Source organism: Dasypus novemcinctus, chromosome 5 (genome assembly GCF_030445035.2).
Source record: "Dasypus novemcinctus isolate mDasNov1 chromosome 5, mDasNov1.1.hap2, whole genome shotgun sequence".
NCBI classification, from domain to species: domain Eukaryota; kingdom Metazoa; phylum Chordata; class Mammalia; order Cingulata; family Dasypodidae; genus Dasypus; species Dasypus novemcinctus.
Window position 1 is genome coordinate 26,587,777 of NC_080677.1, and position 60,948 is coordinate 26,648,724.

General features: G+C 40.1%; 1 protein-coding gene across 3 annotated transcripts; it reads left to right on the plus strand.

The window, feature by feature from the left end:
• The first annotated feature begins 32,114 nt into the window (after positions 1–32,114).
• Positions 32,115–60,482, plus strand: KBTBD2 (kelch repeat and BTB domain containing 2). Of its 3 annotated transcripts, XM_058296797.2 has the most exons (5): positions 32,193–32,440; positions 38,716–38,751; positions 46,510–47,018; positions 55,976–56,141; positions 57,751–60,482. In XM_058296797.2, the coding sequence occupies exons 3-5, from the start codon at positions 46,849–46,851 to the stop codon at positions 59,284–59,286; spliced, it is 1,872 nt and encodes a 623-aa protein (XP_058152780.1). In that variant the 5' UTR covers positions 32,193–32,440; positions 38,716–38,751; positions 46,510–46,848; the 3' UTR covers positions 59,287–60,482. The 3 variants fall into 3 exon arrangements, with proteins under 3 accessions (XP_004463354.1, XP_058152780.1, XP_023445945.1); XM_004463297.5 differs by lacking the exon at positions 38,716–38,751 and having other exon boundaries at positions 32,115–32,440; XM_023590177.3 differs by lacking the exons at positions 32,193–32,440; positions 38,716–38,751 and adding an exon at positions 32,648–33,020.
• Positions 60,483–60,948: the final 466 nt, after the last annotated feature.

The window sequence follows — 60,948 nt, forward strand, 5'->3', positions numbered from 1 at the left end:
CTTTATCAGATAGGTGATTTCCAAATATTTTCTCCCATTGAATTGGCTGCCTTTTCACCCTTTCGACAAAGTCCTGTGATGTGCAAAAGTGTTTAATTTTGAGGAGGTCCTATTTATCTATTTTTTTGTTGTTTCACGTCCTTTGGGTGTAAGGTTCAAGAAACAATCACATACCACAAGATCGCAAAGATGTTTGCCTAAATTTTCTTCTAGTAGTTACATGGTCCTGGTTTTTATATATAAGTTCTTTTTTCATCCACTTTGAGTTGATTCTTGTATAGGAAGTAAGATAAGGGTCCTCTTTCATTCTTTTGGTTATAGATATACAGTTCTCCCAGGGCCATTTATTGAAGAGACTGTTTTGTCCCATTAATGTGGACTTGGTAGGTTTGTCAAAAACCAGTTGGTCATAGAGGTGAGGGTTTATTTCTGAACTCTCAATTCTATTCCACTGATTGATGTGTCTATATTTATGCCAGTACCATGCTGTTTTGACCACAGTAGCTATGTAATATGTTTCAAAGTCAGGCAGTGAAATTCATTTCATGTAGCTCTTCTTTCATAGAATGCTTTTGGCTATTTGGGTGCACTTTCCCCCCAAATGAGTTTGGTAATTGCCTTTTCTATTTCTTTAAAGTAGGCTGTTGGAATTTTTATTGGTATTGCATTGTATCTATTAATCAGTTTGGGTAGGATTGACATCTTCACGATATTTAGTTTTCTAGTCCATGAGCACAGACTGTCTTTTCATCTGTTTAGGTCTTCATTGATTTACTTTAGCACTGTTAGTTTTCTGCGTATAGGTCTTGTACTTCTTCAGTTAAATTGATTCCTAGGTATTTGAGTCTTTCTGTTGCTATTGTAAATGGAATTTCCCCCCTGATTTCCTCCTCAGATTGTACAGGAGTAGTGTACAAAACATTATTGATTTTTGCATATTGATCTTGTATTCTGCCACTTTGCTGCACCCATTTATTAGCTTAAGTATCTTTGCTGTAGGTATTTCAGAATTTTCTAAATATAGGATCATGTCATACACAGAGTTTTACTTCCTCTTTTCCTGTGGATGCCTTTAACTTTTTCTTGTCTAATTGCTCTAGCTAGAACTCCTACTACAATGTTGAATAACAGTGGTGACAGTGGGCATCCTTGTCTTGTTCCCAATCTTAGAGGGAATGCTTTCACTATTTCCCTTGTTTTTACTAAGAAAGGATTCTTGGGAGCAGATGTGTCTCAAGGTTGAGCTCCCGCTTCCCATATGGGAGGTCTTGGGTTCAGTTCCAGGTGCCTCTTGAAAAAAACAAAAATGAATAATAAGCAAAACAAACACAAAAACCAACTCAGGGAAGCTGATGTGGCTCAGAGGTTGAGCACCGGCTTCCCACATACAAGGTCCTGGGTTTAATCCCCAGCCCTGGGTACCTCAAAAATAAAAAAAAAAAGGTTCTGGATTTAGTCAAATGCCTTTTCTGCATCAATTGAGACGATCATGTGGTTTTTTTCTTCAATTTGTTAATATGTTGTATTATGTTGATTGATTTTCTTATGTTGAACCAGCCTGGCATACCAGGAATAAATCCCATTCAGCCATGATGTGTAAGTCTTTTGGTATGCTGTTGGATTCTATTTGCAAGTATTTTGCTAAGAATTTTTGCATGTATGTTCATTAGAGAGATTGGTCTGTAATTTTCTCTTGTAGTATCTTTATCTGGCTTTGGTATTCGGGTGATGCTGGTTTCATAAAATGTGTTTGGTAATTTTCCCTCCTCTTCAATTTTCTGGAAGAGTTTAAACAAGATTGGTGTAAATTCTTCTCAAAATGCTTCATAGAATTCACCCATGAAGGCATCCAGTCCTGGACTTTTCTTCATTAGGAGATTTTGGAAAAGTAATTCAATCTCTTTAAATGTGATTAGTGGGAAGTGGATTTGGCCCAACGGATAGGGTGTCTGCCTGCCACATGGGAGGTTGAAGATTCAAACCCAGGGTCTCCTGACCCATGTGATGAGCTGGCCCACGCGCAGTGCTGATGCGTGCAAGGAGTGCCGTGCCACGCAGGGGTGTCCCCCGCGTAGGGGAACCCCACGTGCAAGGAGCACGCCCCATAAGGAGAGCTGCCCAGCCGAAAAAAAGTGCAGCCTGCCCGGAAATGGCACCACACACACACACAGCTGATGCAGGAACATGACGCAACAAAACGAGACACAGATTCTGGGTGCCGCTGACATAAGCGGACACAGACGAACACACAGTGAATTGTCACAGAGAACAGACATCTGGGCAGGGCGGGGAAGGGGAGAGAAATAAATAAAAAATAAATCTTTTTAAAAATGTGATTGGGGGAAATGGACTTTGGCCCAGTGGTTAGGGCGTCCGTCTACCATATGGGAGGTCCGCGGTTCAAACCCCGGGCCTCCTCGACCCGTGTGGAGCTGGCCATGCGCAGTGCTGATGCGCGCAAGGAGTGCCCTGCCACGCAGGGGTGTCCCCCGCGTGGGGGAGCCCCACGCGCAAGGAGTGCGCCCATGAGGAGAGCCGCCCAGCGTGAAAAGAAAGAGCAGCCTGCCCAGGAATGGCGCCGCCCACACTTCCTGTGCCGCTGATGACAACAGAAGCGGACAAAGAAACAAGACGCAGCAAATAGACACCAAGAACAGACAACCAGGGGAGGGGGGGAATTAAATAAATAAATAAATCTTTAAAAAAAAAATGTGATTGGTTTCTTAAATTCTTGTATTTCTTGTACTGTCAGTATAGGTTGTCCACACATTTCTAGGAATTTATCCATTTCATCTAAGTTGTCTAGTTTGTAGGCATAGAGTTTCTCATAATAGCCTCTTATGATCATTTTTATTTCTGTGGGGTCAGTCATAACTTCACCTCTTTTTTTATTTTATTTATTATATTTGCATCTTGTCTCTTTATTCTTTGTTAGTCTATGTAAGTGTTTGTCAATTTTCTTGGTCTTCCCAAAGAATCAGCTTTTGGTTTTGTCTATTGTTTTTTGTTCTCAGTTTATTTCTGCTCTAATCTTTATAATTTCTTTCCTTCTTCTTGTTTGGGAGTAGGTTGCTATTCTTTTTCTAGTTTCTCCAGTTGTTTAGTTAAATCTTTGATTTTAGCTCTTTCTTTTTTCAATATAAGCATTTAAGGCAGTCTGAGTACTGCCTTTACTGTATACCATATGTTTTGGTAATTTGTGTTCTTGTGTTCATTCATCCCAATATATTTACTAATTTCATTTACAATTTCTTCTTTGACCCAATGATTATTTGGAGTGTGTTGTTCACCTTCTACACATTTGTGAATTTACCTCTTTCCTGTCCTGTCTAGTATTATTATTTTTTGAAAAGTCCATTCATAAAACTTTTATTCCACTTACATCAGCTTAATACATGTATTCTTAACAATTAGGCTTGGATTGTTCATGAAAATTTTATAAGACATTAAACAAAGCTAGCCATCATCAAGTTATTTCCCTTTTCACTACTTTTATAACACATGTATGTTATGCAAGTATCAAAAAAATCACAAAAGCAAAAACCTAAAAAAAAGTTTAAATATATAGTTTTTTTTTAAACTGCTGTGCTTGAGACACATGAAGTAATGGATATCAAGCAACTCATTTTTACTGCATCGTTACTTGTACATATTTTCTTAGGTTGCCTAAATCACTGAAATGCAAATGAAATGAGTGTAGCAGAAATAATGAAAGCAATAGCAGGTAACTTTACAAATAATGGAATGTGGACCATTTCTGCCCTTTTCTAGAGTAAACTGGGTCACAAGTTTGACTAAAAGGAACACTTCTGTGGCTATAGTCAAAGGTGTGCACATTGAGAATGTATATTCCATAGATACACATGGTTCAACATGGAATATCTATTTCCACCACAGCCTTGAAAGTACTACAAACCTTAAAGTACCCACAGAACTATATTGTGACTGGAATAAATTATTCCTTTTATCCTCCATCAGGACAAACCAAGATGTAGGCAGTGTTTTTTAGCTTAGACATGGAAGCAGTTTTAACACTGGCCTTTGTGAAGTCACAATATACCCAAAGTACTAAGCCAAACATTTAAAACTTGTATAAAAATTCCACATCCCCATATTGGCCACCTCAAGATGAAAACAGATAATTCCCTCAATGTTAACTGGCTCTTCTCCCTTAATATTAAACATAAAAACCACATGGGAAATACAGAAATTCCAACAGAAGTAGCATAAACTTGTCATAAATTGTAAACAAAAAGCTATTTGTGGGACAGCATGATGACAAATGGTCTTCTGTGTGTAAATTAAAAATGAGGCAAAGTTGGAATGTTGGTTAATTTTCAGCTCTTTCTTCAGCTTCATATTCTTGGATATCTGATGTCCATAACTCGGTTTTCTTCTTTCTCAGACTCAGTTGCAGCATGCTCTTCATTAACACCATGCTGTATTAATACCAAAATTTAACTGGAAGCATAATTAGATGAGGCCGTCTCAAACAATGATGACAATACCACACAATAACTAGGTCCGAGTTCCCCTGTCAAGTTGTCTCTCAGTGATTGCATTATTAGTGTGCTGTCTTTGTATGACTCTTCACTTAATGTACCAAGTTCAGCAATGGCTTCATCAAAAACTGTCTTTGCAAGACAGCAGGCTTTCTCTGGAGAGTTCAGATTCTCATAATAGAACATAGAAAAGTTAAGGGCCAGACCCAATTGGACAGTGTATTAGGTTTCTCTAGGGAACAGAATCAACAGGAGATATCTGTAAATATTATTATAGTATGAGATTTTATAAGATTGTCTCATGTGACCGTGGGATGCACAAGTCCAGGTTCTTCAGGCAGGCTGCAAACAGGGGCTCTGATGAAAGTCCAGTGAAGGTCCTTGATGAGTTTCTGGGAGACATTAACTGTCCAAAGATGAGCTGGGAAATTCTCTCTGAATGCTGAAATCACTTCCCATTTTAAGGCATTCAGCTGATTAGATAAAGTGTAGTTCATTGCTGATAGCAATCTCCCTGGTTGATCATAGATGTGCTCAACCACCTATGCATAAACTCACTGATGACTAAAACCCATAAATGTCCTTGTATTACAATTAGCCAAGTGCTTGCTTGACCAAACAACAGGGCACAATTACCTGCTGAGTTGACACACTAGCATAACCATCACAGATAGTATGCGTTGGTTGCATTTCCTTTTTGCTGATTTGAATGCTTGTTGTGATTGATCCACGATCCCTTTCTTGTGATCACCAGCAGCAACTTCAGCCAAGTCCAAGTAAAGATAGTAGTCTCCTTTCATTTTCAAACAGAAGACTTTGCTCTCTGCTTGTGAGGCTTTGGGGATCAAGAACTTTTCCAAAAGAGACAGTATACCATTGCTATTCTAGTTTAAATGTAGAATACTGACTGTTGTATTTTTAAAAAATTTATTGGAGTATATCACTCATACATAAACATACATAAACAATAAGTGTACAGTAATAGTTGTGAACTTACAAAACAAACATATATAACATCATACAGGACTCTCGCACCTCACCCTACCACTAATACCTTGCATTGTTGTTAAACCTTTTAACTAATGATTAAAAAGCATTGCCAAAATATTACTACTAACCAAAGTATTTTCCCCAACCCTTCCATTATTATTATTATCTTTATATAATTTATATATGAACATACATAAACAATAAGTGTATAGTAAAAGTTGTGAACTTATAAAGCAAATATGCATAACCTCCTACAGGGGTCCCATATATCAACCCTCCACCAACACCTTGCATTGTTGTGAGATGTTAGTTATAAATTATGAAAGAATATTGTCAAAATCTTAGTACTAATTGCAGTCCTTATCCTACATTTGGTGTATCTTTCTCCCAACCCACCCTACTACTACTTTTTAAATATATTTTCTATGACAGAAGTTGTAAACATAAAACAATCATGCACATGAGCAGAATTCCCAAACAACACCCCTCCATCAAAACACCACATGGTGGTGGAACATTTGTTACAAATAATATAACATCATCTGATTGTTACCACATCCATAGCATACATCTGGCACACACTTCCCATACTGCCCCACCATCAGCGCAGTACATCTTTGGCATAGATGCAAGAATATTATACCATTACTGCTAACCACAGTCCATAGGTCACTCCAGTTGTTTCTTTCCTATGCTTCTCCACATTCCACCACCCTGAAATAGTGATGTACATTTGCTCTAACTAACAAAGGACACTCTTGCATCTGTGCCATCAATCACAATTCTCATCCACCTCTTGTTTATTGTGCCATTCTGTTCCTAGAATATCCTCTAGCATTCCGTTAATTGGCATTTATATACCTAGACTACTATTTTCAGCCACATTCCCTTTTATAAACTAATTGTTACTATGTGCTACCGTCCACTCTACATTTCCACACTTTTACAGTAAAGCTAATTAAAACTGCCACATACATTAAACATCAGTAGTTCATCACAGTCCTCCTCTTATCTCCTTTAAGAATCCACCACCTACCACCAGGTCTTGAAGCTATTTTCCTACAATTTCTTCTAGAAGCTTTATGGTTATTGCTTTTATTTTTAGGTTTTTGATCCATTTTGTGTTAATTTTTGGATAAGGTATGAGGTAGGGGTGCTCTTTCCTTCTTTTGGCTATGGGTATCCAGTTCTTTCAGCACCATTTGTTGAATGGACTCTTCTGCCCACGCTGTGTGGGTTTGACAGGTTAGGCAAAAAGCACTTGACCATACATGTGATGGTCTGTTTCTGAACCATCAATTTGGTTCCATTGGTCTATGTGTCTGTCTTTATGCCATACCATGTGGTTTTTACCACTAACCTAGGTAATATAATTTATAGTACAGAGAAGAGAGTTTGCTTTTCCTTTTAAAGATGTTTCTGGCTATTCAGGACCACTTACTCTTCCAAATAAATTTGATAATCGTGTTTTCATTTTTTAAAAAATGCTGGTGGACTTTTTATTGGGATTGCATTGAATCTATATATCAGTTTGAGTAGAAATGACATCTTAATGATAGTCTTCCAATCTGTGAGCATGTAGTGTTCTTCCCGTTATTTAGGCCTTTTCAAATTTCTTTTAACAGTGGGTTGTAGTTTTCTGAATATGAGTGCTTTACATTATTGGTTAAGTTTATTCCTATTTGAGTTTTATCTGTCATATTTTATTTTCACCACTCTTTTGACAATTTTAGTTACTTTAATTGATATACTCTTCATTTCTAGACTCTCTTGCAGGCCTCTTTCTTCTGACTTTTCTTTTCAGGCTCCCGCACACTCTTTAGAATTTCCTGAAAATCTGGTCTCTTGGTTAGAGATTCTCTCAGTTTCTGTTCATCTGTGAATATTCTAAACTCGCCCTCATTTTTGAAAGACAATCTTGCTGAATATAAGATTCTTCACTGGAAGTTTTCCTCTTGTCATATTTAAATATACCATACCACTGTCTTCTTGCATGTATGATTTCTGGTGAGAAATCAGCACTTAATCTCATTGGGTATCCCTTATATGTCATGCATTGGTTTTCTCTTGCTGTTCTCTTTTTTTTTTTTTTTTTTTTAAAGATTTATTTATTTATTTATATTCCCCCTCTCCCCTGGTTGTCTGTTCTTGGTGTCTATTTGCTGCGTCTTGTTTCTTTGTCCGCTTCTGTTGTTGTCAGCGGCACGGGAAGTGTGGGCGGCGTCATTCCTGGGCACGCTGCACTTTATTTTCACACTGGGCGGCTTTCCTCACGGGCGCACTCCTTGCGTGTGGGGCTCCCGCACGCGGGGGACACCCTTGCGTGGCACGGCACTCCTTGCGCGCATCAGCACTGCGCATGGCCAGCTCCACCCGGGTCAAGGAGGCCCGGGGTTTGAACCGCGGACCTCCCATATGGTAGATGGACGCCCTAACCACTGGGCCAAAGTCCGTTTCCCATCTTGCTGTTCTCAAAATTCTCTCTTTGTCTTTGGAATCTGACATTCTGATGAGTATGTATCAAAGATTTGGTACATTCGGATTTTTTCAGATAGGAGTACGTTGTACTTCTTGGACATGGATATCTATGTCCTTCAATTGGGTTGGGAAATTTTCTACCATTATTTCTTCAAATATTCCTTTTGCCCCTTTTCCCTTCTCTTATTCTGGGACACCCATGACATGTATGTTTGCATGTCTTTTGCTGTCATTTAGCTCCCTGAAGCCTTGTTCAATTATTTCCATTCTTTTCTTCATTTGTTCTTTTGTACGTTTACTTTCAGAGGCCATTTCTTCAAGTTCACCAATCTTTTCCTCTGCCTCTTCAAATCTGCTATTATTTGATTCCAGTGTTTTTTAATTTTCATTTATTGTGTCTTTCATTCCCATAAGATCTGCTATTTTTCTATGTATGCGTTCAAATTCTTCTTTGTGCGCATCTACTTTCTTCTTAATATCCTTAATCTCATTAGCCATCTCATTGAATTTATTAAGAAGATTTGTTTGAACATCTATGATTAGTTGTCTCAATTCCTTTATGTCACCTGGAGGCTTGTTTTATTCCTTTAATTGGGCCATATATTCCTTTTTTTGGTGTGGATTGTAATTTTTTGTTGGTGTTTGGCATCTGGCTTACTATATGTGTTTATTCTGTTTCTCTCTTTAGTTTAGGGCTTTCTTATGCTTTTCCCCCTTGCTGGTTGTGTAGTAGGAGCCAAGGATGTAGTTGGTGCTGTAAGCTGTGGAGGCTCAAGTTGCCCTCGTTGTTCCAGGGACCAATGAAGCTTGTCCCAACTTTCTTCTTTGCCAGGGGTATGGACAGAGTCACAGCAGTGTGGAATAATCCAAATTGTGCAGCCCTAGACTCTAGTTGCCCAAAGACACTGATGAAGCTTCATGACCCTTTTCCCCTGCCTGGCGTGGGGATGGATCTGCAAGTATTGGCAGCAATCTATGCAGTGTGGGTCCAAGATGACTGCAGTTGCCTGGATAGACTTCCAATTATTCAATCTGTGCCAGACAAATGTACCTGCAGTTACCTGGATAGGCTGGTGCAGGGCCTGTCAGCCTCTTCCCTGCCAGAGGTGGGACGGATGCCTAGGCTGGGGCTGCAGGCTGATCTGGGTGAAAGAAACCAGTTCCTACCATCACTGTGGTTTTTGGTTAGCTGAGCTTCCCCTCATGCTGGGGTCAGAGTCAAAATGGCAGCCACCAGACTCTTTCTGTCCTGGACAAGTTCAAACTTTAGCTGTTCTCAGAGTTATACTCTAGCCAGCTAAATCCACCAATCAGTAGTGAAATTGGTGGCCAACTGGCTCCTCCTCCCATTTTTGGGAAATGGATCTTCAAATTCCAGCCACAGAATTGCTCCTGGGACAGCTTGTGTTGCCAAAGTCAAAGATGATCACCGGCCTCCATGACTTGGCTGGTAATTTCCCAGAGAGGCTGGTGCAGGTCCCCACAGCTTGCTTCCTGCTGGAGGTGGCTCTGGGGCCTAGGTTAGAGCTGCAATCTTATCTGTATGGGAAGAAGCTGGTTCCCACCAGCACTGTGATTTTCAGTCCACCCCTCTTCCCCTTGTGCCAGGCATGGAGTTAAAATGGTGGCTACTGGCCTCTTTCTGCCTTGGACAGGCTTAAACCTTAGCTGATCTCAAGATTATACTTTCGCCCACTGCATTTACTCATCAGGAGCTGAAGTTGGTGCCCAACTGTCTCTTCCTTCCTTGTTTTGGGAAAGTGGAGTTTTCAGTTCCAGCCATGGAACAGTTCCTGAGGTGGCTTGTGTCTCTAGGGGAGGATAGGCACTGACCTCCGTCATGTGGCACACTCTACTTACAAGTCTTCTCTGCCGATGGGCAGTCTCCTCCTTCTATTCCTTCAAGTATGTTGCAGGACGCTCTTCTGGCCTCCTAGAGTCCCCAAACAGGTGTTTCATCTAGCTCCAGATAGCTCTGGGTGTTCACTAACTGCCCTGTAGCAGGAGCTGACTCTAGGAGCTCCTTACTCTGCTGCCATCTTGCTGGTCATCATCATTAGCAGTCACATTTTAATAGAATGTTATACTCAAACTGCCCTTTACCATGATTTCCCATCTCTTTCTTTCATTTTAAAGCTCTCTAGGGGGAAGTAGACTTGGTTCAACAGATAGAGCATCCGCCTACCACATGGGAGGTCTTCAGTTCAAACCCAGGACCTCCTTGACCCGTGTGGAGCTAGTCCACACACAGTGCTGATGCACACAAGGAGCGCCCTGCCACACAGGGGTGTTCCCTGCATAGGGGAGCAAGGAGTGTGCCCTGTAAGGAGAGCCACCCAGTGTGAAAAAAAGTCCAGCCTGCCCAGGAGTGGCACCGCACACACAGAGGGCTGATGCAGCAAGATGACACAACAAAAAAAGAGACACAGATTCCCAGGCCGCTGACAAGAATGAAAGAGGACATGAAGGAACACACAATGAATGGAGAGAGGGCAGACAACTTGGTGTGGGGAAGGGGAGAGAAATAAATAAAATAAATAAGTAAATAAATAAATCTTCTTAATAAAATAAAATAAAGTTCCCTAGGACTTTCCAATATACCTCTCCTACACTTTTCTTTTAAGATATCCTTCTGAGGGAAGCGGATTTGGCTCAACAGATAGAGCATCTTCCTACCACATGGGAGGTCCAGGGTTCAAACCTAGGGCATCCTGACCTGAGTGATGAGCTGGCCCAAGTGCAGTGCTGATGCGTGGAAGGAGTGCCCCATGCCGCTGACAAGAATATAAGCAGACACAGAAGAACAAACAGTGAATGGACACAGAGAACAGACAACGGTGGGGGGCGGGGGGAGAAGGGGAGAGAAATAAATAAAAAAATCTTAAAAAAAACTATCCTTTTGAAAGATGCTGAGTAATACAGAAAGTAAACTGTACAGGATAAACAATGTTAAAGAAAAATATAAAATATATATATAGTCTGAAGTACACTATTAAATTAAAATGTAAACAGAACCATTGTCACTCAATATGGAAGGATTGACTCCTCAATATTACCTCCTTTATCTTCCCAAGGAAATCTATAATAATTTCCCCCTCCTAAATCAGAACAGGACCCTAGTAGTTAAACAATCAGCTGGCTGAGATACAACTGATTAAAATAGATATATCGTTTTAAGGAGTAAAGTTTAAAATTCAAGATTGCTTATTTTCCTCCAAATTTCAAAATTAATTTTAACATTTGGAACTTGGAAACACTGGTTAATGCTGCTTCTAACAAAAAGTTATTTAAAATCAGTACAAACGTTTTTCTCCATAATCTCTCCAGTACAAATGGAAGTGGATTAGGTTTCTTGCTGAAACTGAGTGCTTCTAGGCCTTTCCTCTATTTTTCAGAGAACTCATCGTAACTGACTAAAGACATTGAGATTAATATTATTAATAATAACTATTAATATTATTCCTATTATTGATTTCCAGTTTAATTCCATTATGATCTGAGAAGGTGCTTTTGTAATTTCAACCTTTTTATATTTTTGAGACTTACCTTGTGACTGAACTTGTAGTCTATCCTGGAGAAAGATCCATGGGCGCTTGAGAAGAATGTGTAACCCACTGAGTTTGGGTGCAAATTGGGTGCAGTATTCAGTATATGTCTTTTAGGTCTAGCTCATTTATCATATTGTTCAAGTACTCTGTTTCCTTGTTGATCTTCTGTCTAATTGTTCTATCTTACGATGTGAGTAGTGTGTTGAAGTCTCCAACTATTATTATAGAGATGTCTATTTCTCCCTTCAGTTTTGTCAGAGTTTGCCTCATGTATTTTGTTTTGTTTTGTTTTTTTTAATTTTTTATTGATTTTGTAAAAATATTACATTAAAAAAAATTATATGAGGTCCCATTTAACCCCACTGCCCCCCCCACCCCTCCCCCCCCAGCAACACTCACTCCCTTCATCATGACACATCCATTGCATTTGGTAAGTACATCTCTGGGCATCTCTGCACCTCATGGTCAATGGTCCACATCATGGCCCATACTCTCCCACATTCCATCCAGTGGCCCCTGGGAGGATTTACAATGTCCGGTGATTGCCCCTGAAGCACCATCCAGGGCAACTCCAAGTCCCAAAGGCGCCTCCACATCTCATCTCTTCTTGCCATTCCCCATATCCATCAGCCACCATGTCCACTTTTCCCATTCCAATGCCACCTTTTCTCTGTGGTCCTTGGATTGGTTGTGTCTGTTGCACCTCTATGTCAGGAGGAGGCTCAGATTCTACATGGATACTGGATGCAATCCTCCTGCTTTCAGTTGTAGGCACTCTAGGCTCCATGGTGTGGTGGTTGTCCTTCTTCAACTCCATCTTAGCTGAGTGAGGTGAGTCCAATAAATCAGATTGTAGGAGCTGGAGTCTGTTGAGGCTCAGGGCCTGGCTATCCTATTGTCAGTCCAGAGATTCAAATCCCCTAAATATATCTTAAACCCCAACACCAACTACAATTCCAGTAAAGTAGGATGAAAGTCTTATAAAAAGAGATCCCATCTGAGTCCAGTTCCATCACGCAGAAACACCAGCTCCAAAGAAGGGCCATCTGACATGGCAGTGAACCCCGTCTGCCATGACCATAGAACCCGTGGGTCTCTTTAGCCCTCAAAGGAACCAACACCTGGGGATTGCATCCACTCCATCTGTCTCCCAGACTCTGCTCAGCTGTGCACAGGGGCAATCCTTCTGACAGCCTCCAGACTCTTTCTTAGAGACTCGTAGCCATATAAACTCATTTCTGCTTTCCATTTCCCTCTTACATTAGGTCAAACAGCATTTTAAAGTCATGTTATTATATGTAGACAGGGATATTCTGCTGATCCGCATTGAACCTTTAATTCAAGGTCATTTTCTAGTTCCATCTTCAGCTGGTATTTGGTAGTGATCCCTCGGTGCCAGGGAGGCTCATCCCCGGGTGTCATGTCCCACTCTGGGGGGAATGCACTGCATCTACATGCTGAGTTTGGCTTCGAGACTGGCCACATTTGAGTAACATGAAGGCTGTCAGGAGGAAATTCCCAGGCACAGTGCTGCTCTAGGCCTTGTTCTTATTTCAGGCATATAGGCTCACAAGCATAGTCATTAGTATCATGCTCTCCCTGTTGGACCTTCATTCCTTCCTGGTCCTTACCGTTGCACCTGGGGGATTGCTGCTGTTCCCCTAGGGACCACGACAGAGCACCTCCGGCCAGGAACTCAGTACCCCCCCAGCTGTATTTTTTAATGTTGCCACTATGAGTATATCCAAACATTACCATGCACCCTGGACATATGCCCTGTACAGCTCCCTGTCAGCCATATATCACCTGTCGATAGTATCCTATACCAGTATTCCTCCGCTGCCATTGTTGAACCACTCTGTGATCCAAAACTTCCTGAAAATTGAAGCCCAATATAATGTCAGGTTCCCTTACTGGTAAAATGGCGTATAGTGATGGGTTTAAAGGTTAGATATTGAATACGTGTTGACTTGGAAAAATTCTACATCCTATCTTTTTCTTTTTTTTTTTTTTTCCCTAATTATTGATCTTCTCTTCACAAGAGCCCTAGTCCACAGTAATTCATATATACAATACACAGTACTCCCCCACATCTACCATTAAACCTTTTCCCTTCCACAGCGATATTCTTATAACTTATTCATATCATATTTACTTAAAGTGATGTACAGACTCTGAGACAATAGCTTTCTAACAAGGTGACATCCGTGCTTACATTGTGTTCCATACTTTAGGATATACAGTTTTCTAAATTTTTAGTTATCCTATGTTTTACATTGTGGTTTACTTTATTAGTCTGTCGTCCCCTATATATTTATGGTGTAATATTACATGTTTTATATCCATCCTTGTGTACTCTTGTGAAACTCCTCCCTTGCCCCACATTTACTTTGGTTCCACACATTTAACATCCATTTTCCCATCCCCTTGGTGCCCACAGCGACAGCCAACCTCCATTTCCCGAGGAGCCCCGTCCAGAGATACTTGCAACAGTGTTCAGGGCCTAACTTGCTCAACTACCCCAATGCCCTGGGAGCCACCCTTTCTCTCGAGAAATATAGTTCCCTCTATCTGATGGCATTAGTCCTCCCCAGGATGTGGGTCCACCCCCACTCTCATTACTTGGGTCTCTACCCAATGGTACCACCCACTCTGGCAAAATGAGCATTCAGACATTCCCCAGGAGCCCGTCTTGCATCCGACCATGCCCTCCGAGCATCCTAAACAGGCAACCCTCTTAATTATATTTTGATACAATTTTCTCAGCATTTTACTCTCGACCAACACCTGACACTCTCCTATGTTCATATGCTACCCCTCCCTCCCCCCACTTTTGGGCAATATTACCCATCCGCCCATCCCCAGCCCCCCTCAAACCCGCAAAGCCCCACCCAAAGGCAGCCCCTTACCCCCATTTTATCTCTTCTTTGTGTTCATATTTACTGCCAGCTCATCATAAATTCCACCCCTGCAGACATCGGCTCACATCCTTCCTCCACCCCCCGATTTCCTGTAAGCATATCGTTCAGTCTCTAGCTCTCTGAGGCAGTTTTCTTATTTCATATCATTGAGTTCATGTAGTATTTGTCCTTCAATGCCTGGGTTGCTTCACTCAACATAAGGTTCTCAAGATTCATCCATGTTATCATGTGTGTTTGTAGTGTATTTGTTCTTACAGCCGAGTAGTATTCCATTGTGTGTATATACCACATTTTATTGATCCACTCATCTGTTGATGGGCATTTGGGTTGATTCCAACTTTTGGCAATAGTGAACAATGCTGCTATGAACATTGGTGTACATATATCGGTTTGTGTCCTTGTTTTCAGTTCTGCTGGGTATATACCCAGCAGTGGTATGCTGGGTCATATGGCAAATCTATGGTTAGTTTTTTGAGAAACCACCAAACTGTCCTCTAGAATGGCTGGATCCTTCTGCATTCCCACCAGCAGTGGATGAGTGTTCCCCTTTCTTCACATCCTCTCCAGCATTTGTATTCTTCTGTTTTTGTCATAGCTGCCAATCTTATGGGAGTAAGATGGTATCTCATTGTAGTTTTGATTTGCATTTCCCTGATAGCTAGAGATTTGGAGCATTTTTTCATGTGCTTTTTAGCCATTTGTATTTCTTCTTTGGAGAAGTGTCTGTTTAAATCTTTTTCCCATTTTTTAAATGGGTTGTTTATCTTTTTATTTTCAAGATATAGGAGTTCTTTATATATATGTAAGTTATAAGTTTCTTATCAGATATATGGTTGCCAAATATTTTCTCCCATTGTGTTGGCCCCCTTTTTACTTTCTTGACAAACTCCTTTGAGGTGCAGAAGGATTTAATTTTGAGGAAGTCCCATTTATCTATTAGTTCTTTTGCTGCTCGTGCTTTTGGTGTGATATTCATGAATCCATTTCCTATTACAAGGTCCTGTAGATGTTTCCCTACACTGCTTTCCAAGGTTTTTATGGTCTTGGCTCTTATATTTAGGTCTTTGATCCATCTTGAGTTGATCTTTGTATAAGGTGTGAGATGGTAATCCTCTTTCATTCTTCTATATATGGCTATCCAGTTCTCCAGGCACGATTTGTTGAATAGGCCACTCTCTCCCAGTTGAGAGGGTTTGATGGCTTTATTTGATGACTATATATGTGAGGTTCTATATCTGAGCTTTCAATTCGATTCCATTGGTCTGTGTGTCTCTCCTTATGCCAATACCATGCTGTTTTCACTACTGTAGCTTTGTAGTATGTTTTAAAGTCAGGTAGTGTTAATTCTCCAATTTCGTTTTTCTTTTTCAGTATGTCTTTGGCTATTCGGGGTCTCTTTCCTTTCCAAATAAATTTCATAGTTAGTTTTTCTAGTTCCTTAAAGAAGGCTGTGTTGATTTTTATTGGGATTGCATTGAATGTGTAGATCAGTTTTGGTAGGATAGACATCTTAATAATATTCAGTCTTCCTATCCATCAACAAGGAATATTCTTCCATTTATTTAGGTCTTCTTTGATTTCCTTGAACAGTCTTGTATAGTTCTCGGTGTATAAGTTTTTTACTTCTTTAGTTAAATTTATTCCTAAGTATTTGATTTTTTTATTTACTATTGTGAATGGTATTTGTTTCTTGATTTCCTCCTGCTCTTGCTCATTATTGGTGTACAGAAATGCTACCGATTTTTGCGCATTGATCTTATAACCTGCAACTTTACTAAATTCATTTATGAGTTCTAGAAGCTTTGTTATAGATCTCTCAGGGTTTTCTATGTATAGGATCACGTCATCTGCAAATAGTGAAATTTTGACTTCTTCCTTTCCGATTTGAATGCTTTTATATCTGGTTCTTGCCTCAGTGCTCGAGCAAGTACTTCTAAGACAATGTTAAATAGGAGCGGAGACAATGGGCATCCTTGTCTTGTTCCTGAGTTCAGAGGGAAGGATTTTAGGATTTCTCCATTGTTGGCTTTAGGTTTTTCATATATACTCTTTATCATGTTCAAAATATTTCCTTGTATTCCAATCTTTTGGAGTGTTTTTATCAAGAAAGGGTGCTGTATTTTGTCAAATGCTTTTTCTGCATCTATAGATATAATCATGTGATTTTTTTCCTTCAATCTGTTTATATGGTGTATTACGTTGATTGATTTTCTTATGTTGAACCATCCTTGCATACCTGGAATAAATCCCACTTGGTCGTGGTGTATAATTCGTTTAATGTGTTGTTGGATACGATTAGCAAGTATTTTGTTAAGTATTTTTGTGTCTAGTTTCATTAGAGAAATTGGTCTGTAATTTTCCTTTCTTGTGGTGTCTTTGTTTGGCTTTGGTACTAGGGTAATGTTGGCATCATAGAAGGAGTTTGGCAATGTTCCTTCTGTTTCAATTTTTTGGAATAGTTTCAGCAGGATTGGTGTTAGTTCTTTCCGGAATGTTTTGTAGAATTCTCCTGTGAAGCCATCTAGCCCTGGGCTCTTCTTAGTTGGGAGACTTTTAATGACTGATTCTATCTCTCTGCTTGTGATTGGTTTGTTAAGTTCATCAATTTCTTCTTTCGTCAATATGGGTTGCTTATTTGTTTCTAGGAATTTGTCCATTTCCTCTAAATTGTCATTTTTGTTGGAATATAGTTTTTCAAAGTATCCTCTTATGATAGTCTTTATTTCTGTGGGGTCAGTGGTGATATCGCCTTTCTCATTTCTTATTTTGTGTATTTGCACCTTCTCTCTTTTTTTGTTAGTCTCGCTAAAGGTTTGTCAATTTTGTTGATCTTCTCAAAAAACCAGCTCTTGGTCTTGTTTATCTTTTCAAGTGCTTTCTTATTTTCTATTTCATTTAGTTCTGCTCTTATCTTTGTTATTTCCTTCCTTCTTCTTCATGTTGGGTTACTTTGTTGTTGTTTTTCTAATTCCTTCAAATGTGCAGTTAGTTCTTCAAATTTGCTCTTTCTTCTTTTTTGATATATGAATTTATGGCTATAAATTTCCCTCTCAGTACTGCTTTTGCTGCATCCCATAAATTTTGGTATGTTGTGTTATCATTATCATTTGTTTCAAGGTAGTCATTGATTTCTTTTGAGATTTCCTCTTTGACCCACTGTTTTTCTAAGATTGTGCTGTTTAATTTCCAAATCGTGGTGTGAAACCTGGGCCTCTGTCCCTTGCAAATTTCCAGCTTGACTCCACTGTGGCCAGAGATATTGTTTTGTATGATTTCGATCTTTCTGAATTCATTCAGCCTGTCTTTGTGGCCTAGCATATGGTCTATCTTGGAGAATGATCCATGTGCACTTGAGAAAAATGTATATCCTGCTGTGTTTGGGTGTAATGATCTATATATGTCTATTAGATCCAGCTCCTCTAATATACTGTTCAAGTGTTTTGTTTCTTTAGTGATTCTCTTTTGAGATGTTCTGTCCAAGGTAGATAGTGGTGTATTAAAATCCCCCACTATAATTGTAGATGCATCTATTGTTTCACTCAGTTTTTCCAGTGTTTGCCTCACATATTTAGAGGCAACCTTGTTAGGAGCATAAATATTTATGATTGTTCGATCTTCTTGACAGATTTTCCCTTTCACTAAAATGTAGTATCCTTCTTTGTCTCTCACAATTGTTTCACCTTTAAAGTCTATTTTGTCTGATATTAATATAGCTACTCCTGCCTTTTTTTGGTTATTGTTTGCTTGTATGATTGTTTTCCAGCCATTCACTTTCAATCTCCATGCGTCTCTGAGTCTAAGATGTGTCTCTTGTAGACAGCATACGGATGGGTCATATTTCCTTATCCAATGTCCCAGTCTGAATCTTTTGATAGGTGAGTTTAATCCATTGACATTCAGTGTTATTACTTTCAAGGAATTATTTGTGTTAACCATATTTTGATTGGATTTGTGTTTGTCATATTTTGTTTGTATTTTTTCCCCTTCTATTTTTGTCTTTTTTTTGTTGCTCTTATACTCTCCTCCAACTCTGCCTGTCCTGTTTTTTCCTTTCTTCCTGCAGAACTCCCTTTAGAATTTCTTGAAGGGGAGGTTTCTTGTTGGTATACTCTTTCAGTTTCTGTTTATCTGCGAATATTTTGAACTCTCGGTCATGTTTGAATGCTAGTTTAGTTGGATAGAGTATTCTTGGTTGGAAATTTTTTTCTTTTAGTACCTTGACTATATCATACCACTGCCTTCTTGCCTCCATGGTTTCAGATGAGAAATCAGCACTTAATCTTATGGAGCTTCCCTTGTATGTGATGGTTTTCTTTTCTCTTGCTGCTTTTAGGATTTTCTCTTTGTCTTGAGCATTGGATAATTTGACAAGTATGTGTCTTGGGGTGGGCCTGTTGGGGTTTATGACTAGTGGAGTGCGCTGTGCTTCTTGGATATGTACATCTGTCTCTTTCAGTAGATTTGGGAAGTTTTCAGCCATTATTTCCTGCAACACTCCTTCTGACCCCTTTCCCTTCTCTTCTCCTTCTGGAATGCCTATAATATGTATGTTTGAGCATTTTGCATTGTCATTCAGGTCCCTGAGTCCTAGCTGGATTTTTTCTATCTTTTTATTGACCCCTTCTACTATCTGTTTGATTTCTGATGTACTGTCTTCCACATCACTAATTCTCTGCTCTGCCTCTTCTAGTCTGCTGATATTTGCTGCAAATGTATATTTGATTTCTTGAACTGTGGTGTTCATTCCCATCATATCTGTTATCTTTTTGCGTATGTCTGCAATTTCACCTCCGAGTGTTGTCTTCATGTTGTTAACCTCTTTCATTACTTCATCAAATTTGTCGGTGATAAATGTTCTGAAATCTTTCATTGCTTGAGTGAAGTTCTGTTCCCCATCCTGATTTTTAGTTTGTTGATTGGATTTAGCCATGTTTTCCTGATTACTGGTTTGGTTTGTAGGTTTTTGTTGCTGTCTGGTCATCATTTTATCTTGACCGGTTTAATCAGTTCCTTAGCTTCTTTGTCTACTCTTGGAGATTAATTAGCTGTTGTTTTTGCATAAGTGTTATATCTTCTCTTTGTCACTTTGTTCTTCTTATTCTATTTTCTTGTTGCTGGTTACGTTCACTTTAAAGGAAAGTATTAGTGCTGGGGAAAGGTAATTGTGTAAGCAAGGAAAAAGTGTAAGGTAGTATTGGTGATATATGTTAATAAAGCAAGAATATGAGATCTGGGAGGATGGAGGTTAGATTCATGTAAAATTGTGTAGAGTTATAGCAGTAGGTAGAGTACCTATTATGAGGTAGCTGACTGAATATGGGAGGAATATGGTATGAGCTAAAAAGCTATTGTTTTCATGAGAGAGGGAAAGAGAAAAGAAAGGTAATAGTTTCAAGAGTGGATAACAGACAGAAAACAAAACAAGGGTATTAGGAATTAAGAGTTAGATACTTTGTGGATCAAAGAAAGGGAGATGGGAGGTGGAATATAGGAGAGACAGTAGATGATGGCGGATATCAAGATGTAGGCGAAAGGGGATAGTGTAGGTAGCCTAAATCAGTTCACTTAGAAATGAGGCAGTGGAGGATGAGAGAATCCAGCAAATGTGAGGTGTTCCCTGCAGCACCTATTGTATAATTGAGTTAAAATAAAATAAGTATAAAATGAGGGACAAGAGGGAGAGCAAAAACAGAAAAAGAAAAAATAAAAAATGAAAAAAAAAAAGAGAAAGAAGAGAAGAAAGGAAAAAAGAAAAAGGGGGGTGGGCAAAGGGTGGGGAACAGGTAGGAGTAAGAAAAAAACAGATATACGCGAACCACAATTGCAACACCAACTACAACAACAACAACAACAACAACAAAACCCTAAATAACTGAATAAAAAAAAAGACTTTGGGGGATACGCTGGGAGAAAAGACTAGGGGATAATGCAATATTAGCAATCAGGACATTAAAAAAAGTAAAAAATAAGATAAAATGAAAATAAGAACAAAACAAAATGAAACGGTAAAGAAAAAATGCAAACGTTGAAGGCTAGGGCATTCAAGGACCTCAGATGGACCTCAGGGCGTGATGGATTCAGGGGTGAAAAGTCTGAGATATTGAAGACTCAAGAGGTGTGAGTCTCTGGGGTGTGGGCCACCAGAGTTTAGGGGATTCAGACCTGGCAACCTCTAATCTGGTCAACAGGAAGCCTAGGAGCCCCGCAGTGTAACACAGCCCTCAGGGATCCCTGCAGCTGGGTGCCAGCCCTATGGGGGAAGTCAGATCTGCAAACTCTATATTATGTCTGAACCCTGCAATTCACTTTCTCACTAGGGTTTATTTTTGTGGATATTTCATCAATTCAGCTTTTGGACCACTCCCACCCTATGATCCCACAAAACAGCCACCTGGGGGTGCCTCTACACCACAGCCAATTTAATGATGCAGCTCCGGAGCCCAGCCCATGGGTTGGGCTCCAGTTGGAAACGCCGAAAACAGATTCCACAACCGGAATTCCCAAGCTTCGCAAAATATTCCCCAATCGGCTTCCAGACGTGTCCCCCTCCCTCGCTGCACCCTGTAACAACCTCCCAATTACGTCCCTTTATTGCCAACCATCTGATTGCATTGCAGATCGGCAGCTGGGCCTGTGGGGGCGGGGCTCCAGGCGGAAGTGCTATTATTTGTGTCCGCAATCAAAGATTCCCCCGCTTCACAACAAAACACCGTCTGTCTCCCCAAATCAATCCGCAAAGGCGTCCCGTCCCGTCAATCCCCCAACAGCCCGCCCAGGACTCGCGAATTCCCCAACACTGCAGAGCCACCAAATAGCGTGGCCGCAGTGCGGGTTCCGTGGCCCCACCCACCCCCAAGGAGCGAGCAACCTGTGTACAGGTCTCTCCTCCGGGCAACAGAACCCAAATTATATCTTATAGACCAATCCTCTCCGTTACCTTCCCACCAAATCAATGTCCAGACACTTCCTGCCCTGCAAAAATCCCAAAAAAGCCTGGTCCCAGAGAACCTCTGGCAGCGCCCAGCTGCCTCTTCCCAGGAGAGACGGCAAGGCAAGCTCACTCAGCCACCATCTTGCCGGAAGTAAAAAATATCGCCTCATGTATTTTGGGGTACCCTGGTTATGTGCATAGATATTTATGACCCGAGGGCTGAGAATTCAAAAATTTCTATATTGTGGGGGAGGTTACCAGTAGTAGCAGCTGCAGCTTTCAACTCAGTTTTACTGCCGCGATTCTTCTTCTTTTCCCTCTCTCTTCTGGGTGGTGTCTAGCCTTTCCCTGGCATCATAAACCCTCGGAACTTTTTTTCCAGGCCATTCCTGCCTACCCTCTAGCTATTTTTCTGTGAGAGGAGATAGTGCCATGTCTTTCTTAATCCTCTATCTTCCCAGAAGTCTTCTTTGAGTTTTGGTTCAGCTTATTCTAATTATTTAACATTGCCCAGCTTAATTGATCAAAATAGGGCCACATCCTCGCTAATGTCTGGCAATCCAGATCAAGGGGTCTGAGGCAAGAGATACCTACAAGCAGTTTTTCTCCCTTCAGTTTCCCTGCCAGCCAGCAGATGGTGCTCATCAGTGAATCTTTCCACAGAGGTGTCTCTCAAACTCCACTTGCCTATGATTCTGATCTGGGTAGAGCTGAGATTCAGAGTGGGCTCTGCTGGTCAAATTCACTGAAGAGAAACTATTTTCCCCCTCTGCCCCACCCTCCCTCTTCCAGGGGAGGAAGATGTCTGTTCCCTTCTCAGCTGGCTGCTGTGAACCACAGGTTTTGTCCAGTTTTTTTTGCCTTTAGGGTGGGGGGTGGGTGCCATTCCCAGCCAAGGCAGCTAGCAACTGAGGGTTATTGTTTCAGCTTCTTTGTTTCTCTGTACCTTGCCCTCTTGGGGGGGGGGGGGGGGGGAGGGCATGCAGCACTTTCCTGGTCTTCAGAGTCCCAAAGCAGATCTCTTGGGCAGCTTTTTGCCCTTTCTCCATTGTTTTTGTGAGAAAGTTCAGCCCTAACTACCTACTCCAATGCTATCTTCCTGAAATCTCTACTTGTCCATTTTTAAGTCCACCCCCACTGGACTAAGACCATCTTACGGTTCTCAAATTGCAGCTTATCAGGACTGTTTCACGTTCTCGATTTTCATTCATCCTTGGTCAGTTTTTATCTTCTGAAAAGTCCCTGCCTGGGACAGGGAGAGGGAAGAAGAGATGTGATGTGGGGGCATTTCTGGAACTTGAAGTTGTCCTAAATGATATTGCAGGGAAAGATACTGGACATTATATATCCTGCTATAATCCACTGAAAGTACTGGGGGAGAGTGTAAACTCCAATGTAAACTATAATCCATGCAGTACAGCAGTGCTCCAGAATATATTCATCAAATGCAATGAATGTGCCATAATGATGAAAGAAGTTGTTGATGTGGGAGGAGTGGGTGGGGTGGGGTGTGGAGTATATGGGAACCTCTCATATTTTTTAATGTAAGTATCTTAAAAAAACAAAAACAAACAACAACAACAAAAAGTCCCTACTTGGTAGAGACTGTGAACTACAATGTAAACCATAATCCATGCTGTGTAGCAGTGTTCCAAAATGTATTCATCAAATGCAATGAATGTGCCACACTGATGAAAGAGGTTGTTGATGTGGGAGGAGTGGGGTAGGGGTGGGGAGTGGGGATAATGGGAACCTCTTATATTTTTTAATGTAACATTTTATGTGATCTATGAATCTTTTTAAAAAAGACACATTCATAAAATAAAAATAAATTAAAATTCCCTGTCATTCCTCATCTTGAGTCAGTGTAGGTAGTGTGTGTGTTGCCAGGTATTTGTCCATTTCATCTAGATTATCCAACTTGTTGGCATATAGCTGTTCATAGTATCCTTTTATGGTCTTTTTTATTTCTGTGGGTTTGGTATTTTATTTTTGTTACTGTGGTCTTAACTCTTTGTTTCCTTTATTATTATATTATAATAGTAATTATTATTCATGTCAATGTTACAAATTACTGTTAACACAAGATAATAACTACAATAACAATAAATCTGCTTTAGTTGGTGAAGCTACTCCCACCTTACTTATGTTCATTTCTCAACCTTGAGGGATTTGGGATGATGACCACCAGCCTTCAATCTGAGAAAGAATGTAGATATGAGGCAGAAGAATGGAGTTGTTTTGCTTACAGTTGAAGATACTTCTTGCTTTTAGGATGCGGCTGGTCATCATCATCATTTTGTTAGTTGTTCAGAACATTCCCAAAGACCTGGAGAGTGGGAGTTGATCTTTGATTCCTTTTTATGATTTCAATCTCTTTACTGATATTCCCTTTTGTGTTCATTTATCATTTTTCTGGTTTCCTTTAGTTCTTTGTTTGCATTTTCCTGTAGGTCTTTGTACATATTTAGGGCCATTTTTATAAGTATTTTTTTAGATGTACATTTATTTTTAAAATATATTTTTATTACAGAAGTTAATTGTTTCCTATTTTTTAATATCTTTTGTAATTTTTGTTGCATCCTGGACTTTTGGTACTTTAACTTGTTATTCTTGGAATTAGGTACTTAGGTATCTGTTCTGTAAGCTTGTATCCAGGTAATGTTATTATAGAGATTTCCTTGAAAGCTAGGAGCTAGCAAAAAGGAAAGACAAAGAGACAGAGGGAGAGAAAGAGAGAGAATAAAAAGAAACACTCTCTCCAGTATTTGCAGATTGACCTATGCAGTGCTATCCTTCAGATCTTAGCTGTCTTAACAATGAGTTTAGAGAACAACCTGAGGTAAGAACATAGGGTCCTCTCCAATTTGAGCATGTGTCTTGTCCTGGGCATGCACATGTGGCCCTAAGGAATTCCCCAGATTAGATAGATCCAAATTTCCATTTTCTCTTAGGAAGCAGTGTTTCCTAAGGGTTCTTGGTCCTACATTCTGTGTCCCACACTGGCAATGCTTTGCCCCAGACAGTTGTGATTTGACTTTTGTCTACACCATTCTGTAGGAGAGCTCTGTGAGCTGCCTTATGTTCCAGGGCAAGTTTTGTGATGGTGAGCCTTTGACTAGTGTTTTCATTCAGTCAATCCTTCTGGTATGCCCAAGTTGACACAAACATATGTGTTCCCAATATGTGCAAAAGGGTTACTCTACTCCTTCTGAAACTGGGGCCAGGGACCCGGAGAGTCCAGCTCCATGGCAAGCCAGCAAGGGATGGGTAATGGGCCAAGAAAGGCACCATAGTTTTCCTACCATTTTTAAATTGCCTTTTTCTTGATTTGGTACTTGCTCTGTTACTGCAACCCTTTAACTGTTTTCCAGAGCTCTGAGAAAGATGGTTCTACCAGCTCTTCTTGTTGCTTAAAGCTTCTGTGGGAGGATGGAGCACTGGCATATCTTACTCCACCATCTTGATGATGCCCTCTTCCTTAGCCTGGGAAAGATATTTGATATTTCCTTTTGTTATTGTGAAATAACCTCATGACTGAACCTTTTTAGGTTTTTATTTCCTCGGTTTCTTACTTAGTTTATATAATTTCTCAATTTGTAATTATTTCTTCTGTCTCACTGAATAATACGTGTGTATACATTTACATGTACATATGTATGTGTGAGTGACTATGGCTACGCATCTTGCCAGAATACAATTTTTATGGCATCTGAATTTCTGCTAATTAGGAGGGAAAATGAGAAGGAAGTTTGTGGATATTTGTGATACCAGACAGATATTTATCATACTTCTAGAAATTTTATGAATGATCTAAAGATTGACAGTAAGTGGCAAGTTTTGCTATCAATAGGAGGGGAAGCAAGTTCATCAAACAACTTAGGTGACCATGTTTATGTTTATATTATTAAATTTATTTCAGCTGATGGTTGTAATCTTCTAATGTCTTTAGGGGAGAAAAAATGATTAACAAAATAAAGAATTGTTCTGTTTAAGGTCTGAACCAGAAACTTTAAATTTTTAAAAATCTATATCTTTTCTTCCAAATTATCAAGCCTCAGTACTTGATCATTAGTTATAATAATGTTACCTTTCCATTCAACAGTTGAAAAAATAGGCACGTAGCAGTTAGGAAACTTTCCCAAATTTTCCTATCTACTAAGCCGAACACCAAGATTTCAATGATAACACTCTAATTCTGTGCTCAAGGCCACCAAGCAATATCAGAGCTATAATTTAAATATAAATGTAAATATAGTCATTCAGTGACAGGAAGGCATAGGAACTCAATAAATATTTGCCAAATGAATGACTGAATTTATAGATTTTTGTTACAGATTATTGCCAACCACTAATAAATTTAACCAGACCTGAAATATCTTTTATTATCATTTGTGTATTAGTTACCTATTGCTGCACAACAAATTATCCCAAACTTTAGCTGCTTAAAACAACAAATTTTAATTATCTAACATTTTCTGAGGGTTAGGAATTCAGGAGTGGATTAGCTGGGTGGTTCTGGCTTAGGGTCTCTCACAACGTCTCAGTCAAGTTGACGGCTGGGGCTGTCCTGATGAACATCGCCCCATCTCTTTACTCTCTTAAACACAGATTCAAAGTTGTGTGTTTAATCATGGTTGGGGGTGGGGTAGTGGAGGGTGTTGATATCATAGGACAGTACAGCGAACAATTTAAAAATGAATCTTAGAAATCCTCTTCTTAAAAGTCCCTCTGTCGTCTCCACCACCTGGACATTTCACCCTCAAGTTCCAGTCTCCTACCACACTGCTGTCTACCCTCTTTCTATCTGTCCTGTTAATCTCTTTACTGGAACTCCAGAAATTCCTGTTCATTATTTACCCAAAGCATGTCTCAGTCTTTAGGACAATATCTCAACAACAAATATGCCCATTAAAATGTATTCCTAAAACAGATTTTCTTGGAAAAAAAAGTGGCCAGCTATAAAATTAGTCTGTTTCTCTCCACCATTGTCATAGTAAAAATTATGCTAGACAAAGAAAGTACTAAGGACTTACTTCCATGAAATTTAGAATTTGAATATTTCCTTTAAAGTGAGGAAGAATTAAGCTTAAGATAAAGAATACCTTGTCAAGTGATCTCATTTTAAGTTCACAATAGCCCTATGAAGTAGGTAATATTATTAATTTTCCGATTCTATAGATGAGGAAACTGAGGCGTGGGAGGTAGGTAACTTGCCTCAGGTCACAGATCCAGTGAGTGGCAAAGCCAGACCTCTGTCCCATGCTTTTAAAAAAATAACTATCCTGTAAGAAGCAAACATAAAGAACTTAAGAAATTCCAAAAATTAGTTCAAATGGAGAATAAAAAGTTTAAAAACCTTTGGCCAGTTTCCTAGATGATGCATCATTAGATGTTACTAAATAAACTGTATGTTGATGTAGTGGTCCCAGGTTTTAGAAAAGAATATACTATTGAGATCTGTTATTTATTAAATGTCTAGGTTGTGATAGGCACTTTGCATTGTTTCAAATCTGCATATAACCTTAAAGTACAGGATGCCCTTTTTTTTCCTTTAAAGATTTATTTATTTATTTAATTCCCCCCCTCCCCCGGTTGTCTGTTCTCTGTGTCTATTTGCTGCGTCTTGTTTCTTTGTCCACTTTTGTTGTCGTCAGCGGCACGTCAGCGGCCCGTCAGCGGCACAGGAAGTGTGGGCGGCGCCATTCCTGGGCAGGCTGCACTTTCTTTCACGCTGGGCGGCTCTCTTTACGGGGCGCACTCCTTGCGTGTGGGGCTCCCCTACGCGGGGGTGACACCCCTGCGTGGCAGGGCACTCCTTACGCGCATTAGCGCTGCACATGGGCCAGCTCCACATGGGTCAAGGAAGCCCGGGGTTTGAACCGTGGACCTCCCATGTGGTAGACGGACGCCCTAACCACTGGGCCAAGTCCGTTTCCCAGGATGGGTATTTTAAAAACGAGGAAACAGTCTCAGAATGTTCAGTAACCTGCCTGGATCATATAGCTACTGGATGGCAGACTGAGGATAGACCGCCGTGCAGTGCCCTTCCTGAAGTTCCCATTGGACTGCTGTTGATCTCTTGGGTTGATTATCTTCGTAGCAGGTCAGGTTGGTGGTGTTCTAACCTGTGACCTCACCCACTTCTTCTTTGCTGAAAGAACCCAGATTTTATCCAGATAAAGAAAAGTAATGTGCTCAGAGAAGGTGGGTCTCTTTCCCTCTTCCCACAATAATGACCTGGAAACCAGTCGCAGCAATCTCATTCCCCTGTCCAAGAAGACATAAGGAGAACTCTGCTGGAGATTCTGGAAAATATTTTTCCTCTCTGATAAACAGAAAGGAAGGAGAAGAAAACTAACCGCCCCTTTCCTTCCTGCTCCCACTATTAAAGCCATGTTGCTGAGATAACATGGTGGTTCCTAAGATTTGAGGTTCTGAAGAGAAGCAGTTGACTGGGAGGAAAGAAGGCAGTAGAGCAGAGTGGTTAAGGTGATAACTCAGAAGCCAGATAGCCTGGATTTGATTCCTGGTGTTGCTTCTTACAAGTAGTGTGATCTATGGTGCTTGTCCTGTCACTGCAGTCCTTTAACTGTCTTCTGGAGCATTGAGACAGATGTTTCTGCCTGTTCTTGCTGGTTGTTCAAAGTTTCTGTGGGGAACAGGGCCCCGAAGCATCTCAGTCTGCCTTCTTGTACTAGGTTGGTCCCCTCTATGAGTCTTTATCTTTGTATCCCAGGGTATTAAAATAAATATATGTTGAATTAACAATGTCTATTTTTTTAAAAAATGTTTATTTTGAAATAATTATGGGATCACAAGATGTTGCAAAAATAGTACAGAGAGCTCTTTGAGTATCCAGCACCTTGCTCCCCCCCAGTAGGTAATACCTTACAAACTATAATAAATTATCAAATAGGAAATTGACATTGGCACAGTGCAATTAACTAGACCACAGACCTTACTCAGATTTCATCATTTTTTGTATGCACTCACTTTTTTATGTGTTTGTGTGTAATTCTATTAAATTTATCACATATATAAATTTGTTTAGTCACCATATGAAAATACATAGCTATTCTTTCATGACAAAACTCCCTTGGTCTACCGCTTAATAAGGTGTCTATTTCAACTAGAATTTTTCTGTATTATTTATGGAAAACTGGAGAGGAGATAGTGTATATTAGCTCTGGAATGCACTGCCACCTTCAGAGATGGCTGTGCCCACTTCCTCCCTCAAATTCAAAATTTTAAAGTAGGTTAAAATATTAAAATCAAGAATTATGATTTATGCATTCAGAAACGACTAAGAAAAGAATATGGTCAATTTTAGGAAATTCGTAGTTGCACCTTAATTTTGCCAGGAATCATTTCTGTCCTCTTTCTTTTCTAGTATCGTGACACTGTTTAAAATGCAGTCTTACAAGGATATTGTTTCATGGCCATTGGCACTTCATTAAAAGAAAAGATGCCTTGTTAACCAAAAAGGAATGCTTGAAACAATGTCCTGTGCCTGGTTTTGGATCTGGATCACAATGGAGATGCTGTTCATTCCAAAAAAGTTTGTGTAATTGCTGGAAAATACTGATTTATGATCTCCTAAACTGGATACTGTAACTAGCTGTGATTGTTTAGGGCTTCTCCAGCTGAGAGGAAAGATCTGTAGGGGAACTAGGGTGATGGTTTAGGTGCTCCCTTAATCTAGTGTGAAGCACTCTATAGTTGTTCTTCGAAGGCAGCTGCAGAAGGAAAGCTGAACAAGAAGTCAGCCTCTTCTGTCTTCCTGAGCCCCATCTTGCTGATCATTCCAGTCCCCTCTGAGAATTTTTTTGTTTGTTTAAAAAGATTTATTTTTTTTAATCCCCTCTTCTCCCAGATGGTTTTCTCGTTTGTGTACTCATTGTTTGCTTGCCTTCTCCAGTAGGCTCCAGAAACTGAACCCAGTACCTCCCATATGGGAAGGGAGTGTCCAGTGGCCTAAGCCACAGCCGCTTCCCGTGGGCTGTGGGGTCTGATGGCTTGTGTCATCTGCTTGTTTAGGCATTTGCTCACTGTGGCAGGTGCAGCATCTGCCCGTCTTCTTTAGGAGGCACCAGAACCTGAACGTGGGACCTCCCACATGGTAGGCAGGCACACAACTGGTTAAGCCACATTTGCTTCCCTGAGACTTCATTTAAGGGGGTAGGAACCTTAAGCAAAAGGATGGCAAACAAGTACACATATTGGATAAGTATTCAACCTGTGCTTTTCCCAGTTTAAGACAATAATGATTCAAAGATAAGCATCTCTGAAACCCCAGAAATAATCCAGCTTTTCAGCCCTTAGTGTTTTAAGTGCTAAGAAGAATGTTTTAAGTTTTAACTAACATAGCAGACTGCTGATTGTCTGATCCAACACCCATTTCCAATGTGTTTATCTCTTGTAGCCTTCCACTAGAGTTTGGAAAAACTAAGTCCTCATAGCTACAGGTGGACAAATGAATACTCAGGACAATGCAAATATGTATGAAACTCTGCAGAGTTCAGGGGATGAAGTCCTGAGAAAATTTTTACTTTCCTGGAAAAATTAGCTTGGGTGGCTGGGGCCACCTCATTCTCCTTTTTCCTGCCTCAAAAAAAGGTGTGAAATCTAGAGCTGCTGCAGCTTTCTTGCAACAATCAGGGAAATTTGAAAAGGATCACAGAATGGTGGCTCTGCTGTTTTTGAGCTTTTGAACCACTAAGGGTGACTGCCTACCTGCCTACTTGTGTGACCAAGCAGACCCTTATTTATTCAAGTTCTTGGAGTGGAATCTTTTGTTACTTGCAGGCAAATGCATTCCTAACTGATACAACCATTAAAATGACATTTTTTGTTCCTTCACCCTCACAATTAGCTACTCCTTCTATAGTTATTGTTATTACTATCATATCACCCAAATTAGAATACTGCCTTCCTTGCCTTCTAACTTTCCTTCATCTCTTAGCAACCAGCTTTTATTTATTATCACTAGCTAGTTTTCAAATCCCTATCTGCTTAACCATCCTCACTGACACTAACGTAGTTCAAACTATCTCCCATCTGAAGACTACCATCCCTGCTTTATGATTCCGTCTTTCCAGCCTAATATTCACCATGGTTCCGAGTTATTTTTCGAAAATCTCATCAAGATAGTTTCTTGCTTAAAAACCTTAAATTGCTCTCTATTGCTTACAGAATGAAAGACAAACTTGTTACCATAGTATCTTTGTTGTTTCTGCCTTCTTGTTTAGACTGAGCTCTGCATCTCCTGTATCCAGTCTGGCACGTTTTAATCGCTCAAGTGTTTGTTAAATGATTGAATCTTTGTATGGCTTCTTTGTCTGATATCAAACCACTTAAATATTTAATCAGACGAGGCACAGTGATAGCACACTGGGCACTCAAGAAAGATTTGTGGAATTAATTTCTAAATTCCACCGTAAAACAAATCCTTTATCAGTAGTCCTGAACACACGAATCTTGGTATCTAGCCCAGAGTGGCATCCTTCCTCCAGGAAGGTTCCATTCAGAGAATTATACTCTTTTAGTTTACAATTAGTCACCTATATTCTCCAGGCGCAAGGAAGGTTGGTGGAGCGTGTGTGGGCATTTCTGACATTTTTTGATCCATGAATAACGCCTCTCAAACAAGAGAGCAAACATACAGCCTTCTGCCTGCGAGCCAGCTGTGCCAAGCTAACTAGTGTGGGCCACGGCCATAAGTCGCTACAAACACTTTACTTTGTGGAGCACAACTGAGGGGACTCGTGTGGAACTCGCCGGCGGCGGCTCGGATCCGCCGCACTGCAGCACAGAATCCGCCAAGGTTCACGGGCAGAGGCTCCCTCCCCAGAACCACCGCGCCCTCTCGGTCGTCTCCGAGCTTTTCCTTGGCCTTGGGGAACCGGACGTGCCTTAGAAGGCGGCGGCAGGGTTTTGGAGAAAAGGGGCTGAGGAGACAAAGCCCACTCGGCGATCCGCCCAGCGCCCCCAACCTTCTCCTTTCCCGGGCTCCTGTCGCCTAGTCCTCCCCGTCCCCGCTCCCCGACTTCTGCCAACAAATATCTGCTTGTGAGGAAAGTGTTAGGTATCTGAAGGAAAAACCAGACTACTAATAGAATTTGGTGTTTTGCTGCCTGGATTTCCTAGCCCGGAATTCCTCGGGCCGCTCCTTCCGCCCAGCTCAGCTCGGTGGCCCGGCCGCCCGCGCCCGCCCGCGCCCGCCCGCGCCCGCCCGCGCCCGCCCGCGCCCGCCCGCGCCCGCCCGCGCCCGCCCGCGCCCGCCCGCGCCCGCCCGCGCCCGCCCGCGCCCCCTCCACGCCGCCAGCCGCCGCCAGCCGCCGCCAGCCGCGCGCGCGCCCTCCGGGGGCTCTTCGGTGACCTTCCCTGGGAACCCCCTTCGCTAACGCTTCCCCGTCACCTCGCGCCGCCCCCGCCCTTCCTCCTTCCTTTTTCGCGCCTGCGCGGACTCAATTGTTTTGGTTTTTCAGGTGGGATCCAGCAAGGGAAAAGGGCGGGGGGAGCTTGAATGAGGGCGGGGAGGAGGGGCGTCTGGAGAGCCAGGGAAACTGCAAAACTGTACGTGGTGCAGACAGGCGCGCACGAACGGAAGACTGCGAAGCCCGCCGAGAGACCGGCGTGCCCGCGGCACGGCCAACGGTCCGCTGCTTGCGCGTTCCCGGGCCCGCCAAGGGGGCGAGAGCGCGCCAGGGGCGGGACGGGGGTGACGGGACAGGCGTCTCGCGGCTCCAGGGCTGACGGGGCGGCGCAGGCGTGCCGCGCGCCTCCCGGGGGGAGGAGCCTGGCGGTGGTCGGGCCCTGAGGAGAGTGCGGCGGCGCCCGCAGAGGACGCTGCTTTCCGCGCCGGACGGACCGACCGAGGGAGGGCGCGAGGGAAAACCGGAAGGAAGAGGAGTCGGCGGCGTCAGCGTTCCTCGGCGGGAGGCGGAAGGGAGACCCTGGCCCTGGCCGCGGCGGAGGGCCACGCCCCCGCCGCCGCGCCCAAGGATCCCAGTGTCTGTGGGGTCGCCGGCCGGACCGGGTCCCATCCTCCGGGACCGCGGGACTCGGGTGAGCAGGGGCCACCAGCGTCGAGCGGGCAGGAAGGAGCGGGTGGGGGTGTGGGGGGCGCGCGGCGACCTGTGGAGGGATTGGGGGAAGACGGCTGTGGCGGGAGGGGGCTCGGCCCTTTGTGGCTCGGCGGCGGGGGGCGGCGGCGGCGGCATCTTTCAAACTCGAGACGCTTCCGCCGCCGGCGGGGGAGGGGCGCGGGCTGCCAGCGCCGCCCTCCGCAGCCCGCGGCGGCCCCACTGCGGCCGGCTTCGGGCCGGTGCGCGGGGCCGGAGCGGCGCGGCGCCCCGTGCGCGGGCGTTTCTGGCCCCTGCCCTCGGGATTCCTTCGCGACCGGGGGTCTGGGGGCCGCCCTCGCCCGCGTTGTCGCCCGCCCTTGCGAAAATAGAGCTGATTACCTAACGACCTGCTCGCGAGGTGGTGGACCAGAGAAGGGCAAGCCTTTCTATTTTTTTTTTTTTTTTCCTTTTCTGGTGCATCTGTAGTAACCAAGAGGTTCCTAGAATAACAGAGGCTCCATTATGGTCTACTAAGGATTTAAAAAAGAAAGCAGGAGCTGCCCTTTGAAACGGAAAATTGTGTATGTATTTACTTTAGACAGTGAAATCGTTAACTTTTTGGAACTCGACCGCCTCCTCCTATGAATTGAGAAACCGTGGAGTAGGAGAATATCCCTTGGTTTGATGAGGGGCACTTATTTTGAGTTAACAACTTTTTTTTTTGGTTTAGTGATCTTAAGATCTCTTTTTATAGCTACCACAACCAAAGGGAGAGGATTGCCCATTCCAAGGACTACAGATCTATCTCTGTGGAATTCAATCTCTAAAGACTTGTCCGCTACCAGGATGGTTTCTTTAAGTGAAAGTTTTTTTTAAAAAAAGAATCCAAATTGTAAAATTAACTTTAAAAAGATGTGTTTGTGTGAATTACCTCTTTCTGTATCAGTTAGCCTTATACAGGCGTAGGGGACAGGACTGGTCACGTGTTGTTTATACATGAATCTGTACGTCTGGCCCACTGAGCATTCAGGCATTCAAAAACAAACCCTATCTGCAGTGTGGTCTGACCAAAACAATCGCATTTTCTAGCATCGAGGCAACTGATTGGGGGTCGGAGGGGAGGGCAAGTGATTTCCTCCCTCTTGAGTTGTGAATTTTTGTGTAAACTTGCCTAGATGGACTTTAAATTTCTTGCAATTGTGTGTAACTTATTTTAGTTAACCTTTGTAAGGACTTCCCTCCCCCCTTTTTTTCCCCCGAAGAACTTTTTGCCTTACCTAAAGTAAATTGAGAAGTCAAAAGTTGTTTTCTAATCATCATGGTGTAGAATTCTGCATTTCTTTTCATCATGCTGCTAATATTGTACTTCTTCACTTTGATCTTTTGTTGGTCCAGTGTTTATTGAAGCCTTTTGAGATTTGGCTCTGAAATCCTCAAGAGGTTGTTGTTTGTTGGTAATGCTGGAAGATTGTGGTATTTTTTGTTACAGTCCACACGTTTACACGCAGAGCTATTTTTCCCTACACACGGTTTTGTAGAAAGAGTTGGTAAGCGCTATGACTCTAATCCCCTTTTTGCTCCTATAGGAAGCATTACCACAAAATTTAGCTGCACAAGGGCTTGTAAGGAGATGGGAGGGAATAGAGGTGTCATCTACTTAATGTAAGTCCACACCTCTTACAGTTTTCTTTTCCTGGCTGGTGGAAATAATAATTTCATGAATTCACATATCAAATTTAAATGTTTATAGTGGATGGTAAGTTCATAGGAACTTTTTTTTAAGATTTATTTTATCCATCCCCCCTCCTGTGTTGTTTCTGCCCTCGCTGTCTGCTCCTCTTTAGGAGGTACCCATACATACAGGAGCGAGGTGCTCAATTGACCAAGCCACCTCCACTCCCCTAAATGCAACTTAGTAGCCAAAAGATAACCTTGGTTTTCCCAAAGACTTTTCAAATTAATTTAGATACTTTCATTTTCCTCCTTGCTCACATTCCTAGGTAAGTAGGGAGAGGGAGGAGGAGGATTGGTCCTGCTGCCACAAAATATATGAATGAAAACTTTAGAGGTCTTTATTACACCTCAGACTTAGCATTTTGTTTTGTGGTGTTTGAATAGAAACTTTTTTTTTTCCCTACATGTTAATATTGAAACTTTTTTGATATGAAGATTACTCTGGGTCCCCTTGGCAGGAATTTTTAGTACATAATTCTTGTGGGCAAAAGGGCTTATTGTAGGAAATCTGAAAATAATTAGTAAGAGATTCTTTTTTTTCCCCTTTCTTTCCCTACCCCGTTCTCATACCTTTGACCAGTGGTGGCAGTATAACTTCTAAGGGTAGGCAGGGGATTCTAAGATGTAGCTGTCAGTTTACCCTAAATTTTTTTTTTTTTTGAAGACTCTAAGAAACTACTGTAGTGATAAATATTCCTAAGTGGCTATGCCCTTGATAATCTCAAGAATATGCTTGAATATCTTGGAAAATGTTCTATTACTATTGTGATTAAACACATCATTGACTTGGTAAGAAATGAAGTTCCAGGGAAATAAAGTTAGGGTCAATTTGGCATTACCCTACCCTTTCTCCAGTTTTTAAAATAAATGTGCAGAGCTGAGAGGTAAAAAGGAAAATGATACCCAAATTAAAAGGACATAATACACTGGTAGAATTTCCTTTATGGTCTTGTTTAATTTTTTAAAAGTGAGATAACTTATTAATCATGATGTTGTTCAGAATTTTATACTTGTGACCTGAATTTACTTTGGATACTGAGCATGATTGATCTGATGGAGCCACATAGAATTTTCAGTACAATTTGGAATAGGTAACACAGGGAATAGAATAGACCTAAGCTCTGAATTTGATTGGAGTAGGGGCCACTATACTGAAATTTATCAAACTTGATATCTTCAGAAGGCAAGATATGTTTGCATTTTTTAAATTGATGTTTGTCACAAGAATAATTCTGCTTAAAGTAGCAGTTGACAGTCTAAAGACCAAATACTGTCTTTTCTAAACATCTCAATTGTCAGGTTTGTGTCAATAACTTGAAAGCAAACTTTTTCTGGCCTCGATTTTTTTTTTCCCCCCTAGGGAAAGACTTGCCTCATCATTGGAAATGAAAGACCTCTTTTTTTTTTTAAATAACTGGTGCCTTCCTGGCTGTCATTTCATTTTTCTGTGCTAATATGAGCCTTCTCAAGACTAGTTTTTGTTTTTTTTCCCCCAAGATTTATTTTATTTATTCCTTCCCTGCCCTCCTCGTTGTTTGCACTCATTGTCTGTTCTCTCTGTCCATTTGCTGAGTGCTCTCTGTGTCTGCTTGTTTTTGGTTTAGGAGGCACTGGGAACCAAATCTGGGATGTCCCGTGTGGGAAAGAGGCGCTCAATCTCTTGAGCCACCTCAGCTCCCTGCTTTGTTGTGTCTCTCATTGTCTTTCCTCTTTGTGTCTCCTTGTTGTGTCATCTTGTCGCATCAGTGCGCCATGCCTACCCATCACACCACCTTGCTGTCTTGCTTGTCTTCTCCAGGAGACACCAGGAATCGAACCCAGGATCTTCCATGTGGTAGGCAGGAGCACAGTCGCTTTGAGCCACATCTGCTTCCCTCAAGATTAGTGATTGTTACGTGATTTGTACCACCAAAGTATTTTCTAAGAAACTTGGAATGAGTTTCTCTTTCTAAAATGGAATTCACCCAGCGTGAAAAGAGAACTGTATTTGTAGTGCTGAGACCATGTAATTGGTATCCCTAGACCTGGTATAGGTATGAGGGTTCAGAAATAGGGGAAAGTGCTCCAAAGCTTGACCAGTGAGTACATTAATAAAAATAATTGTAAATATAATGTAGTGTTATGTGTTAGGCACTGTTCTAAGCCATTTTTGAAACTCATTTCATTTTTATTGAGAAGAGTTTCTGCTTTTGTCCTTATTTTACAAATGAGGAAATTGAGGCACAGAGTCACACAACTAGTACAACTAGGCTTCAGACACTACCAGTTTAGCTCCACAGTCCCTGGTAATAATTTTTTGGCAATACTTGACTTCCTGAATGTCTTGAATCCTTTTCCACAAAAGTTTTCAGTCTTCTGTTTTGACATTTTTGTCATTGGAAGATGGAGCACGTCTTAAGTTGGAAAAACACAACTTGAAAGTGCTTCATAAAGATGAATGACCTGTAACCCACTGCCCTGGACCTATCACTGTTTCCTCACCATGATATAATTTCTTTACAGACTTTTTGAAATTTTTTCCTCTTCGTTTTTCCTTTCCTTCATTTTTCATACACAGCTCAGTTAGTTGCTTATCAGTCTCATTTTCACATTCGAAAGTTATTAATCCTTTATTCTTTTCATGGCCCTACAAATCTTGCCTGGTTGGCATTGAAAATTTTTGCTTTGCTTCTCTTTGTGCTTTTATAGCTACTCAGCGTAGGGGTACTATGAATGACACACTTGTGAGAATGAAAACCAAGTGTTGAAGGTGAAATTAGACACTCCTGTCTACCTCTTGCCCCCAAACAAACAAACACTGCTATCAACTTCTGAAACCTTTAAAAGTGTTTGGAATTATTTTTTTAAGTTTTCAACAAGAATTTCCACCTATTTCATACCTTTCTCTAATCTTGTCTCCTATTCTTTTAATATCAATATTCACAATCTATAAAACAAACAATTCATTGTTATTTCTTTTTTTTTTTAGAGATTTATTATTTTTTAAAATTTCTTTCCCCTTCCCACAGTTGTCTGCTCTCTGTGTCCATTCGCTGTGTGTTCTTCTGTGACCACTTCTTATCAGCGGCACCAGGAAGCGTGTTTCTTTTTGTTGCATCATCTTGTTGTGTCAGCTCTCCGTGTGTGTGGCGCCTTTCTTGGGCAGGCTGCACTTTCTTTCGCGCTGGGCGGCTTTCCTTACAGGACGCACTCCTTGCACGTGGGGCTCCCCTACGCGGGGGATACCTCTGCGTGGCAGGGTACTCCTTGCGCACATCAGCATCAGCACTGTGCGTGGGCCAGCTCTACACAAGTCAAGGAGGCCCGGGGTTTGAACCGTGGACCTCCCATGTGGTAGGCGGACACTCTATCCATTGGGTCAAGTCTGCTTCCCTGTTATTTCTTTAATTCTGAGTATTACAATACTGTTTGCTTTGTATAAATTTTCTTTGCAGATATACTTTCAGGCACATTTTGGCTTTTCTTTTTTTTTTTCAATTTTGGCTTTTGCTGCTTGAAGACATAAATACTTTTTATACTGTTTTATAAGAAAGTGAAGTGAGCATTTCAGACAGCCAACTTAAATCTTTAGAATACAAATCATTTTGAAAGTTGGACTTTGTACATTTCTAATTTTATGGTGAAATTTAAAAAATATTTTTCCCTCTATGAAGATTTACTTTATAGTCACATTGATTATTTAAGGGAGGAAATCTGTTGAAATAATTTTCTATACTAGATGTTTCATAATTTTAGGTAGACTTATATACGTTCCTGTGGATTAATAACTGCTTTAATCTTAATCATTTAATAACAGTGTTTGCTTTGAAACAGTTTTGTGTGTGAAATTAACTTAGTAGGACTTTGGAGCCTTGGGTATTCTAGAGAAAAATGTATTAGAAACAAAATTTTAAAATACATATTTATTGACACCTCCCCCCCCCCCCCATTGTTTGCACTTGCTGTCTGCTCTGTTCGTTGTGTGCTCATCTTTTTTGGAGGCACCAGGAAGTGAACCTGGGACCTCCCATGTGGGAGGGAGGACCCCAAAGGCTTGAGCCACCTCCACTCCTGCTTGTTGTGTCTCTCATTGTGTTTCCTTGTGTCTCTTTGTCGCGTCAGCTCACTGCGCCAGCCCATTGTGTCAGCTCGCTGTCTTGCTTGTCTTTAGGAGGCACTGGAAACTGAATCTGGGATTCGCATGTGATAGGCAGGCGCCCAACTTCTTGATCCACATCCGCTTCCTTAACCTTATTCTTTTATATGTAGAATTCTAACCTTATTCTTTGCTATTACTCCTTTGCTGTGCTGTGAAGCAAACCAGAGAGATTGAATTGAGCTCAGAGTTTAGAAAACAGGTCTAATGATTTAAAATATCCATAATTTTTACATGAAAACTTAATTGAATTTTCTTAAATTCTGTTTTAAAGATTTTTTTGGTTTTTGCGTCAGTATACTATTTGATAGTAAGACTTTATTTATTTCTTCCCCCACCTTGTTTGCGCTCTCTGTTTCTGTTCGTTGTGTGCTCTCTGTGTCTACTCATCTTCTTTTGTTTTTTAGGAATCATCAGGAACTGAACCTGGGACCTCCCATGTGGTAGGTGGGCACCCAACTGCCTCAACCACATGTACTTCCCTTTATTAGATTCTGAATTTCATTATGTTTGTGTGATACCCCCCATTTAATTCTTACATTAGCAGCCATTTTTCACTGTGGAATATGTTCTAATGGCCAGTTTCAAAACATTGGACTATACTGTTAATCACGGAGCACCTGATAATAGGAATTGTGGTGTGTAACAGTGATTTTCCAATCTCTGGCCCTTGATCCACCTAACGAATTCATGTGTCCATTAAATGCCTTTATGTAAGCATTGTTTTGTACGCATCTTCTGTTTTTCAAATATATGTAGATATTGTTTTAGAAATAGTAATTATGTGTTTTTGAATCTGTAACAGCTTTTTTTGATAATGGATTTTTTTCAGTAGATGATCTTGGAGTGAGAAGCAGTATCTTTTTTTTTTTTTTTTTAACTTTAATAAAGAGTACTCAAATGTGGACATCTAAATACATGCTACCCAATCTTTAGATAAAAGTAAAAATGTTTGCAAAGTCTACTGTGCCATCAGGAGTTGGGGAAAGCAGTTGTATGATTAGGGAAGAAATGTAAAAATATTTTCGGTGAAAAGATAAGGGGGATATAAACAGGTTAGAGTGACCAAAATTACATTTAATTCAACTATCAGGAATCTTAGGTTCTTTTTCATTGCTATTATGATCTGAAGGGGAAACAGTTTTTTAGCAAAAGCAACTTGAGGTATATGTTTCAATCACTGACTCAATATTTGGTGGTCAGGAAGCAGTCTAAAGCAGGTAAGGATTCTGTAGCCTGTGGCCTGGATTTGTAAGTAAAGTTTTATTAGAGCTCAATCATTTGAATTCATTTACATATCCCCTATGGCTACTTTCAGGCTACAATGAAGAGTTGAGTGGTTGGAATATTGACCTTATGGGTTCCAAAGCCTAAAAAATTTGCTGTCAGGCTCTTTACAAAAAAAAATTTGCTGATCCCTGATTTAGGGTGGTCATGGGGAACATGAAGAGTTGTTTCTGTGATGAGAAGAAAGAGTAGTACTTTAAAAAATTAATTAAAAAAAAATTGGGTAATCATTGCATATGTTAATAAAATTCAGAAGGCTTAAATTGGTCTTCAGTAAGTGTTTTCTTCTTTCCCAGGGTCAGTGTTAGCAATGAGGCCCGCTACCTTTTAATCAATATTTATATGGCAAACAGTAGAATTTCTTGCACTCATGTCTCTTTCAGAACTTTGGAAATGAAAAATCTGTGGCTGAATTTCAAGAAAATTGTTTTTTAATAATCAATTTCTTCTATTTTCCTGACCTCTTTTGGCTTTTGAGCTTGCTGTAATAATTGGTGTAACCATTAGGGTGTTTTAAATGATAGCCATGATTTTGGTTGGAATCTTCAGTAAATGCAATGGTGTTTTGGGGGGCCTACAGCTGGGGTTGGGACTTCCAGTTTATTAATGCATTTCTTTCTTTTTTTTCCTTCAACTTTTTTATTTCAAAATACTTTCAAACTTATAGGATGATTACAAAAACAATACAAGCCCCATACAGAGAATTCCAGTATATCCCTACTCCCTCAGATACTTACATCTACCAATTTTAATGTTTTGCCACATTTGCCTTCCTGTCCTTCCTTCCTCCTTCCCTCCCTCCCTTCCTTTCTCTCTCTTTCTCCCTCTCTGTTTTTTCCCCTTTCCCTTCCTCTTCCCCCTTTCCCTTTCCCTTCCTTCTTACCCTTTCCCCTTCCTCTTCCTACCTACCCATTTTCTGAACACTTGAGTATAAGTGGTTTAGCTTCCTCACTGCTGAGGCACATACCATGCAGTGGGTTGACTTAAACAATGAGAATTTATTGGCTTATGGTTTTGAGGCTAGGAGAAGTCCAAATCAAGTCATTGTCGAGGTGATGCTTCATGAAGACTGGAATTCTAGGGCTGACTGCTTTTTATCCTTTGGCTCCCCTGTCATATAGCACAAATGCAAACAGTAGCCTCTCCTGACCTCTCCCTCCTCCTCTGGGTTCTATTAACTTTCAGCTTCTTGCTTTCCTAGGCTTTCTCTCTCACTATGACCTTCCCTGTAACGCCTTCAGTAATAGGATTAAGACCCATCCTGGGCCACACTTTATCTGAAGTAGCCTCATCAAAAAGTCCTATTTATAAGTTTATACCCACAGGAATGGATGAAGTTTAAGGACATGTTTTTCTGGGGTACATACAGCTTCAAATCACCACAGTTGAAAAAATCACGCTCCTTGAATATTTAATACTGTCATGTGCCCTTCCTAAGAACAAGAATATTCACTTACGTAACCACCCTAAGTACAATTACTCAGTTTAAGAAATTTAACTTTTATCTAAAGCTTACAGTCTATATTCATTTTTTCATGTGTCCCAATAATGTTATTTTTTTCCTCAATAATGTCCTTTTATATAAAAAAACAACAAAAATAATGTCCTTTTAAGCCTTTTCTCCTCTTTGTTAGATCCTGTCCAAGATCACATACTGAATTTGTAATTTTCTCTTTAGTTGCTCTTTTTTTTAAAATTGTGAAAACATGTATACAACTTGAATTTTTCCATCTCAACCACTCCCAAGCATATCATTCAGTAGGATTAATCACATTCACAATAGTACAATATCCTCAACTCCTTCCATTAGTAATACTTTTTCGTCTCCCCAACAAAACTCCTTACCCAATTGTGTACTAATTCCCCATTCCCCTTGCCCTGCCCCCTGGCAACCTGTACTTTAATTTCTGTCTCTATGAGCTTGCATATTTTCTGCTAATTTCTTTGTAGTTACATTGTTTTGTAGTTCTTTGTAGTTACAGCTTAAATTTAGTTCCCTAAATCTGTAACAATCTTGTTTGCTTTGATACCAACCTAACTTCAACTGTGATATCCTATACTCCATTGTCTTCCACCTTTATGTAGTATTTGTCACAAATTACGAGTTTATAACATTGAGTCCAAAACCACTGATTTATCATCACGTTTTTATCTATTTGCCTTTTAGATCCTATTGAAAGTAAAAGTGGAAGTACAAACAAAATAAATTAGGTAGTGCTGACATATTTGCCCATGCTATTATCCTTTCCAGAGATCTTTCCTTTCTTCAAATGGCTTCAGTCTATTGTCTGTTGTTTTTTTCTTTCAACCTACAGAACTCTCTTTAGCACCTCTTGTAGGAAAGATCTAGTGGGGATGAATTTGCTCAGTTTTTGTTTATCTGGGAATGTTGTAATCAGTCCGTTATTTTATTTTTTAAAAGGTGTTTTATATGCACTGTTAGCCATATTCATATTGCACATGAGGTTTCACTATCCTTTACAGTCACTTTGTTACTTTTTTTAAAGATTTTTGTTTTTTTTTAAGATTTTATTTTTTATTTCTCTCTCCTTCCCTACACACACACGCGCACACACACACACACACACCCCACTGTCTGCTCTGTGTCCATTCGCTGTGTGTTGTTCTCTGTCTGCTTGCATTCTTGTCATTGGCAAGAATCTGTGCCTCTTTTTTGTTGCATCGTCTTGCTGTGTCAGCTCTCTGTGGTGCGGTGACACTCCTGGGCAGGCTGCACTTTTTTTGTGTGAGAAGGCTCTCCTTGCGGGGCTGTACTCCTTGCACATGGGGCTTCCCCACACAGGGGACACCCCTGCGTGGCACAGCACTCCTTGGGCACATCAGCACTACATGTAGGCCAGCTCTCCACACAGGTCAGGAGGCCCTGGGTTTGAACTGTGGACCTCCTGTGTGGTAGGCGGATGCTCTATCAGTTGAGCCAAATCTGCTTCCCAAAGATTTTTATTTTTTATTTATTTCTGTCCTTTCCCCCCGTAGTCTGCTCTCTGTGTCCATTTGCTGTGTGTTTTTCTGCGTCTGCTTGCATTATCTGGCAGCACTGGGAAACTTCGTCTCTTTTTTTGTTGTGTCATCTTGCTGTGTCAGCTCTCTGTGCGGCACCACTCGTGGGCGGGCTGTGCTTTTTCATGCAGGGCAGCTCTCTTTGTGGGGTGCACTTCTTGCTCATGGGGTACCCCTATGCAGGGGCGCCCCTGTGTGGCACAGCACTCCTTGCACACAGCAGCACTGTGTGTGGGCCAGCTTACCACATGGGTCAGGAGGCCCTGGGGATAAAACCCTGGACCCTCCATATGATAAATGGACACTCTATCAGTTGAGCCACATCAGCTTCCCAGTCCCTTATTTTTATTTTTTTTAAGATTTAAAAAAAAATTTTATTTCTCTCCTCTTCCCCCCCTGCCCCGTTGTCTGCTTTCTGAGTCCTTTCGCTCTGTGTTCTTCCGTGACCACTTCTATCCTTATCAGCGGCACCGTGAATCTGTGTTTCATTTTGTTGTGTCATCTTGTTGTATCAGCTCTCCGTGTGCATGGTGCCATTGTAACCTTTTATTGAAACCTGGACATTTTGATATTTTAATGTGCTGTCACTCTGGACTTGAGACTCTGGGGTGTCTTGGTGTTACAGTAGAACTTTTCTTGATTGCCAGGATCTAACTTGGGTGTGGGTGTGGGTGTGACATTTTTACCACCCTTTGCAAATTGATCCAGTGCAAGGGCTCTCCATCCAGTTCTGGGCTTTTCCATACAATGAATTTAGAGAATAGCTCCAGCCACAGTTTAAGGGCCTCCCTGATCTTTCTGCACATATGTCTTGTCTTGGGCATGAGTGTGTGGCCCTAGAAATTTCATATACAAATGTCTTCTTTCCCCTGGGAAACAGTTTCCTCATTGTCCCTGGTACTGCACTTTATGTCCCAGAGCCAGCAATCCTTTCACCCATTGATGAGCCAAGGTTTGACTGCTCTTCCCCAGCATTCTGAAGGAAAGCTCTGTTGAGCTTTTACATATCGGGCAGGTTCAGGAGGGTGAACCTGTGAGGAGACGGGTGTCTGCTTTAGCCCCTCAGGCTACCACCAGACATATTGGGCCAGAAAAATATGCTTTCACCAGTATGTGCACAAGAGTTACTCTGCTCCCTCTGGATCCAGGACCAGGGAACCATGCTGGCAGCCTGGGCTGTCTCTGTGCTGAGCTGGTGAGGGGCTGGGGGAGGGGCCACCCCGAGAACCACAATACCTATGGACTTTTTTTTTTAACGTGGTGCTGGGGATTGAATCCAGGACCTCGTACATGGAAGCTCACTTAACCACTGAGCTATACCTGCTCTTCTCCTATGACTTTTAAATTGTCTTTTTCTTGATTCAGCACTCTCCCTGTTTTTGCAAGCCTTTAACTGTTTTCTGGAGCTTTGAGAAAGATGTTTCTGCCAATTCTTGCTGGTTGTGTAAAGCCTCTGGGAGGGAAGGAGTGGAGCTCTGAAGCTTCTCTGTCATCTTGATGGAGGTGGGAACAGAATGTCCAGTGCATGTATTTCTGTAAGATAAATTTCTAGAAGTAGAATTGATGGATTAAAAGATATTAAACATTACAGTGCCAAATATGTATTCTATGATACCTCATTTGTAATTCTGAAATTCACAAAGCTCTAAAAATCAGGTTTTTTAGGAAATTCATTTGCTTGCAAAACCTGACCTGAGGCCATATTGAGGCTAATGGTCTATTTTCGCTCTATTCATATTTCCCTCAGCAAAGATATTAAGGGGTTTAGTTATGGAGTGCTGCCCCAGATTCCTTGACTGTTTTGTAGTATGCCGTATGTGTACCACATTACCTCTATAAAATCTGAGAAATTCTAAATTCCAGAACATATCTTGCCCCAAAAGTTTGAATAAGGGATTGTGGGCATGCATAAACTTACAGACCTATTAAGAATGCTCGTTTCCCACACACTCATTAACACTGGTCCATGCTGCATTATTAATATGTAAACAGAGCCAGTGATTTTACTACCCTTAGGTATTATTAGCCTTAAGAGATTGTGTTAATAGAACTAAGATTTAGTATAACTTTCCGATCTGGAAGAGCATACTCATTACCTTAAATGACCTCAAAGCCTCACTGCCTTCGCACCTGTTTTAGTTACTTCTCTGGTTAACTTGACTGGAAACTTGAAGTCTAGATCAAGTTAGCAATTTATGTAATAGTATAGTTTGGCAGGAAGTACAGTGATCTCCTTGACAATTATGGGTGATATTTTGTGAGGAAAATGTTTATTCCATGATGGTCATATTCTTCATAGGTTTCATGTCAAAAGCACTAGATTTTTTTATTGTGAAATTAAGAATTGCCTAATTAGAAATGAATTGGTAATTTACACAGCTAACATTAGTACCATTCCGTTTGGGTTTTCCCTTCTCTTTTCTTAATTTATAATTCTTTTCCCATATTTTTTTTTTTTGTGCCTTGTTTTAAATCCTGATTTCCAAATAACATTTTAAACTTAAACTTTAATTTGGACTTTCTTTTTCAAAAATTTGGAATCTCTTCCTATTTTGAAATGCCATGTTTATTTTATATCAATTTCATATATATACTTGGGTTTATTGTAATTTTGTAATGTATTCTAATATTTGATAGTAATGAGGAAAATGCCCCCATTCCTCCATATGTTTTGACAACTTTTGTGCATTCATCCAAATGAGCCCTGCAAATGGGATTTAGATTGCATTTGTATTAAAATTCTACATTGATTTGGTGAACATTCAGGTTCGTATAATATGGAGTCTTCTCATGTAGGATCATGTTTTCCCTTTTAATTAATGGTTTTGTGTGTGTTTTTTTTCCCATAAAATTGTACAATGTTTATAAAGATTCCTAGGGTGAAACTATTGTAAAAAGAGATATATATGTTTACTTTACAGGGTCAAACTGCAAATTAAACAAAATAGAGTTTATACTTTTGAAATAAGTAATTTGAGTATCTTTGACTTAATGTTTAAGTAATTTAAATTGCTAGATAAGACTGGAGTTTATTTGTAGTATATCTAAAACATGAGACTCTCCATGCAATAGAGGAGGATGTTATTTTTTTTCCCTTAAATTATGGTCGTGTGTTGCTATAAACAAATAACTAGGTATTCTGTTTTTATTGGTAATTTAACTCTTAAAGAACTTATGTAAAAAGTTATTTAATTTATCCCCCCTCCCCCCGTTGTTTTGCACTCCTTGTCTGTTTTCTCCATCGATTCACCATATGTTCTTCTGTGTCTGCTTGTCTTCTCTTTAGGCAAGCACTGGGAACCGATCCTGGGTCCTTTAGGAGTGGGAAAGAGGTGCTCAATCTTTTAGGCCACCTCAGCTCCCTGGTCTGATACATCTCTCATTGTCTCCTTCTGTGTTTCTTTTTGTTTTGTCATCTTGCTGTGCCATCTCTCTGTGCGGACTAGCGCTCTTTGGGCCTGCACTCCTGCGTGGGCCAGCACTCTGGGTGGGCCAACTCCGCTTGGGCCATCTCACTGCACGGGCCCCTTGCCTTCACCAGGAGGCCCCAGAAGTCGAACCCTGGACCTCCCATATGGTAGACAGGAGCCCAATTGCTTGAGCCACATATGCTTCCCTTAAAGAACTTTTTAAAATGTATGTTTGTTCATGTGTTCCTTATTTTCTGGGATGATTTTATTTTGTATAGAAAACAGTTACCTTAACATACAAATGTTAACTTTCTGCAGTGTTTTTATTTTAAATGCAGAAGACTTTAATGATGTTCATTTTCTCAAGTTTCATTTTTAGATAATCTCAAAAGTTAAACTTCAAATAAATATAATTTACATTAAAGACTGTTTTCCTAAAATATACTGGCCTACATATTTTAACTATTTTTTTTTCCTTTTTAGTTAATCCAGAGGATTCACTAAACGTAGGATGTTGCTACAAAATCTACCTCGAGTGTTACTCTCTTTCACTCATGAGCTACACCATTGCAAATTTGAGCAGGATGTCTGCAGACTGCATTGAAAAACTCTGAAGAACCTAATTAACACAAGATGACCTAGGAGTGATTCTAAGTCTATAACAAGATACTATTCATTAGTGAATGTGTCAGTCTTGGTTCTGAATGCTACAGATAACAGCACATGGAGTCTCTCCTTTATTTCTGAAGCATTCCCTTGACCTTCCATCAGTACGACTGACTTTTTTTAATCTGTTCCGGGAGATATTAATGGAATGCAGACATGTCCACTCAAGACGAGAGGCAGATCAATACTGAGTATGCTGTGTCCTTGTTGGAACAGTTAAAACTGTTTTATGAACAGCAGTTGTTTACTGACATAGTGTTAATTGTTGAGGGCACTGAATTCCCTTGTCATAAGATGGTTCTTGCAACATGTAGCTCTTATTTTAGGTAAGTACTTTAATCTTAACTAGTTTGTAAAAGCAAAATGTTAGTTTAATGTTTTAATAGGAATTCTTCAGAAACATTATTTAAATTAAAGAAAAATAGATCTTCTAATGTTTGCTTAAGTTTTCAGTTCAGGTCATGTGGTGCTTGCCAAATCATTTCCTTGCATGTATAAGTAGGAAACAGATGCAAGTTTTACAAAGGTTTAAATACAAGAACTTCATTGAAATTAATGAAAGTAAAATTTTAAAGTTGGAGAGGCAGAAAGTTTCAGAATACCATTTTCTCTTTCTTGAAAGAGAAAGACACATTTACTCTTGAGATTTTAAAATACTGTGCTTAGAAAACAGGGATCCTTATTTATAAACTTAATACTATTTTTAGAGGATAATTGGTGGTATGTAGATATGTTAAGCACTTTTTTTTTCCAAAAATGTATTTTTTCCTAACTCCTGGTTACTGTTGTCATTTGTGATATCCTTTTAGCGTTATTAGACTCTGCCTGTTTTATTAAACTATAAATATTTAATAATAATACTGGTGTTCTCAATGCTTGAGAAATTAAGAGTTGATATAGTTATTTATTGTTTGCTAATTACCGATAAGTATAGCTTGACATTTCTATAATATTTTACAACTTGTTTTTACCTATTTGAAGTTTCTGTTTTAAGTTTCATGAGCACAAATTAAGACATAGAAATTCCTTTATTCTCTCCTTATGTTGAATTTTTATATAATATTTGAAATGGGGGTGATGAATAAGATGCATTAGATGTGGCCCATTATATTCCTATTACAAATATTAGCAGCTCTAAGCAGAGACCAGCAATGGAAATTGATTTCTTTTTCTCTTTAATGGCAGCTGTTGGTAGGAAAGGTTTAATCTGGCCTTTCAGGCATAGAATCTTCACAGTCCTCAGTGCACATATCTTGTGAGGATTGCAAAAGCTAGTGGCAATTTCCTTCACTGTGCTTCAGTGTTTTTGGTTTTTTTTAGATTAAGTAGTGGATCTGTCATGCAACTTCAGACAGTTGATATTCTTGCTTGAATCAGAAAGTTTAACTTGTTTGCAAACAATGGTTCCAAAACCTGATTGATCATCAGAGTCCTCTTGTATGTTTTTTTAAAATAAAATTTTACTGAAGTATATTATTCATACATGAACATACAAAAAAAAAAATGTATATAGTAGAAGTTGTGAAAACAAACATGCATATCGTTGTATTGGGCTCCCATACATAACCCCACCACCAGCACCTTGCATTGTTATGAAACACTTTTTACAAACCATGAAATAGCATCAGTCAAAATATTACTACTAACTATATAACATAGTTTGGTGTATTTTTTCCCCAAACCCACCCTAATATTAACACCATGTATTATTATTATTATACATTAGTTACAGTTCATGAAAGAACATTTTCATATTTGTTCTGTTAACCACATCCCATCTTCCACCACTGGACTCCCTGTGTTGTACAGTTTCATGTTTTGTGTAGTCCAAAGTGTACATTCACTGGCTCTCATTTTCATCATAGTATTGTGATGTCATCACCTCAGTGTTAGAATGTTTTCATTACTCCAAAAGGAAAAATCCCATATCCCCTTATTTCTTCCTATAGTTGTCTCTTAGAATTGATACAATCTTTTTTGCCATTGCTGCAAAAATAATTACACTATTACTGTTAACTATCGTCCGTAAGTTACAATAGTTGTAATTTTTCTGTGTATCACTGTATTCCTAACAGTTTGTAAAAGAAGAACATTCTATTTGTAGTATTAGCCACCGTCTTTACCCACCACCAAAATCAGTTATACTCTACATTATTCTCTAGTGTGTCCTTTCAATTGGCATTTATGTCCACAGACTACTACTTTTGGCCACAATGTTATTTATACACCAGCAGTGTTAGTTATACTCTAGCGTGTTATGCTATTGTATGATTTTACAAATACAGATTTCTTGGCTTTCAAACACAAAAATTCTGGTTCAGTACGTCTGGGTTAGAGAATCAGAATTTGTATATATAAAAGCTTCCCAAATGATTTTGATGATAGGGTTTTTGTTGTTGTTGTTTTGTTTGTTTTTAAGACCCATTGGCTTAGCTGACCGTTTTAGAAATTCGAGGTTACAGGTTAAGTCAATTCCTGAGCCCTAGCTTCTCCCTTTTTAGTGGCTAGTAATTATGAATTGATCACTCATTATTGGAAAGAACTTTATTCCTTAGTTGTGGATTTTCAGATTAACATTTGTACTCATAGAGTAGTATCTTAGCATTCATCTGGTCTAACTTTTAAACCTATGCAGAAATTATTTTTAAAAAAAAAAAAAAATTTATTCGTTTATTTCTCTCCCCTTCCCCCCCCCCACCCTGGTTGTCTGTTCTCTCTGTCTATTTGCCTGCTGCTTTGTCCGCTTCTGTTGTTGTCAGCAGCAAGGGAATCTTGCCGTGTTTCTTTTTGTTGCGTCATCTTGTGTCAGCTCTCCGTGTGTGCGGCGCTATTCCTGGGCAGGCCGCCCTTTCTTTCGCACTGGGCGGCTCTCCTTACAGGGCGCACTCCCTGCGCGTGGGGCTCCCCTGCTCGGGGGACACCCCTGCGTGGTACGGCACTCCTTGCACCCATCAGCACTGCACATGGGCCAGCTCCACACGAGTCAAGAAGGCCCGGGGTTTGAACCACGGATCTGGACCTCCCATGTGGTAGACGGACGCCCTAACCACTGGGCTAAGTCCGCCGCCCAGAAATTCTATTATAGTATTTTCTGAGTTTTCATTCATCTTTGTACACTTACAGATAAGAGAACAGTCATTCCATTGTTAGGAAGTTAGAAATGGGCTTATTTTGATGTCTTCCTTTCTTTCTTTCTCGATAAGTTTATTTGCAATTGCATAGTCATTTTTAAAATTCTCTATCTGTGAAATGGTTGTTTTTCTTTAACTGATTGAGTTTAAATTTTTTTTTTATTTTTATATTCTTTGAAGTCCAGGAAACCTGATCTTTCATTATTGTTACAATCTATTTAAAGACACCACCATCTTTTTCTCTTAAGATTGCCATTATTTCCTTATCACTAGTCCCTGCTTTGACTTCTATGGTCTTCTGAGAAAACCTAATCTTTCATTACTGTTACAATCTATTTAAAGACACCACCATCTTTTCCTCTTAAGGTTGCCATTATTTCCTTATCACTAGTCCCTGCTTTGACTTCTATGGTCTTCTGAGAAAATATATTCTCCCTGAAGTAAATCATGTATTTATTAAATAGGTAGAACGAATAGTCCAATATGTGTTGGAGTTTAAGTTGCCAATCTTTATAATCCCATGGGCTGGTTTCGTAGTCTGCAAGAAGAAAACATCCATATGTGTATTTTTTTCCTCTCCCTCACATCTCTTTTCTCCGGTCTGGGTAGATTATATTAATAGTAAATGTTCACAATAATTTGATTTCTTCCCGTGTTTCAACTGGCATTCTGGTTTCAGGCTTGTAAATTTCTGTATCTTTATATAGAATGCTACTATCAATCTTTACTACTGGATTTTTTGCTATTTGTACTAGATAGATTCTCTGAAGTTTGAGTTACCAGTTCCATCCCAACAAGAATCAGTAGATACTTGTGAAATAGTAGTTATGTTTCTTGATAATATTTACAATTCGTTTTAGACCCCAGAATGAGAAAATTGAGAATTACTCAGCCCTCTTCCACTGTGATACTTGAGTATTCAGTGTTAGAATATTATAATTCACTATTTACTCTTTCTTAAAAATGTAAATTTAAAACTTTCGGTGGCCAAGTTGACTAGGCTTCTTTTGGTTGTCAGGAAGCACAGTTCCTTTACAAAAGGTGCCATAAACCATGGTCTAGAATAACCAAATCTCATTGTTTTATACCATCTGTATAATTAGCTTTTGCCTTGCCCTACTCCCCTTTCCAGTTATTACTTTGAACTAGAATAGACTTAAAACCACTTGAACCATAAGTTTTCCACTCTTACTCAGAATTTTTATAGTTTTTCAGGTTTCTTTTTGGCTTCCTTCATTTTCCTATAATCAGAGAGATGAAGTCAGTAGTGAAGCCAGAGAAGTGTTAGATTCCTCTAGGTTCTTGGCTGTGTTGCATAAAATAATTTAAGAACACGCCAGTTTAGTTAGACCAGTAAAAAGAATATATTGGGAAATGGGGGAAAAGAATAGAGTTTGTTGAGAAATGGGAAAGAAGGATGGAAATATGCACCAACATTAGATGAGGGCTCCTCTTTACAGAGAGCAGGTTTGGCTTGTGTGGTCACCTTTTAAGCTGTTAATTATTCCTCCCCTTGCTAATGCTATCACTGCTTACCCCACCAATGGTGGGAGCCAATGGTGAGGCCTGTTTGGAATGCCTGGGGCGGCCCTCCCTCTGTCCCAGGAGTTCCTTCCAACTAGGATCTCAAGGTTGAGGTCGAGGTCAGGGTCTCAGCAGGGTCCTTGTGGCCATGTTGTCTGTGGGTCATGTTATCTGCCGGGCCAGCCGCCTTCTCCCTTTCACTATACTAACTTGTGTCAGTAGTAATAGTTATTTTAAAGAATTTCTTGTGGTGTCTTGCCTATGTTTTTCAAGGAAACTTCCTGGCTCTCCATTGTCTGATTGGGTTTATTTTATGGCTGTCCTTCCTTCAGGAGGAAGTCATCTACCATCCTGATTGATATTGTTTGCGCTGCTTTTCCGTTTCCTAAATGCCTGAAATCTAGCTCTTGTCCTTACTGCTCATTCTAAAGAACTATACCAGAGATTACCAGTGACTTTTTTTAAAAATTTTTATTGAACTTTATCTCGTTTTAGTCATTGGGATTTTGGGTGAGTTTTTCTTTTAATTTTTCAATCTCTCTCAGATAATTTATAATTTATCTAGCTTTTAACATCAGTCACTTTATTGATGATTCAAGCATCAATCTCCCTCCAAAGTTCTAGTAATATTACCTAATTATTATATTATTTCATTTTACTCAGCTAACGTTACCTCAAATTAAATATATCCAAAATTTAACTCCACTTTCAGGATTGACTTTTCCTTTTTGACCTTACGATTTTCTCGAATGGTTAATATTTTATTTTCATGTACTTAACATGAAAATAAACAGACTCTTACCCTATTTACTTCCTACTCTAACCATTCTCTGTGTTCAGAAAATCACCAGATCTTGTTGGTTCTTTGTTATATTTTAATTTTTAATTTTTATTTTTAAAGATATTTAGATTACATAAATGTTACATAAAAAATGTAGGGGATTCCCATATGCCCCACTCTCTACTCCTCCCACACTTTCCCACATTAACAACATCCTTCATTAGTGTGGTACATTTATTACAATTGATGAACACATTCGAACATTGTCATCTAAGTATGGATTATAGTTTACATTATAGTTTAAACTCTCTCCCACACAATTTTGTAAGTTATGACAAGGTATATATAATGACCTGTATCTGTCATTGCATCGTCATTCAGGACAATTCCAGTGTCATGAAAATGCCCCCATGTTACACCTATTTTTCCCCTCTCCCTCCCTTTAGGACTTCCAGTGGCCACTGCCACCACATCAATGATAACAGTTCTTCCATTGGTAGAATAAGATACATCTATTGTAAGATAACAGTAAGTCTACTGTAATCCATTGCTTATTCCCCAGTCCTGAGGATTCTGGGATGGTATTGCCCACTCCACCTCTAATAGAGAGGGGCCTTAGATCCCATGGGGCTGATGGATGGGACTAACTTGCTTGCAGTTGCAGACTCTCTCTCTTTCTTGGGATGGTTGTTGTCCATCATCATCTCCTTGTTAGCTGTCCTGGGTGAGTCCATGACCTAGAAAATAGGTGTTGCAACTCGGTTGAGATTCAGGGCCTCCCTGGCACATGGAAAGCCCAAAGATTTAAGTCTCTTGGACATAAACCTATCAACTCTAGTACTAAGTATTGGTTCAAATTTAAGGGGCAGAAGAGCCATGTGTAAGGAAACCACAAATGAATCTAACTCTGTCATACTGGGAAGCATAAATTTGAAAGCTTGGCAGGGCAGCAAACTTGAGCTGTCAGCCCTGCCTATAGTATCTGGATTTCTCCAGAGCCCTCAGGAACCCTGCTATTTGAGGCAATATTTACTGTGGCAGTCAGTGAGATCTTGCTGAGATGTGCATAAGCATAACCTCTGGAATGACTTCCCAACTCACTTTGAATTCTCTTAACCATATAAACTCATTTGTCTTTACCCTTTACCCCTTTTGCTCCAGGTCTTTTTCCAGTTGCATTGCTAGTTGGTGCTTGATAGTAAGCCGTCAGTACCAGGGAGGCTTATCCCTGGGAGTCGTGTTCCACACCAGGATGGGGATAGGGGTAGGCAATGTATTTCTATACTGAGTTTGGCTTAGAACAAGGAGGCTCTCAGGAGGTAACTCTTAGGCAACCTGTAGTAGTTTCAATTTCAAAAGAAGGCCCATAAGTACAGTCATCAGTATCAAGGTCCTGTAAATGGTCCATCCTCCTTCACTAGTCACTGCCCCTATACTTGGGATTCTTGCTGTCCCATTAGAGAATGTGGCAGAACTCCCCAGGATAGGAATTGGGTATTCTTTGCTATTGTGTGGCTCTCTAACCACCATGACAATGCCCCAAAACACCAGAACTCTTTCATATGCCCTAAGTGAACCTCCTCCCATGCAGCCCCCATCACTGACACCCAGCACCAATGAGCCTCCTGTGCCACAGATGTAACCCTTCTGTGATCCAAAACTCCTTAAAAATGAAGCCCACAAAATAGGCAAATATAAGAAAATAATGATAGTTTTTAAAATGGCAAAATACAAAAAATAAAAAAATTTGAAATAAAATTTAAAAATTTTGGTGTTATGTCTCATCACTGTAAGATCTGTTGTCTTGTGTATACAGAGACATTTATTCCCACTGTGTCTTATTTTTTTCATTTTCTCTTCAAAGAAGCTTTAGGTTACAGAAAAGTTGCTTTCAGAAAATAGGGGATTCCTATATACCTAACATCTTCCCCCTTTTCCCCTATTGAAAACATTTTACATGTGAGTGGTACATTTGTTGCAGTTGATGAACAAATATTGAAGCATTGCTCGTAACCATGGTCAATGATTTACATTATGTTATACATTTTGGAACGTACACTTTTATAAATTTTGACGAAATTTAACATGGCTTATATCCATCATTGCAAGATCATGTAGAACAATTCCAGTGCCCCCAAAATGCCCCACGTTCTGTATGTTCTACTTTTTAAATTCATTTCTGTCACCCTAGCTCATTTTATTCTTATCTCTCATCTATATTTCAGTGGCCTCCTAAGCAGTTTTTCTATCTCTAACCTCTGGCTCTTGAGGTCTGTCAGTACACGAGTATTCGTCCTACAGTACATTTTTTTTTTCATGCTAAATCCGTGTTCAGAACCCTTCAGTATTCTCTACTATGTAGAGGAAAAAGCTCAGACTTTTTTTTGTCTCATCTTAAAGATACTTTGTGATCTGCCATTTATCTTTGCAACCTCATTTTCCAGTTCCCTGCATGAACCTTTTATGTTTCGCCATACTGCTTGAACAAGTGGTTTTTATGTTCTACTCTGACTCTTTTTTTTTTTTTTTTAAAGATTTATTTTTATTTATTTAATTCCCCCCCACTCCCCCGGTTGTCTGTCTGTTCTCTGTGTCCATCTGCTGCGTCTTGTTTCTTTGTCCGCTTCTGTTGTCGTCAGCGGCACGGGAAGTGTGGGCAGCGCCATTCCTGGGCAGGCTGCACTCTCCTTCGCGCTCGGTGGCTCTCCCCACAGGTGCACTCCCTGCGCGTGGGGCTCCCCCAGGCGGGGGACACCTCTTAGTGGCACGGCACTCCTTGCACGCATCAGCACTGCGCGTGGGCCAGCTCCACACGGGTCAAGGAAGCCCGGGGTCTGAACCGCGGACCTCCCATGTGGTAGAGGGATGCCCCAACCACTGGGCCAAAGTCCATTTCCCTCTACTCTGACTCTTTTACCCATTTGAATGCCTTCTGCATTTCCTTGTCCTTGCAGACCCAAGCTAGTCACTGTTGGCATAAGTAAAGGCAGAAGTTTTCTCTCCTGTGTATGCAGTAACGTTCTTTGCGTTGATTTTTCTTCTCACTTTTATATTGGCATTCTACTTTGCATTCTCTGCAATGCCTACTGCTTTTCCAGCATAGTTACTGTTTCTTCAAAGTAAGTTTTTAAGAAAATGTACTGCGTAGTTTTTAGGAAGTCATCTTGAGTGAATGAATTTAACTCTTTATCAAGATATAATTTACATACCATAAAATTTACCTATTTTAAGTATACAATTAAATGAATTTGTTTGTTTATATAGAGTTGTGCCCTCTTTTCCATAGTCTAATTTTAGAGCATTTCCAACACCTTGCGGCTCTCCCTTCTCACTCCCCATTCTCTCCCTCAACCCTAAGTAATCACACATCTACCTCTGTCTATATATTTGCCTTTTTGTTTTTGAACATTTCATATAAATGGAATCTTAACAGTAAGTGGTTTTTTTTTGGCTTATTAACTAAGCATGTTTTGAGTTCATTTATATTGTAAATATTACAATACTTAGTTCCTTTTTATTGCCGAGTGGTTTTCCATTGTATGGATATAAGGAGTAAATGAATTCTGTGTTCACTGAGAATGGTGGTGTAGAAAAGCCTAGTATATCTTTGGCATTGGATTATACTTTTCTGTTTCCTTCCTCAAAACTCTTGCCTATAACATTTTGTGTGATTTTAAGTGTCTCTTTTTTAAAAAAGATAAAAAACAAAAAAATTCTTGTCTATATGTTGTCCATCATAAAATGCCTTAAACAAGTATTTGTCTTACGATGTCTAGTTTTTCTTTTTAGCCCTATCATTTATTTTACACTAAACTCTTATGCTGTTTTTTCCCTTTGTCTCTTATAGGGCCATGTTCATGAGTGGACTAAGTGAAAGCAAACAAACCCATGTACACCTGAGGAATGTTGATGCGGCCACCTTACAGATAATAATAACTTATGCATACACGGGTAACTTGGCAATAAATGACAGCACTGTAGAACAGCTTTATGAAACAGCTTGCTTCCTGCAGGTATGCAGTTTTTATACATGAATTCTAATTTATTTTTTTCCAGAAACGGATACATTTTCCTGTCATAAGCTAAGCTATTTTACTCTACTTCTCCTCATGGTCTCTTTTTGTATTTTGAAAGGAATATTAAAGTATTTCCCTATTTTCTTCCATGTTTTGGAATTTACAGTTTGTATTTCAGTAATAGAAAGTTTCTCCAAGGGGAAAACCTGCAAACCAAAGGCTGAATTTGGGGAGTACAGTTCATGATACTTAGTAGGTACTTGATAAATTTGTGCTGAATGAATTACACTGGCCAAATGCCAGTACCTGGGTGGTATTAACTCTGGGAATGAGAATGCAACCAGCACCTTACGTAGCCTCCTGTCTTTTTATTCTTATACTCTTTTTCCCTGTTACGCAGTGTCCTGGTGTACCTACAACTCTGGGGAAAGTGGGGCTGTTTTAACTTCCTGTGCTTTAGAATCAGAGGCATTCACATTCTAAATTCCAACTTGAAAGCAGGAAATGCTTACTATAAGCACCATCTTTCCCTAGCTTGCAAGTTTTCATTACTTTGTTTTAAAGCCAGGATTGCTAAGAAATTGAAAAATTTAAAGAAATTTGGACTCCAGTAAACTTGGTTACTGATTAATGTTGACACTGTTCCTTATAATTTTTTTCTGCCATGTTAATGAATTGTGTGTATGCATGTGCATATGCCTGCCCAGATGCAAAACAGGCTCCCTCTTGGACTGGGTCACCTGGGATAGCGTATGTTATGATTATTGAGATGACTCTTCACCTTTGACCATGTGAAATATATTTTATATGCCAGATATATGCTTTATATAGATTCTCATCTAATCTCACAGTAATCATTTTAGGTAGACAACTATTATTTCCCCAGTTTTTACAAGAAAAAAAGTGAGGTTTAGAGAGGCAAAGTTACTTCCCTAGGTGTAGTGGCTGTCCGGTCCAAGTTTTGAACCTAAGCAGCCTGACTCCTTGAACACTGCTAGTTAACCACTGTGATGCTGAATAAATAAAGTAGGTAGCAGTTCTAAGTTTCCTTCTTAGGGAAAAAAATCCAAGAAACTTGGAGTGAGTGATTAAGATGAGTCATGTAAATGTAGGTGATTTATAATTCCAAATAAATGTTCTTGTTTCTTCTTTTGGTTTTCTTACCTGTAGGGATAAGGCAAATAGTAATACTTCTCTAGCCATTGTGCATGATTTCCTGGTTTTATATGTCTGCCTTGTCCAATCTGAGAAAAACAAATTTCTATTATTTCAACAATAATCATTTTCTGTACTATGATTTCTTTAGAAATCTTCGTTTGGTTTTTCAATTACATTTTTTTAAAGTTTAGAAAAGATTTCATGCATGAATTTCTTTATCTTTCCCTTAAGGCTATTTGTTTTATTAAGTACCTTTTGGACTGGTTCCTAAATGGACATTGAAGCAGGCCCACTGGATAGGAAGAGGAAGTGCCAGCGTAGGCATAGTCTTTGATTTTTACTATTACCGAAAATAAAAAACATAGTGTAGGGATCTGATTAATATACCTATGCCTTACATAGAAATAAATTTATTTCTCCTGCCCTTATTTATTTTTTCTCATTTTAGGTAGAAGATGTGTTACAACGTTGTCGAGAATATTTAATTAAAAAAATAAATGCAGAGAACTGCGTGCGATTGCTTAGTTTTGCTGATCTCTTCAGTTGCGAGGAATTAAAACAAAGTGCTAAAAGAATGGTGGAGCACAAGTTCACTGCTGTGTATCACCAGGAAGCTTTCCTGCAGCTGTCCCATGACCTACTGGTAGACATTCTCAGTAGTGACAATTTAAATGTAGAAAAGGAAGAGACAGTTCGTGAAGCGGCTATGCTGTGGCTAGAGTACAACACAGAGTCACGATCACAGTATTTGTCTTCAGTTCTTAGCCAAATCAGAATTGATGCACTTTCAGAAGTAACACAAAGAGCTTGGTTTCAAGGTCTGCCACCCAATGATAAGTCTGTGGTGGTTCAAGGTCTATATAAGTCCATGCCCAAGTTTTTCAAACCAAGACTTGGCATGACTAAAGAGGAGATGATGATTTTCATTGAAGCATCTTCAGAAAATCCTTGTAGTCTTTACTCTTCTGTCTGTTACAGTCCCCAGGCAGAAAAAGTTTACAAGCTGTGCAGCCCTCCAGCTGATTTGCATAAGGTTGGAACCGTTGTAACTCCGGATAATGACATCTATATAGCAGGAGGTCAGGTTCCTCTGAAAAATACAAAAACAAATCACAGTAAAACAAGCAAACTTCAGACTGCCTTCAGAACTGTGAATTGCTTTTATTGGTTTGATGCACAGCAAAATACCTGGTTTCCAAAGACCCCAATGCTTTTTGTTCGCATAAAACCATCTTTGGTTTGCTGTGAAGGCTATATCTATGCAATTGGAGGAGATAGTGTAGGTGGAGAACTTAATCGGAGGACCGTAGAAAGATATGACACTGAGAAGGATGAGTGGACAATGGTAAGCCCCTTACCTTGTGCTTGGCAATGGAGTGCAGCAGTTGTCGTTCATGACTGCATTTATGTGATGACACTGAACCTCATGTACTGTTATTTTCCAAGGTCTGATTCATGGGTAGAAATGGCCATGAGACAGACTAGCAGGTCCTTTGCTTCAGCTGCAGCTTTTGGTGATAAAATTTTCTATATTGGAGGGTTGCATATTGCCACCAATTCTGGCATAAGACTCCCCTCTGGCACTGTAGATGGGTCTTCAGTAACTGTGGAAATTTATGATGTGAATAAAAATGAGTGGAAAATGGCAGCCAACATCCCTGCTAAAAGGTACTCTGACCCCTGTGTTAGAGCTGTTGTGATCTCTAATTCTCTGTGTGTGTTTATGCGAGAAACCCACTTAAATGAGAGAGCTAAGTATGTTACCTACCAGTATGATCTGGAACTTGACCGGTGGTCTCTGCGGCAGCATATATCTGAACGTGTGCTGTGGGACTTAGGGAGAGATTTTCGATGCACTGTGGGGAAACTTTATCCATCCTGCCTTGAAGAATCTCCATGGAAACCACCAACTTACCTTTTTTCACCTGATGGGACAGAGGAGTTTGAACTGGATGGAGAGATGGTTGCACTACCACCTGTATAATTGGGGAGTTCAGGGAGTGCACGCCTTGTTTATGTGCTTTTGTCATTTTCTTTGCTAAATGAGAGAGGCTATGAAAAGACTAAATATGAGTACATAAAAATCTATCTTTGATAAATTTTATTTTTATGCCCTACCTTAAAAATATTTGCATCAGTATAATATATATCAGTGAGTCTTACAGAAAGATATGCTTCCATAATATGAAATAGATTATCCAATAATTGAGAAACTTTTATGTGTATCATGAAAGCTTAAGAATCTGGATTATCTAACAGATCATTAGCCCTGTGTATGTACAGCTCAGAAGGTTCACTTATAAAAGGTAGTCTCCTGTTCCTAGTGTGGTATATCACAAATTGTGCTGAGTTTATTTCAGTGTATGTATTTTATTCCTGTGCTTCTGTTCTGAAGTCCTGGAATACAGTGTTTTCCAGTGTAATGAATTCAGCTGCACTTAACACTAATGTCCATGATGGTATAGAAATGCTGTCTAAATCCTATACTATATAGTTGAGGAAGATCTTCCATTTTATGGTATTACACAGGAAAGCTATGACTGCAGGATCAGTCTATACTATTAGGTGCATGTATTCTCTTTTCACTAACTTATACTTGTTTATCTAGAATAAAGTCTTCCAAACCGCTGGTCCTTTACCAGGTGTGGACTTAAGTTGCTGGGCTTGCAGTAAGAATTGCTGGCCTCTCATTGTGCGGGTCTGTGTGGAGCTTTAATCAGTAAACGACTCCACTTTCTGTATTACGTTAATATTGGCTCATGCATAAAATTACCTGCTGCTGATGTATTTCTCCATCTTAAAGATTTAGAGTGGGTTAACCAGGTCATTACATCTTCGTTAATTTAATAACAAGCATTACTGTAGAGTGATTGTGTTTAGATATCCATTAGCTGTCAGGGTGTGTTTTTTTTTTAACCTGTGACTGTGTGTGTTGGGGGGGGGTTAGGATTAGGGAGGTGAACTGTTCAGGAATTCTCTGCACTAGCTGTGCGGAAGAGCAGGTAACTAGTGCTGCTCTGGCATTAATCCCAGGAACCACTAGCAGTAGCGGGGCGCCGCCAATCTAACATGAGCACAGGTGCTTCATGACAAACATTACTAGCATGTTCAACTGCATAATGTTCTGGCACTGTATTTTGAATGACATTAATTTATTAAATAAATTGTATATATTCAGCATCTGTTTTTCTTTTGTGATGGTTATGGTACAACAATGCTTTTAGTTTTGGTTTTACTGAGTCAGCTTAGCTTATTATAGATGGTTTCTTCAGAATATTCTTGGCCATGTATATATTTGACTTTCCATTTTTATTGTCTCATTTGAACCATACAGAATCAACAAAAACTCAGATCAATATATTAGTTTTAGACCAGTGGCTTTCAAATGTGGTTGCATTTCAGACTCATCTGGGATTCTTTTAAAAGTTTGGGATGATGCCTGAGCCAGAATCTTTGGTGGGACATACCCAGCAAGGGTATCTTCCAAAGCACAAGAGGTGATTTTCTTGGGCAGTTCCAGTTGAAAATAGGTTTAGGCCTTAACTAAAGAAGGATTTGATTCTAAATCAGTTTTCTTAGAGCACATCCTTACGTTTACAGACTTTGTCTCTCCACTGCTTACTGAATGAAGTCCAAATTTCTTAGC

Bases quoted from the DNA above. Each gene is read 5' to 3' on its own strand.
- KBTBD2 (XM_004463297.5), top strand. From the start codon at position 46,849: ATGTCCACTCAAGACGAGAGGCAGATCAATACTGAGTATGCTGTGTCC. The intron at 47,019-55,975 runs GTAAGTACTTTA...TGTCTCTTATAG, and splicing joins ACATGTAGCTCTTATTTTAG to GGCCATGTTCATGAGTGGAC. The intron at 56,142-57,750 runs GTATGCAGTTTT...TTCTCATTTTAG, and splicing joins AAACAGCTTGCTTCCTGCAG to GTAGAAGATGTGTTACAACG.